The sequence below is a fragment of the Quercus suber genome, unplaced genomic scaffold (genome assembly GCF_002906115.3).
Source record: "Quercus suber isolate HL8 unplaced genomic scaffold, Cork oak 2.0 scaffold_564, whole genome shotgun sequence".
In the NCBI taxonomy this organism is placed as follows: Eukaryota; Viridiplantae; Streptophyta; class Magnoliopsida; order Fagales; family Fagaceae; genus Quercus; species Quercus suber.
Window position 1 is genome coordinate 277459 of NW_027070009.1, and position 72089 is coordinate 349547.

At 36.4% G+C, this 72089-nt stretch overlaps 2 protein-coding genes across 2 annotated transcripts; one reads left to right on the forward strand and one right to left on the reverse strand.

Annotated features, from left to right (window-relative positions):
• Positions 1-23907: 23907 nt before the first annotated feature.
• LOC111986842 (uncharacterized) lies at positions 23908-24618 on the forward strand. Its single transcript, XM_024018534.1, has one exon. The coding sequence runs from the start codon at positions 23908-23910 to the stop codon at positions 24616-24618; it is 711 nt and encodes a 236-aa protein (XP_023874302.1).
• A 15687-nt stretch (positions 24619-40305) lies between these two features.
• LOC111992239 (chalcone synthase) lies at positions 40306-41637 on the reverse strand. Its single transcript, XM_024024105.2, has one exon. The coding sequence runs from the start codon at positions 41635-41637 to the stop codon at positions 40621-40623; it is 1017 nt and encodes a 338-aa protein (XP_023879873.1). The 3' UTR covers positions 40306-40620.
• Positions 41638-72089: the final 30452 nt, after the last annotated feature.

The window sequence follows — 72089 nt, forward strand, 5'->3', positions numbered from 1 at the left end:
AGAAGTAAAGTGGTGTCACAATTCTTAGAATATATATATATATATATAATAAAAAAAGAAAAGTGTAAGTATTACCCCACACACACACATATATATATATATATTAGTTTAATTGTTGCTACATTCTTTGAAAAATAAACGTTTGAATACCCCCCCCCCCCCCCCCCCAAAAAAAAGAGAGAGTCTAAATTAATGTGCCACAATTCTTTAAAAAAAAAAAAAAATCTTACTACTAAAACACATCTTAATCAGCACTGTTTTATCCTATTTAAATTCTGGTTCAGTACCTTACCCTCTCAACCATACTTTTAATACTTTGATACCCAAAGTTTAGGCCTATAAGTTTATGTAATATATTTTAAATAATTTTTTGAAAGGTCTTAGCTAATAGATTGAAGAGGCTGTTTCCAAATATTATTTCTGAACATCAAAGTGTTTTTTCTTAAAGGTCGTTTGATCACAGATAATATTTTTGTAGCTTTCGAAACTTTGTACTATATGAAAAATCACAATTCAGGAAACTCGGGCTTTATGGCTTTGAAATTGGATATGAGCAAAACATATGACATGGTGGAATGGTATATTTTGAAAGATGTCATGACGAATATGGGTTTTAATGATATATGGATTGGTCTCATTATGGAATGCATCAAAACTATGATCTACTCTATTTTAGTCAATGGTGAGACACATGGAAATATTTCTCCAACTAGATGTATTCGTCAAGAAGATCCTCTATCTCAATATCTCTTTTTGTTGTGTGTAGAAGGTTTACACCGACTCATCCCCAAAGATACTTTAATTGAAAAAAGATTGACAAAGGAAGTCTACAAGAATTCCATCCACTAGCCACTAACCCGTGCGATGCACAGGAAAGCTAGTGTATAAAGATGTAAGCTATTCTTTTTCTCTTCCTCTTTGCTTGTACATTAGGATTCTAGTTTTATAGCTTCCTATCATTGATATGAAATATTAATCTTGATATGAAACATTAATTTACATAATAAAAAATAGAAATCAAACATAAGTGTAAAATAAAATGAAGAATTAAATCTTGAACATCCTCAATTATCCATAAAATGTATGAAACACAAATTTAAAGAATTACTTAATCAATATTTAAAATAAATTGAAAGACAACTTTAAAGTGTTTTTTTGTATTTTCTTCCTTTGTTTCTTCGTAGTAGTCATTGAATATGTCCTTTGGTTTTCCTTGAGTACAAATGTTAGTGTGAGTTGCACATTGCTTTTGAAGTATCATTAATGTAAGCCTGGTAATAGAACAGGTTGAGGAATGTATTACAACATATACCAGTTCGATATCATATTTGTAATTTTGCTAATTAAAAAGAATACGTACTTCTGTCATTTTATCAAGCTAAATTGCTTTGTTTCTTCGTAGTAGTCATTGAATATGTCCTTTGGTTTTCCTGGAGTACAGATGTTAGTGTGAGTTGCACATTGCTTTTGAAGTATCACTAATGTAAGCCTGGCAATAGAACAGGTTGAGGAATGTATTACAACATATACAAGTTCGATATCATATTTGTAATTTTGCTAATTAAAAAGAATACGTACTTCTGTCATTTTATCAAGCTAAATTGCTTTGTCAGTTTCTTCAAAAGATTCAAAAACTTTCTTGATGGTGTAGAATTCCCATCCATACTTGAGATTATAGTGTCATTTAGTTGTATTTGGAAAAGAAATTCTTTTCCATTCAGATTTTCTATTTACACAGGAAGGACGACTTCTTCGAGCACCTAACAAAAGTAATATTTTTCAAATTGTACACTTAAGTAAAGTTTAGTAAATATTAAACACTAATTTAATCTTCCATATTCTCACCTCTAAACATTTGTTCAAAAGGTCTTTCACTAATATGTTGTAATTTTTTTGCTTTTGAATAAAATAAAATGAATATGGTCATTCCTGAGCTATCTTCAACCTTTAATTGAATTCTATACTTGATAAGAGAAATGACATATATAATGTTAATATCATATTAGTTATTGTGTATTTTAATAAAAAGTAAACATTTTCATTTTGTGTACCTTGGGATTGGGAAGCATGCCTTTCTGTTGCAATTGTCGAACCATAAAAATTCATCTCTTGATTTTACCTTTTTACGACATACTTCGCAACAGATAAAATACCAACCAAAATTATCTATCTTAATGTTTATAATCTTTCCCTAACAGGTAAAGATTGTTTTCTAGAAATTGAATTTGATATCAATCAATTCTTAATTTTATAGTTAAATTTTGTAAAAGCAGGTCTATATTACATAAAGCAATGTTAAGGACACAATGTCATTGTTCAAGGTTTTCTTTTTTCTTACCTCATTACTAGAGTCCCACATAACTTTTGTTATTTCACTTATGGTTCTTCTGTTGATGTTCGTCTCTTCTTGAATTGTCACTTGTGGTTTGGATTGCTTTGGCCTTTGTACTATTGGTTGGTTATTTTCCACCAGCTTGTTATATTACATAAAGATATTAGACATAGTATTGTAGAGATTGTAATACATTAAAAATGTGAATCCAAATCAATATAAACTCTTGTTCCACTTGTTGACAATAAGTTATACTCTCTTGCAATGCATAGAATTCATTAAAAAAAAACAATTATCTATATATAAACTTATATTTGTGGTACAATAATGAATACACTGATGTATATATGACATTGTACAATTCAGCATTCAGCTTGAAATGCAGTGGCCCTTTCTTTCTTCCAATGTAAACGCACTGCATCTCAGGGCTAGTAGAGCCAATTAAATTGACCTTTTTAAACACTTTCGTACCATCACAAAAGGCCATTCATGCGTAAAATGAAATGGTCGACGTTGAAACTGAAAAGATGAGTTGGAGAATTGTGATTGTTAATTTCAGGCCCATCAGTGGACCCTCATATCACATGTAATTGTTGGACACTTTTAAGCAAGGAGGGTATGGACAATGCATAGAACACTTGACATTACAGCTTCAATATTTATAGATTCAATTTATTAACTGTCACGCCCTGAACCCAACTATAAAAACAGGCAAGTGACAACCGCCGCACTTTTATAAAGTAAGCACCCTACAAGTGTGCAAGGCCTTCTTAGCAACTAAAATTTATCCTCAAAAATTAAATCAAATAAATCCAAAATACCTCAACAATTCATTTATGAATAGATCTCCAATAATTTAAGAGGAACAAAATCCAAACCTCATGTACATAATGCCAATTGGCCAATAAATATAAAACTATTAGAAGACCATCCAATCTCAAAATCACTAAGCTTCTTTCCTGCTCACAACACAACATCAAACTTCCAAAACTTGCTATTCTTCACAATCTAAAACTGGAGGGGAAAAAGGGAGTGAGTTGACAACTCAATAAGTAACCAAAGTCCTAATAAGTTTTATCAAGTAGATCTATAAAATAATAAGATGTAATATAAGTCTTCAAAAGTTATAATATACTATGAGTTTTCAAAATAACTAAAGAAGTTTCATTTTCTTAAAATAATAAGTTGCAAATAGATCACATACTTTAATCTGACAAATATATCATAGATGGTTTAAAAAGTAGTCAGTTTTCTATATATCAAGCTATAACTTACAATATGTTCCAAAAAAATACATAAGCAGTTTTAAGGACTCAAAATAGTTCAAATGTTCAAACGTAATTCATATTCTTAACAATTTTATGACTATGGTCACGCTATATCCCTGTGACTGGGTATTAGAGTACCAATGAATAAACCCCATTGGCCGGGTGTCAGAGTACCAATGAATAACCTCCATTGGTTTGGGTATCAGAATACTAATGAATAACTCCCATTGGTTGGGTATCAGAGTACTAATGAATAACCCCCATTGGCTAGGTATCAGAATAAATTCATAGTCAAATTGTTCATAATCATATACATGAAATTATAGTTTCTAACCAAAATATATCTTATTCAAATACATCTATATAATCATATATTTAATATTCAAATCTATTTGTGATATTTCTAATTCTTTACTTTAAATCAATATAGCTAAAAAAATAATTAAATAAAATACATCATATATTTTCAATAATCAGATATATTTGTGATAATTCTTTACTTGAAATCAGTAATACAATAGAAATAAAATTGTAACAAATGTAAACAATTTTTTAGTAGTTAAAATACACAAAATAAAACCAATTAAGATGCGGTTACTTACCTCCAAAAGCCATACCAAAAAGAACCTCTCCCTAACACTTCTTCTATAATCCTTAGATCTCACCTAACGATTTACAAGAATCATTTACTTAATAATCAAATAATTCAAGAAAAACTTATAACAATACCCGACCAGAAGAAAGACTATTAAAAATATCCCTGCTTACCTCACACCAAAATTCACTTAGTCCTATGTCACTCTAGGAAAGACAAGGACGTGTGCTACACTTACTTTACAACTTTCTTCTTCTTCATTCCTTTTTTTTTTTTTTTTTTTTTTTTTTAACTTGTCAGACCTCAAACTTAAACCCATGCTCTCTTAACTTTTTGTTTTTCCCCAATTCCATCCATTCGGGCACAGTTTCTTAAACAACAAAACTGTGCAGAAAGTTGACCCTTAAACCCATTACGCCTAAAATCTACAACTTCAGGCTACGCTTATCGTTACGGAGCATATATATGTATATATATATATATAAATTTTAGAATGTTGAGCACAGAAAATTTTGTAGGTAGAAGCGTCTAATTGACCGAAATATAAATCTAAACTTCTCTTCATTTGCCTCATTAAAATTCTTGAATAATTAAATATTTTCACTATTGATCAAAATACCCACATAAGAAAATATTCTAATACCATAAAGTCTAAATTTGACAAAAGTACAAAATTTCTTAAGTTCTTACCTCAAGGGTGTAGTCAATCCTTCTCTACTTCAGTCCTTTGGGTAATCTCCTCTCTCAAAATATCCCACTCTATACATTGACTTAATAAGCTTATATATAGCTAGGGTTTCAACCTTATTTTCTAAAAACTCCCTTATAATTAGAAATGATAAAATTGGCCCCACAGAAATTTACTTAAATGTCCCTCCTTTAAATTTTTTTTTTTCCCGGGTATTACATTTACGGAGGATCCATTGTCTCTTGAAGACTTGAAGTGCTAGCTAGAAGTTAGGTTAGCTACCTCTCATTTTATTCTAAGATTTTCGTAGGTCATTAATGGCATGCAACAGCAGAAAGATTTGAAACACATTGAATTCAGATAAATATTCATACTTATAACAGTAGAATAATAACGATTTGTCAGCCATCAAAATCAGAAAGTTTGTGCTAGATATTTAGTTAGATTTCCCAGCTAATAGAAATGAAAGACAATATGTTTAAAACAGGGCATTCCCATCACAATTAGAAACCTAAAATAAACTTAAAATCCTAGGTAACCAACACCCAATCATGCATAAATTACAATAAGAATTCAGACATTGGCAGCCATACATGAACCCAGATAAGAATTCATAAAATTAAATCCAATAACTCGATTATTGGAAGCACTTGTCCAGAGCTACACGCCGTAGTTATAATGATATCACGAATGTGCAAAGACTAAATTACCCGAGCCAGCCGGGTATATTATATGTAAAAAGGTACTTGTGTTCTGATATTTTCATACCCTAACACGATTTACTACTAATATTTTATATGGCAAATACTTCTGATATAAAATAATCTTCAAAATCCAAATAGAGCCACAATATTGCATATACAGTTTAGATTAAACTTAATAAACCAATAATGATATAAAAAAGACTCCCACAGATACACACAGTCTACTCCAACCCTACCCCAAACAAAAAATCTACAAGGAATTCAATAATCAAATAGAAAATAAAAAACTGAATTTGAGTTTCTAGCCAGTTATACAACTTGTTAATTGGATGCTTACATAATAATTCAGCCAAAATACTTTGTATTTCAAACAATATCTTATAGGAATTAAGAAACTCCAACCAAGGCTACTAATAATAACAAAAAAATAAAGAAAATTACAAATCTCCAACCAAATAGAGAAAGGAATTAAAATACAAAATAAGAAAATGTGAGAACCTAAGAGGAGGAGGATATAGTATATGTATAATCATGGATTGTCACACCATCTCAACCATCATGGGGCAGCATTGAAGTTTTATAGGTCAAACCACATACTGAGTAACCCCTTCTTGAAATTTGATAATGTACGGCACTAGGCCCCCAGGACCATCTGGACCTTGCGCCCAAACTCTGCAGAATGGCTCGTGGTTACTAAACTCCCCTATTAGAAGTTGGGCTTAAGGCCCACTAGGGACACAGATGCATGCCCTGTGACCTCATGTTTAGCCCAGAACCTGTTGGCCGGTTGTTGAAATATTCACTCATTATTCTGCGACGAGGGAACGTGCCCAGCAAGTCTCATTTCCAACAAAGTACAACTGCTCGGTACTCTGCGATGAGGGAATGTGCCCGGCAAGTCTAATCTCCAATAAAGTACAATTGCTTGGTAAAACCATATCTTGGATGCCCGGTAATGCCCTGAGTGATACCGCCGCCGAGCATCCTCCTTTAATAGGAACTAGTTCCAAAGCCACTACCACCAAACATCCACCTAAAGGTAACAACGTTGGACCCTTAAAACCACTAACTACAAAAGTAATCATTGTTAGGATTAGTGCCCTTAAATCTTATTGTATGATGCTATGTAAGATATTAAGTTTGACGTTGTGTATGACATTATGTATGACTTAATATTGTGTTTAATGAATTTGTTTTATTATTATCTGAAATAATGGTAACATGAATATTAGGACATGAATATTTGGACATTATCATTTAGTCCATGAGATGCATAGTATGTGTGATTTATGTGAAAAGTCACAGAAGATATAAATCACAAGTTCTTTGTAAATTCAGAATTATAGTTCGTAGTCAGTGATGAAATTGGGCATTTCATTTGCGAAGACTATAACATATCAACCATAATGATTTGTCTTGATCATGGAAGTGGAGACTTCTGGTTGATGTGTTAATATGTTTTAAGAGTTAAGACATATTGAACTGGACCGTTGTGAGATTTATTATTTTCCTAAGGACTGTCATATGAATAATAAATCTCACGACTTGTATTTGCATGAACTCTTAATCATTAGGCTGAATTTGAAATTTATGAGCATTTCTTTGTAAAGGGCTTTTTACTTGTAAAACTTTGAGCTTTTAATTAGGGTTTTGTCACGGATTGCCAAAGGGGGAGTTTGTTAGGTTCTAAGGTCTTAGGATTTTATGTATTTAGAACTCTAATTTGTAATGTTGGCAAACCATGATCAAAACAATGTATTTAGTCTTGTTTAGGCTTGCTCAAAGTTGATTTATTATTGTAAAGTTGGAATCGAGTGGCTGCAGAAGTACTTGGGACTTTCGGCCTGGCTCGATCGATCAAAGAATAGTCTCAATCGATCGAAAATCGCACAGGTTGTTTTTTCTGCAGAATTTCCAACTCAGCCCTACTTCATTAAACATTTAGGGTTTTATGTTTTTACCCTAGATATATAAACTAAACCCTAGCCACGTTTTTGAAAGTTGCTTCAATTGTATTGTTGCTCAAACATTGCTGTTTTGTGTAAATCTCTTGTGAGATCTTTGAAGAGCTTTCCTTTACACAAAGCTTAGGGTTTTCAAGTTGGAGATCTTATCTACATCTTGATGATCAACTTGGTTGCTACCATTGAAGCTTAAAGATAATCAAGCGGGGGTGCTTGTAGCTAATTGAAGAATCCAAGAAAGAAGGAGTCCGTGGATTCGGAGCTTGCACGTGGTCGTGTCAGTAAGTTCTACTGGTGGGTAGCATTAGGAAGTCGAGCGGGGAGCTTGTAATCCTTTTGTATGAACTTCGATTCTTTCGCATAGTGGATTCAGGTTTACCTTGAGGATAGCTAGGTCAAATCCTCCCCAGGTTTTTACCGTGTGGTTTCCTGGATCATCATATCTTGTGTTCATTTATTTTCCGCTACTTTATATCTTGATATGATTATTTGATTACTTTAACCTAGAATTGCATAATTTGACTAAGTAACAACTTGGCTAATTAATCTAGGCTAACCAATCTGGTTGTTTTAAAGGGTCTAAAACCGTTCAGAAAATTTTTCAATTTCGATCGATCGAGTATCAATCGAACATCAATCGAGTCAGGCAGACTCAGACCATAAATTTTAATCGCAATTTCGAATGATCGAAAAACAGGTTCGATCGATCGAAAGTCTGGAAAAATCAGATTTTTGAAAAACATAGCATTTTAATGCAGAAACTCCTCAAAGCACATTGTTTTATAAAAAAATGCATGAGTATGAGATGAAATTTTTTTCAAAAAACACTTGAATTTAACCCAGATATTCCAAAATCAAGATTTTCAATCAATTTGTCCTCAAAGTGCAAACATTATACACATTTTGCATTAAAATCAAGGAACTTTTAATCTTGGATGGCCACAACAAGATCACACACAATAAAATGTACCAAGTTTAACAAAGAGTAGCTTGTGTAGTGTGTGCAACTAGCAAAAGCTTGAGATACATGTGAGGTGATATGTGAATAGCAATTAATCACAAAGTCTACACAATCCATCACATAGAATTTAAAAGAGACTATCACCTAAAGAGTTACATCCTATAACTCCCATATCTCCTAGAGCAAAAGCTTGCAATCATGTAAGTTTCTTGTATATTTGCCTCATAGTTATGTGAAATGGCATCAAGCCTAATAGTACACATCAATTTTAATTCTGTGAGATGGCATCAAGCCTAATAGTACACACCAATTTTAAGCATTAAGCAATTAAGCAATTAAGCCGAGGCAACACCTTATGTTCTTTTTGTGCATGTGCTACACTTTCTCGAGCACAGAATCTTATGATATGCACTAAGGTGTTCATGATTGGCTAGTAAACAGTGGTGAGATGGTTATTTATGCCTTTCTCAAAAGGTTCAAGTCCGACAGTCAAACAATATGTGACTTCAAGATCAAGACAAAGTGATAAACACCATAAACATCTTTCCCACACAACATGCATTACAAAGTTTCAACTAGTAAAGTACAATAATTAAGCTCATCCGAGCTAAACAAGGTACATAAAACTTGTTATGTAAAGATAAGGTGGCCAACCTTGATTTCAAATCCATGATATGAAATACAAAACACAAAAATCTTTTTGGTTTAAAAAATTTTATGACCAAAAACAAAAAGCACACATTATGCTAAATGAACAATGCAAATGTAATGCATGACAATGTTTAACTAAGCTATAGAGGGTACACAAATAAGAAATATCAATTTCTTAATTAACCCATGAGTACATGTACAAACTAGTACGTACTCACACAAAATCAAAAATAGCTTAGCACAAACTATTCAAGTTTCTCCACAATGTCAAGCATGATTTAAATCAAGAGAGAGATATCATAACCCATGTAATCCTCACGAATAATAAAACAAGACACAAAATAAAATATTTTTGTCTTTTTGAAAATTTTCAATGTTTTTGGATTTTTTTTTTTTAAAAAAAAAAACCTAAAAAACAAAACAACCAAAAACAAAAACAAAACATGTCCACAAATAATGGAAAGAATTAAATCAGGAACAAGTTAGCAACACTCACCTTGGAGAATCTTTTCTCACCCATCTAGCACAAGTTTTTGGCTTTGTAGGTGAAAATCCATGTGAAGTAGAGTATATTTGAGGGATTACACTAATCTTCTGAGAGAGACTAAAATCTTGCAAATTCCTTTCACAAGTCAACAAGCTCAAATTTTTCAAAAGAATATGAAACAATTTATATGGACTTATGGTAGGAGAAATATCATCACATATCCTAGATTGACAAACGGAATGTTTAAATTTCAATTTATGACAATTAGGACGAATGTGACCATGAACACCACAAAAGTGACAAACATGAACAAATTTAGGAACATCAGTATTCCTAACAGCAAATCTAGTCTCAGATTTTGGTTTTTGCCTCAACAAAGAACAGTTTGGTCTAATATGACCAACAACACCACAAAGGTGACAGGTAGGCACAAAAACAGATTTATTATGCTCTCTAACAGTAGGTTTAGACATAGGTTTAGAAACTTCAGCGTCTACATCAGAACTTTTACCTTTGTCTAACCTAGCAAAATAATCCTTTTCTTTATTATTCCTCTTAAAAGGAGGGATATAAACTTTCTCAGTTTTAGGCTTAAGAGAAACAGAAACACTTCTGTTATCATCAACAAGCTTGGTACTAGTCAAATTTTCAATTTTAGTTTTAGATTCAACTAACTCTTGTTCCAAGCTTTTCATCTTCTCATCTTGAGAGGAAATTTAATTTCTCAAAAATTCATTCTTTTTATTAGACTCATCTAATCTCACAATCAAATCCTCTTTTTCAAGATTAGCCAATTTTAACTCTTCTCTAAATTTCTTAGCAATTTTCAAAGATTTAGATAATTCTTTACGAAGAGTTTCAAAAGCATCAAAAAAATCAACGGAAACAATATTGTCCTTTTTACTCAAACCATCACAGGCATCAATAAAATCAGCAGAAGCATGAGCAGAAACATGATCAGAAAGATAATTCAAATTATCCATGACAACAGGGGTCAAAGATTAGCTCTTAGATCAAAAGATCTAAAACAGAAGAGCTACCTGCTCTGATACCACTTGAAAGGTTTTAGACCCCTTAAAACACAACCAGATTGGTTAGCCTAGATTAATTAGCCAAGTTGTTACTTAGTCAAATTATGCAATTCTAGGTTAAAGCAATCAAATAATCATATCAAAATAATAAAGCAGCGGAATAATAAAAGACACAATGATATGATCACCCAGGAAACCACATGGTAAAAACTTAGGAAGGATTTGACCTAGCTATTCTCAAGGTAAACCTGAATCCACTATACGAAAGAATCGAAGTTCATACAGAAGGACTACAAGCTCCCCGCTTGACTTCCTAATGCTACCCACCAGTAGAACTTACTGACACAACCACGTGTAAGCTCCGAATCCACAGACTCCTTCTTTCTTGAATTCTTCAATCAAGTACATGCACCCCCGCTTGTGTATCTTTAAGTTCTTGAACCTGCAACTGAATGATCATCAAGGTTTTGATAATATCTCCACCTTGAAAACCCTAAGCTTTGTGTAAAGGAAAGCTCCTCAAAGATCTCACAAGAGATTTATACAAAACAGCAATATGAGAAACAAAGACTTAGAGAGGTTTGGGTACAAAACCCTAAAAATAAAAGGAGGCACAAGAGGTACTCTAATCTCTCTCTCTCTCTCTCAAAAGTCCCAAAAACGTTCTAGGGTTTTTCTTATATATAGGAGTGTTTTACTTGAACCCCAAGATGTTTAAATAGAGTTTGGGCTGAACTGGAACTCTGCAGAAAAACAAATTTGTACGTGGTTCGATCGATCGAGTCTAATTTTCGATTGATCGAGCCTTACAGATTTAGTCCAATAAATCTGCAATCACTCGATTCTAGTTTTACAAATAAACATACTTTGAGCAAGCCTAAACAAGACTAAACATATTGTTTTGATCATGGTTTGCCAACATTACACATTAGAGTTCTAAATACATAAAATCCTAAATCTTTAGAACCTAACAGTGTCCCAAAGCTTGACAGTGATGACAAAAATGTGGCTTCTTTTGTGGAGACTTTTTATTATTGTCCTTTTTATTCCTAGGGTTTCTAGTCTCTTTCTTTTCAACATTAGGGGGTGCTTCTAGAATAGATTTGCCTTTGTCTAAGTTCTCACTAGCTATTTCAGTTTTAGCTTCATTATTTTCAGCATCATTATCATTAGCCGATGAAAATAAAACAATCTTACTAGAAGAGGCAATATTAGGAGAAGAGAATTCATACCCCAAATTGGTTTTGTCAGAAGCAGCTTTCTGAATGCTTATCATCTCATCGAGCTTTACACTTGAAGTCTTCTCCAATTGAGCTCTGACATAAAACAGCTCCGCTTCAAGCTTCTTGGTCCTTTTAGCCAAGAAATTGTTCTTAAATTGTAGTGCTCCAATGGATTGATTTGCTTCATCAACCTTGGTAGAGAGCTCCTCTCGATCTAGTTTCACATCACTCGGCTTCTTAGTGGCTAGCCTATATAGTTTCTCATACTTCTCGAAAACTTTGTACAACTTAGCATAGACTATATGGATGTCATCTTGATCGTCCATTTTCTCAAATTTAGATTCCACCAAGTCCTCTTCTTCATCCATTACTTCTATGATCCCCTCAGTTGGCTTCACTGTGGCAGTGAAAGCATTCAAGATTCCCTTGTCATTACTATTATCTGACTTAGTCTCAGGCTTGGTATCACTCAAGGTAGCAGCAAGAGCCTTGCTTTTCCCAATCGACTTGAGATATGTTGGACATTCTTGTTTCATGTGTCCAAAACTATGACATCCGAAGCACTTTCGTCCAGAGGGAACAGTATACTGATTGCCATCCTTAGCATCATTTTTTCCTCTATCTTGACTTTTGAATTGTGAAGAATTGGATTGCTTACAGTCCTTATCAAAACCTTTCACATTGGCATTCTTTATGAAATTCTTGAATTTGCCTAGTGATGTATGACTTCATCTTGGAATCTTCATCATTTGAAGACTCATCAGTCTCATTACTTTTGGCTTTCAGTGCTATACTCTTACTTTTGCTTCCTTTCCTAAGTCTAGTCAAACCCAACTCATAGGTTTGCAAGTTGTTAATTAGCTCTATCAAAGGAATGGTGTCAATATCCTTTGATTCTTCAATGATAGTGATTTTAGTTTGGAATCTCTTAGGCAGAGATCTGAACACCTTTCTTACAATCTTGGGTTCGAGAATCAACTTTCCAAACGACTCATCCTCGTCTATATTAATTTCTTCAAAACTCATAGTGAGCATTTGAAGCTTAGAATCCTTGATGGCTTTAGTTCCTTCATAGGTAGTCTGAAGAATGGTCCACGCTTCCTTAGCAGCTTCAGTTGAGGATATCTTCTTGAACTCCTCATTAGTCACCACACTGAATAGGGCATTCAATTCTCTGCTGTTGAAGTTTGTCGCTTTGATCTTGGCCTTATCCCAATTAGTCGGTGCTTTCTTTGGCTTCATCCAACCAATTTCCATAACTTGCCAAACCCTCACATTTAAAGACTACAAGAAAGTTCTAATGCGTACTTTCCAGTATGCATAGTTAATGCCATCAAATGAAGGAGGTATAATAACAGATTATCCTCTATCCATGACAAATAGGGGTCAATGGACCACACAGCAAAGATTAAGACTTAATCAGAGTGTGCCTACTCTGATACCACTTGATAGGACAAAAATGAATTGACCCCTTTGCAAATTAATTAATTACCCAAGTTAATTAATTAGGTTCAATTATATGCAATAGCGTGGTAGCATAAACAAATCACCAAATATACTAAATGCAACAGAAAATAAATTTGACACAGGTGTTTTGTTTACGAATGGAGAAAACCACCAAGGCAAAACCCCTCCGGGTGATTTTAAGGTCATCACTCCCAAGAATCCACTATTATCAATCACAAGTGGTTACAAGTATAAGGAATCTTACCAAACCCTTTGGCCTATCTCGAAATACCAACCTACAGTTGAACCGTTATCTCAATACCCAATTGGACTTGTATTATAGTGGCAATCTTTCTATTCAATGCATAAATTCCAATACGTGACTAACTAATGATGCATGGATCCCAGTGTGTGACTAACTCCACCAACTTGAAGAAGACGTTGGCTGAAAAGTTCTTCACTTCATCAACAATGAAGATTAGGAAGCTCTTTGGTTACAAAACCCTTGGCATAAAGACACAATAGCTTCTATAGAGAGAATGATGAACTAGGGCACTATCTACATGCGCAACGGCCTTTAAAATAAGCCTTATATATGTCTAGGGTTGTGAGAAAAGAAACCCTATACAAATATTTTAGCATGGGCCAAAAATCAGATTTGCAATTTCTAATTTCATAAGTCTCGACAGAAACAGCTTGTGTCAGGCTTCTGTTGAGCTTCAATATTAAATCTCGATAGAAGTCATTTTGTCGAGCTTGCTGACGAGCTTTAATGAATTAGCTCTTCTTCACTTTTTTCTTGGTCAAATCTTCATGGCTTTAACACTTGAATTGAGCAACATGTTTCTTGAAGTCTTAAACCCATCATAGATCTACTCAATTACAAGTAAAGTGCATTTTGTTAAAGGATTAGCCAATTATATCAAATATGTCCCTAACAAAAATCATTGTTCTAATACTAAAAGACTTCTAAAAAGAAATAAAAGAAATTCAAGTGCTGCCATAATTCTTAAAAATATATATATATATATATATATGTATTGATGTTGAATTAAAAAAAAAAAAAAAGAAGTCTAAGCGTTTGTCACAATTATTTTAATACAATCGTTGTCCTACAACTTAAAATAATAATAATAATAATAATAATTCTCTTAAAAAATTAGAAGAAGTAAAGTGGTGTCACAATTCTTAGAATATATATATATATATATGTTTAATAAAAAAGAAAAGTGTAAGTATTAACCCCACACACACACATATATATGTATATTTTAGTTTAATTGTTGCTACATTCTTTTAAAATAAACGTTTGAATACCACCCCCCCCCAAAAAAAAGAGAGTCTAAATTAATGTGCCACAATTCTTTAAAAAAAAAAAAAAAAAAATCTTACTACTAAAACACATCTTAATCAGCACTGTTTTATCCTATTTAAATTTTGGTTCAGTACCTTACCCTCTCAACCATACTTTTAATACTTTGATACCCAAAGTTTAGGCCTATAAGTTTATGTAATATATTTTACATAATTTTTTGAAAGGTCTTAGCTAATAGATTGAAGAGGCTATTTCCAAATATTATTTCTGAACATCAAAGTGTTTTTTCTTAAAGGTCGTTTGATCACAGATAATATTTTTGTGGCTTTTGAAACTTTGTACTATATGAAAAATCACAATTCAGGAAACTCGGGCTTATGGCTTTGAAATTGGATATGAGCAAAACATATGACATGGTGGAATGGTATATTTTGAAAGATGTAATGACGAAGATGAGTTTTAATGATATATGGATTGGTTTCATTATGGAATGCATCAAAACTATGATCTACTCTATTTTAGTCAATGGTGAGAGACATGGAAATATTTCTCCAACTAGATGTATTCGTCAAGAAGATCCTTTATCTCCATATCTCTTTTTGTTGTGTGCAGAAGGTTTACACCGACTCATCCCCAAAGATACTTTAATTGACAAAAGATTGACAAAGGAGTCTACAAGAATTCCATCCATTAGCCACTAACCCGTGCGATGCACGGGAAAGCTAGTGGATAAAGATGTAAGCTATTCTTTTTCTCTTCCTCTTTGCTTGTACATTAGGATTCTAGTTTTATAGCTTCCTATCATTGATATGAAATATTAATCTTGATATGAAACATTAATTTACATAATAAAAAATAGAAATCATACATAAGTGTAAAATAAAATGAAGAATTAAATCTTGAACATCCTCAATTATCCATAAAATGTATGAAACACAAATTTAAAGAATTACTTAATCAATATTTAAAATAAATTGAAAGACAACTTTAAAGTGTTTTTTGTATTTTCTTCCTTTGTTTCTTTGTAGTAGTCACTGAATATGTCCTTTGGTTTTCCTTGAGTACAGATGTTAGTGTGAGTTGCACATTGCTTTTGAAGTATCACTAATGTAAGCCTGGCAATAGAACAGGTTGAGGAATGTATTACAACATATACAAGTTCGATATCATATTTGTAATTTTGCTAATTAAAAAAAATACGTACTTCTGTCATTTTATCAAGCTAAATTGCTTTGTCAGTTTCTTCAAAAGATTCAAAAACTTTCTTGATGGTGTAGAATTCCCATCCATGCTTGAGATTATAGTGTCATTTAGTTGTATTTGGAAAAAAAATTCTTTTCCATTCAGATTTTCTATTTACACAGGAAGGACGACTTCTTCGAGCACCTAACAAAAGTAATATTTTTCAAATTGTACACTTAAGTAGAGTTTAGTAAATATTAAACACTAATTTAATCTTCCATATTCTCACCTCTAAACATTTGTTCAAAAGGTCTTTCACTGATATGTTGTAATTTTTTTGCTTTTGAAAAAATAAAATGAATATGGTCATTCCTGAGCTATCTTCAACCTTTAATTGAATTCTATACTTGATAAGAGAAATGACATATATAATGTTAATATCATATTAGTTATTGTGTGTTTTAATAAAAAGTAAACATTTTCATTTTGTGTACCTTGGGATTGGGAAGCATGCCTTTTTGTTGCAATTGTCGCACCATAAAAATTCATCTCTGGATTTTACCTTTTTAGACATACTTCGCAACAAATAAAATACCAACCAAAATTATCTATCTTAATGTTTATAATCTTTCCCTAACAGGTAAAGATTGTTTTCTAGAAATTGAATTTGATATCAATCAATTCTTAATTTTATAGTTAAATTTTGTAAAAGCAGGTCTATATTACATAAAGCAATGTTAAGGACACAATGTCATTGTTCAAGGTTTTCTTTTTTCTTACCTCATTACTAGAGTCCCACATAACTTTTGTTATTTCACTTATGGTTCTTCTGTTGATGTTCGTCTCTTCTTGAATTGTCACTTGTGGTTTGGATTGCTTTGGCATTTGTACTATTGGTTGGTTATTTTCCACCAGCTTGTTATATTACATAAAGATATTAGACATAGTATTGTAGAGATTGTAATACATTAAAAATGTGAATCCAAATCAATATAAACTCTTGTTCCACTTGTTGACAATAAGTTATACTCTCTTGCAATGCATAGAATTCATTAAAAAAAAAACAATTATTTATATATAAACTTATATCTATGGTACAATAATGAATACACTAATGTATATATGACATTGTACAATTCAGCATTCAGCTTGAAATGCAGTTGCCCTTTCTTTCTTCCAATGTAAACGCACTGCATCTCAGGGCTGGTAGAGCCAATTAAATTGACCTTGTTAGACACTTTCGTACCATCACAAAAGGCCATTCATGCGTAAAATGAAATGGTCGACGTTGAAATTGAAAAGATGAGTTGGAGAATTGAGATTGTTAATTTCAGGCCCATCAGTGGACCCTCATATCACATGTAATTGTTGGACACTTCTTAAGCAAGGAGGGTATGGACAATGCATAGAACACTTGACATTACAGCTTCAATATTTATAGATTCAATTGATTAACTGTCATGCCCTGAACCCAACTATAAAGAAAGGCAAGTGACAACCGCCGCACTTTATAAAGTACGCACCCTACAAGTGTGCAAGGCCTTCTTAGCAACTAAAATTTATCCTCAAAAATTAAATCAAATAAATCCAAATACCTCAACAATTCATTTATGAATAGATCTCCAATAATTTAAGAGGAACAAAATCCAAACCTCATGTACATAATGCCAATTGGCCAATAAATATAAAACTATTAGAAGACCATCCAATCCCAAAATCACTAAGCTTCTTTCCTGCTCACAACACAACATCAAACTTCCAAAACTTGCTATTCTTCACAATCTAAAACCGGAGGGGAAAAAGGGAGTGAGTTGACAACTCAATAAGTAACCAAAGTCCTAATAAGTTTTATTAAGCAATAGATCTGTAAAATAATAAGATGTAATATAAGTCTTCAAAAGTTATAATATACTATGAGTTTTCAAAATAACTAAAGAAGTTTCATTTTCTTAAAATAATAAGTTGCAAATAGATCACATACTTTAATCTGACAAATATATCATAGATGGTTTAGAAAGTAGTCAATTTTCTATATATCAAGCTATAACTTACAATATGTTCCAAAAAAATACATAAGCAGTTTTAAGGACTCAAAATAGTTCAAATGTTCAAATATAATTCATATTCTTAACAATCTTATGACTATGGTCACGCTATATCCCCGTGACTGGGCATTAGAGTACCAATGAATAACTCCCATTGACCAGGTGTCAGAGTACCAATGAATAACCTCCATTGGTTTGGGTATCAGAATACTAATGAATAACTCCCATTGGTTGGGTATCAGAGTACCAATGAATAACCCCCACTGGCTGGGTATCAGAATAAATTCATAGTCAAATTGTTCATAATCATATACATGAAATTATAGTTTCTAACCAAAATATATCTTATTCAAATACATCTATATAATCATATATTTAATATTCAAATCTATTTGTGATATTTCTAATTCTTTACTTGAAATCAGTAATACAATAGAAATAAAATTGTAACAACTGTAAACAATTTTTCAGTAGTTAAAATACACAAAATAAAACCAATTAAGATACGGTTACTTACCTCCAATAGCCATACCAAAAAGAACCTCTCCCTAACACTTCTTCTATAATCCTTAGATCCCACCTAACAATTTGCAAGAACCATTTACTTAATAATCAAATAATTCAAGAAAAACTTATAACAGTACCCGACCAGAAGAAAGACTATTAAAAATATCCCTGCTTACCTCACACCAAAATTCACCTAATCATAATATTTTTCTTTATATATATATATATATTGCCACCATTTATGCCTTAAAAGATAAGGCTATAGCACCTAGTCCTATGTCACTCTAGGAAAGACAAGGACGTGTGCTACACTTACTTTACAGCTTTCTTCTTCTTCATTCCATTTTTTTTTTTTTTTTTTTTTTTTTTTTTTTTTTTAACTTGTCAGACCTCAAAACTAAACCCATGCTTTCTTGACTTTTTGTTTTTCCCCAATTCCATCCATTCAGGCACAGTTTCTTAAACAACAAAACTGTAAAGAAAGTTGACCCTTAAACCCATTACGCCTAAATCTACAACTTCAGGCTACGCTTATCGTTACGGAGCATATATATGTGTGTGTATATATATATATATATATAAATTTTAGAATGTTGAGCACAGAAAAATTTGTAGGTAGAAGTGTCCAATTGACCGAAATATAAATCTAAACTTCTCTTCGTTTGCCTCATTAAAATTCTTGAATAATTAAATATTTTCACTATTGATCAAAATACCCACATAAGAAAATATTCTAATACCATAAAGTCTAAATTTGACAAAAGTACAAAATTTCTTAAGTTCTTACCTCAAGGGTGTAGTCAATCCTTCTCTACTTCAGTCCTTTGGGTAATCTCCTCTCTCAAAATATCCTTCTCTATACATTGACTTAATAAGCTTATATATAGCTAGGGTTTCAACCTTATTTTCTAAAAACTCCCTTATAATTAGAAATGATAAAATTGGCCCCATAGAAATTTACTTAAATGTCCCTTCTTTTAAATTTTTTTTTTCCCGGGTATTACATTTACAGAGGATCCATTGTCTCTTGAAGACTTGAAGTGCTAGCTAGAAGTTAGGTTAGCTACCTCTCATTTTATTCTAAGATTTTCGTAGGTCATTTATGGCATGCAACAGCAGAAAGATTTGAAACACACTGAATTTAGATAAATATTCGTACTTATAATAGTAGAATAATAACGGTTTGTCAGCCATCAAAATCAGAAAGTTTGTGCTAGATATTTAGTTAGATTTCCTAGCTAATAGAAATGAAAGACAATATGTTTAAAACAGGGCATTCCCATCACAATTAGAAACCTAAAATAAACTTAAAATCCTAGGTAACCAACACCCAATCATGCATAATTACAATAAGAATTCAGACATTGGTAGCCATACATGAACCCAGATAAGAATTCATAAAATTAAATCCAATAACTCGATTATTGGAAGCACCTGTCCAGAGCTACACGCCGTAGTTATAATGATATCACGAATGTGCAAAGACTAAATTACCAGAGCCAGCCGGGTGTATTATATGTAAAAAGGTACTTGTGTTCTGATATTTTCATACCCTAACACTATTTACTACTAATATTTTATACAACAAATACTTCTGATATAAAATAATCTTCAAAATCCAAATAGAGCCACAGTATTGCATATACAGTTTAGATTAAACTTAATAAACCAATAATGATATAAAAAAGACTCCCACAGATACACACAGTCTACTCCAACCCTACCCCAAACAAAAAATCTACAAGGAATTCAATAATCAAATAGAAAATAACAAACTGAATTTGAGTTTCTAGCCAGTTATACAACTTGTTAATTGGATGCTTACATAATAATTTAGCCAAAATACTTTGTATTTCAAACAATATCTTATAGGAATTAAGAAACTCCAACCAAGGCTACTAATAATAACAATAAAATAAAGAAAATTACAAATCTCCAACCAAATAGAGAAAGGAATTAAAATACAAAATAAGAAAATGTGAGAACCTAAGAGGAAGAGGATATAGTATATGTATACTCATGGATTGTCACACCATCTCAACCATCATGGGGCAGCATTGAAGTTTTATAGGTCAAACCACATACTGAGTAACCCCTTCTTGAAATTTGATAATGTACGGCACTAGGCCCCCAGGACCATCTAGACCTTGGGCCCAAACTCTGCAGAATGGCTCGTGGTTACTAAACTCCCCTATCAGAAGTTGGGCTTAAGGCCTACTAGGGACACGGATGCATGCCCTGTGACCTCATGTTTAGCCCATAACCTGTTGGCCGGTTGTTGAAATATTCACTCATTATTCTGCGATGAGGGAACATGCCTAGCAAGTCTCATTTCCAACAAAGTACAACTGCTCGATACCCTGCAATGAGGGAATGTGCCTGGAAAGTCTCATCTCCAACAAAGTACAATTGCTTGGTAAAACCATATCTTGGATGCCCGGTAACGCCCTGAGTGATACCGCCGCCGAGCATCCTCCTCTAATAGGAACTAGTTCCAAAGCCACTACCACCAAACATCCACCTAAAGGTAACAACATTGGACCCTTAAAACCACTAACTACAAAAGTAATCATTGTTAGGATTAGTGCCCTTAAATCTTATTGTATGATGTTATGTAAGATATTAAGTTTGACGTTGTGTATGACATTATGTATGACTTAATATTGTGTTTAATGAATTTGTTTTATTATTATCTGAAATAATGGTAACATGAATATTAGGACATGAATATTTGGACATTATCATTTAGTCCATGAGATGCATAGTTGTGATTTATGTGAAAAGTCACAGAAGATATAAATCACAAGTTCTTTGTAAACTCAAAATTATAGTTCGTAGTCGGTGATGAAATTGGGCATTTCATTTGCGAAGACTATAACATATCAACCACGATGATTTGTCTTGATCATGGAAGTGGAGACTTCTAGTTGATGTGTTAATATGTTTTAAGAGTTAAGACATATTGAACTGGACCGTTGTGAGATTTATTATTTTCCTAAGGATTGTCATATGAATAATAAATCTCACGACTTGTATTTGCATGAACTCTTAATCCTAAGAGAATAATGGACTTGATCATGAGGTGTAGGTTGCTTTGATATATCAGGAGTGAGATTTATAGTAATGGTCAAAACCTCAGTATGTTAGGCAGCCACATTTAGTGTTGATGGAACATGTATTCTCAATATGGAATTTATAGTTTCTTAACGGAGATATAAAGTATTCCCTTGAGATAAGTTTAATGAGTTTGTTATTCAGAAAGTTAGGCCTAACCACTTTAGTAAGACTAAAGTATATATTTATGGAATTGGATTTCATAAATATATAATGAATAACATTAAAGGATTAAACTGGTTACTCAAGGATTAAGATGTAGTAATTTACAAAGTGGCAATCTACATTAATGACTTTGTATTACTACGAATATTTTATGAAGGGGTTGCATGTATAATAAAGTCTTGGGATATAATTTATAGGTAAGGCCTAGAGTGCAACTATATTTATATAGTGGTATTAAATACAGTTAATGTTAACTTTGAACTTGTCAAGAGTTGACAGAAAAGCCCAAGGCCCATTAGAGCTAGTGTCTTATTGGTCCTTTTTGGTCCCACTCCAAGCCACACACTTAAGCCCAATTAGAAAGGCCCAAAAGGCCAACCCAATTACATAATTGGTTAGATAAAAAGGGAAAAACGTACAGATTTTTAAGAGAAAGAAAAACAACATTGTAATGGTGTGGAAGTGAGTGTATGTCCCTCTCTAATCATCCCTTTGTAACCAATAGAGACCACACTTCTTGGGTGTTAATGGAATTGGAGTGAAGATTAAAAGTATTCCTAAGTGCTTCAATCTTCGTTTTTGAAATTCACCGCTTTAAGGTATGCTCACTTGTTCTCTGATTCTAAAATTTACTTAACGCATGTTATCAACTTCGAATGATGTAGATCCGTTAATTTTTCCGCTGCGTACATACTTATTTCCATCAATCATAGCACCTTATTAATCATAATGCTATAAATAAGAGAAGCTTGAGAAGGAGAAGGGGTTGTTGAAGGGGCTCTAAAGAAAGTTGAGAGTAGAAAGTGAGTCGTAAGAAGGAGAAGGAAACAATACTGAGGTTGGGGAGGTTCAATTGAGTCTCTTGACAAGAATCACCCAAGGTAGGAAACTCAAAGCCCAAATTACAAATATTTTGTGAGCCCACGAGTGAGTTAAGCCCATAAGCTCGTTCTGTGTTCTCACAATTGGCGCCGTCTATGGGAATCTCCTATGACGCTGTGGTTCTATCGAGACTCGATCCTGAGAGGATGTCTGGTAAATGTTTGGAGAGCAATGCTGCGAGTGGTTCTGTGGTGGTCTTCTTGAGGATCTTCTTGGTGAGAGAGGAGGAAAAAGAGGTGTGAAGATAGGGAACACGAACAAGAAGGAGAGCATTCTAACCTCGGGAAGGGGTTATACTAAACACAACAGACATTATCAGGTGCCTCAGGGTGTAGACGAGTTGACCAGAGAGATGAGGAACTTGAATGGCTACGTAGATTGGTGAGAGATCTGGAGTTGGAAGCAAGGATAGACGCCAGAGGAAGGACCAAGATGACTGAGAGATAAGATCTGATACAGGGACTGACGCCGGGACTGTTCACATTCGCAGGGATCTCACCATCGCTAGGACCGTTCGCGTTCACGGGGATATGCAGACCAGGGTTCAGATTCCCCTAAAGAACAGCAGCCCTATAATGCCGACATGGATGCAATGAGCGATGCCCTACGTGGAGCTGCTTGGTCACCATTCTCAGACGATATTGAAAGAGCCCAAATACCGAGCAGATTTACATGCCCACCATTCAATATCTACAACGGGAAAATGGACCTGGTTGAGCACGTCAACCATTATATCCACATGATGTCTCTGCATTCTCACAATGATGCACTGATGTGCAAGATATTTTCATCGAGCCTCAGCCCGATCGCTCTGAGATAGTTTAATGGGTTGTGCAAGGGTTCTATCCACACTTTCGCTGAGTTGATCCAAGAGTTTGGTGTTTCGTTTGTAACTTGTAGCTGGATGCCAAAACCAATGGATGCTTTACTTTCCATGAAGATAAAGGTCGAGGAGACCCTTCGAAGTTATGCCAGTCGGTACTGGGAGCTTTACAACGAGATAGGTGGGGGTAACAAGAAAATTGTAGTGAGCACCATTAGAATGGGGTTGCTCAAGGATTTTGAACTACGGTAGTTGCTGATAAAGAAGCCTCTTGAGGACATGAGGTAGTTCATGAGGCACATAGAGGAGTATATGCACTTGAAGGATGATAGGTTACAGAGTAAGGGTAAGGCAATATTGATAAATCGTCCTCAGCAGGGCGGTTTTCAGCCGAGGTATCGGAAGGATTTAAAGATACAAGAGTTGGAGTGGTAGCTGGGAGAAATGAACGTCACATTTAAGGAACCAGTACACAAAATTATAGACCGAATTAAAACGAGCTATACTTCAGGTGGCCGAACAAGATGAGGGGTGATCCCTCTCGAAGAAATCAAAATCTGTACTACACTTATCACAAAGATAAATATCATCTAGAGCAGTTGGTAAAAGCAGGACATTTGAAGGAGTTTGTAGTGAATCTCGGCGACTGGGGTACTGGGCAAGATACTCAGCAGAGGGGAAACCCTCTCCCACTACTGTTGGGAGTGATTGAAGTGATCCATGCCACCCCAAGGGGTACGGCCGTGACCAAAAAAGGGGTGTTGACCGTTGTGCCCGTGGAAGATCGCCCAGACAAGAGACCCTCAGAAAAGAAAGCAAAGTTTGTTTGGGAGGCTCTGGCTTTTGATGACGATGACTTGGAAGGAACAATTCAGCCGTATGACGACACATTGGTTGTCATGGCCCGGGTAAGCAGTTTCATGGTGAAAAGGGTGATGATAGACCAGAGAAGTGAGGTTGACGTAATGTATCTAGACCTATTCAAAGGGCTCAGGTTAGAGAAGCAAGATTTGTTAAAGTATGACACGTCGTTGGTCAAATTTGATGGTAGGGTGGTGATTGCTGAGGGACAAATTTCCCTTCCCATGAACATGGAAGGTAAAGAGGTGGTGGTAACGTTCATAGTAGTCAATGCGTTTTCACCATACATGGTGATTCTCAGTAGGCCGTGGATCCACGTAATGAGGGCTGTTCCGTCCACCTTACATGTGAAGGTCAAATTCCCTACCGAGTAAGGTGTTGTAGTAGTGAGGGAAAGCCAGCAAGTGGCTAGGCAATGCTTAGTGGCCGCAGTAGTAAAAAAAAATATGCAGGATAAGCAGAAAGAGACTGAAAAGGAAGCCTCTTCATAGCAATTACAGGGTCCCCGAGCAGGAACAGAGGCTAGTTGTGCCGAGGAGTTAATTAGAGTAAGGATATTACCAGACTCTAACCAGTTTTTTTAGGTAGGAGTAAGCATGGAGGACAAGGAGAAGGTAGAAACATTGTTATTTTTGATACAGAATGTAGATGTTCGCATAGAGCCCGTATGAGGTGCCCGAGGTTAATCCCGAGTTCATTGTGCATAAGCTTACTGTAGACCCGTTATTTCCACCGAAGAAGTAGAAGCCGAGAAGGTTGGTTAGGGAACATATAGAGGCAGTAAGGAAGGAGGTTGGGAAGTTAAAGGAGGCCGGGGCAATAAGGGAAATTTTCTTCCTTGAGTGGTTGGTAAATACCGTGGTGGTGAAAAAGAAGAATGGAAAATGGAGAGTTTGTGCATATTTCACGGACTTGAACTGAGCATGCCCAAAGGACCCATTCCCTATGCCAAAAATAGATTAATTGGTTGACGCAACCTATAGGCACTTGAGGATGAGTTTTCTGGATGCCTTTTAGGGTTATGATCAGATCGCCTTGGCTGCCGAGGACCAGGAAAATATGGCATGGGGGTGAAAAGAAAATAGGAAGCATGACATTTAGAGGATCTGCGGGGGTGTTTGAGGTCCTTCAGCAGCACAAGCTGTGCCTAAATGCAGACAAGTGTGCCTTCGGAGTGGGGGTTGGCAAGTTTCTAGGTTATTTGATCTCTTACCATGGGATCGAGGTCGACCTCAATCATATTGATGCAGTATAGTGTCTTAAGCCGTCGAGTAATCTAAAGGAGGTACAGATTTTGACCGGAATGTTGGTTGCTTTTAATCGGTTCATTTCTAAATTCGCCGATCGTTGTCGTCCATTCTACCAACTGCTGAAGAAATGGAAGAGATTCCAATGGAATGAGGAGTGTGAGAAGGCTTTCCAAGACTTGGAACAATACTTGACGCGGGCAGCCCCAGAGCCCGGGGAGGACTTGTTTATGTATCTTTTGGTGTCTGACCATGCCGTGAGTGCTGTGCTTTTAAGGGACCGGGGGATACAGCAATTGGTGTATTACATTAGCAAGACCATGGTCGATGCTGAGACAAGGTACTTGCCCCTGGAGAAGTTGGTACTGGTGTTGGTGCATGCTACGAGGAAGTTGCCCCAATATTTTCAGGCTTATACCATTTACGTTTTGACTAAGCATCCCTTGTAGTCATTATTGAAGAGATCAGATTTCACGGGCTGGATAGCTAAATGGGGGACCCAGTTGGGTTCCTTTGATATAAGATACAAGCCAAGGAGCTCGGTGAAGGGCCAAATCCTTACTGACTTTGTTGCGGAGTTTTCACCAAAGGACGAGGGGAAAATGGTCTGCCATGTAGAATGTCACCCGTGGAGGGTATTTGTGGACGGTGCATCAAGCGCTATGGGGGTTGGAGCTAGGATTGTCATTATTACTCCAGAAGGAGTACGATTGGAGCACTCTTTTAGGTTGGGGTTTAGAGCCTTCAACAACGAAGCCAAGTACGAGGCCTTGCTTGTTAGATTGAGAACCATCTTAGGTATGGGTGCTCATAATGTTGAAATTTATTTGGATTCCTGACTGGTCATGAACCAAGTGCAAGGCAGTTTTGAGGCTTAGGATTCCCAGATGAAAGCTTATTTATAGGTGGTAAAGCAAGTAATGAACAAGTTTTGTACAGCGAAGGTGGCTCAAGTATCCCGGGCACAGAATCAACACACTGATTCACTGGCTACATTGGCATCATCAATTATCGGGGAGGTGCCTCGATTGATTAAGGTAGAACTTATTGAAGAACCGAGTATTAATGCGACAACTAGTGTTGATAATGTTGGGGTTGAGATGGCCATAATTTCAAAAGCTGGTACAGGTTGGATGGAACCGCTCATTGTGTTCTTAGCGGAAGTTAGAGTTCCAGATGACGAAAAGGAGGCTAACAAGGTTTGCTAGATGGTTGCCCAATACTGGTTGTCAATAGATCGTAAGTTATACTGAAGATCTTTCGGGGGGGCCATATCTTCTGTGTTTGCATCCCGAGAAGGTGGGTGAGCTCTTAGCCGAGTTGCATGACGGAGTCTGTGGTAATTATGTAGGGGGATGTTTGTTGGCACACCAAGCAATGACTTGGGAATTTTGGTAGCCTTAAATGCAAAAAGATGCCGTTGAGTATGTATGTAAGTGCGAACAGTGCCAAAAGCATGTCCCTTTGATCCACTAACTAGCAGGTCTTCTGAATTTGGTGAATAGTCCATAGCCATTTGCACAATGGGAGCTGGATATTCTCGGTCCATTCCCCCGTGCAACGAGCAATAGGAGGTTTGTATTAGTGGCTGTTGGTTATTTCACCAAGTGGGCAGAAGCAGAGGCTTTAGCTGATATTCAGGACGTGGATGTCAAAAAGTTTGTGTGGAAGAATATAGTCACGAGGTTTGGGGTGCCAGACTTATTAATATCTGACAATGGACTGCAGTTTGATAGTAGGGCTTTTCTAAATTCTGCAGTGATCTCGACATCAAAAATAGGTACTCCACCCCAGTATCTCCACAAAGCAATGGCCAAGCAAAAGACATTAACAAAGTGATTGTAAATGGATTGAAGAAAATGCTGGATGGTGCAAAAGGGAGATGGGCTGAGGAACTATCGATCATTTTGTGGGCATACCAGACAACACCAAGAAGGTCTACGGGAGACACTCCATTCTCTCTCACATACGGGGTAGAAGCCGTAATACCAGCTGAGATTAATCTATGCAATGCATGGGTTACCGAATTTGACCTTGCTCGGAATGACAAATTGCTAGTACAACAGTTAGATTTATTGGAAGAATACCGAGAATGTGCGACTATACGGTTAGCCGAGTACCAATAATAGCTAGCTCAACGCTACAACAGGGACATTAAGGCCAGGGGATTCAGCGTTGGGGACCTAGTTCTACGAAGAGCAGTAGGAAATATGCAGGACACCAATGCCAAGAAATTGGCCCAGACCTAGGAGGGCCCTTATAGGATAACCGCGATTATAGGAATAAGGGCATATTACTTGGAAGATTTGGATGAAAGGCCACTTCCTCGACCATGGAACGTTCATAACTTAAAGAAGTTTTATCACTAATTGAATGTATGCCGGGATGCCAATCCGATGTAATTATGTATGTACGTTTCACTAATCAGTATGACGGTAACTATTAGTGCAGGTCCATTTAATCCCATCATTATTATCAACAACATATACACGGAGAACCATAAAGGGTAAAGGGTCTTGTTCTAGCCTAAGGACGGAAACTTGTCCCCGGTTCAATCTTCATCATTGGGTAGGTAGAAACCTTAGCCTAAAAATTGACTAAGGACAGAAATTTATCCCCGGTTCGACCTTCATTACTGAGCTTGTGGAAACCTTAGTCTAAGATTGCCTAAGGACAGAAACCTGCCCCCGGTTCGATCTTCATCACCGGGCAGGTTGAAACCTTAGCCTAAAAATTGCCTAAGGATAGAAACTTGTCCTCAGTTCGATCTTCATCACCAACCAAGTAGAAACCTTAGCCTAAAAATTTCGTAAGGACAGAAACTTGTCCCCAGTTCGATCTTTATCACTGGGCTTGTGGAAACCTTAGTCTAAGATTGCCTAAGGACAGGAACCTGTCCCTGGTTTGATCTTTATCACCGAGCAAGTAGAAACCTTAGCCTAAAATTTGCCTAAGGACAAAAACCTGTCCCTGGTCCGATCTTCATCACTGGGCAGGTAGAAACCTTAGCCTAATACTTCCTAAGGACAAAAACCTATTCCTGGTTCTATATTCATCATTGGATAGGTGGAAACCTTGGTCTAAGATTGCCTAAGGACAAAAACCTGTCCCCAATTTGATCTTCACCACCGGGTAGGTAAAAACCAAGGATGTGCTCTAGGCTTAATCTTCATCGCTAAGTATTCCTAACAGCGTTCTAACAAAACTCCCAACAATAGAAGCCTTCGTGGCTGATCAGCTTCACACCAGGTAAGGAATTACTTTTGCATTTAAGAAATTTCCTTGGGCCCTTTCCAACCACTACATTAGGTGAAATGATGGTTGCTTGGGATACTGGCTAGTGTTAATGATGAGTAAAAGTGGAACAAAAATTATCATACCAATAAAAAAATAAATTATAAGACGCTTGGCCTTCATAACCAAGTAATAAAGTATTTAAAACAAATAAAGGATGAATAAAATTTAGTAAATTGTCTTCGTTACCATAACTCGGTAACCTTAAGAAAGATAAACTTAATGTCAAAGTTAAAGAATGAAAAGTAAGAAAATTGTTCGGTCACACAACCCGGTGACTCGGCAATACTAGGAAAACGAAAGGTAAGTGTAGAAGAAAAAGAGAAAAACTGAGGTTAAAAAGCATTAAACAGTCAGGTCGGTCTGGAAAAGTTGAACCATATCGTGTGCGATATGTTCCGCGGCATCCTCGGTGGTCAGTCTCTGGGTCTCATCATGGCTTGGGGCATTAAGGTTGCTGGTAACCTCCATATTCGAATTCTCTATGTGGGTATCAATGGCTTCTACCAGTGCCTTCATACTGGGGGTATCCTCGTCATCGGTGGCTTTAGCCTGACTTTGTACTGGGAAAGTAGCAGCAGGGCAGGGGGATTTTTTTCGAATTCCACAATTGTGAATCCCCAGGAACCCCTACTACTTGAAGGGCAGCCAACTAGCACTCTTTGAACCCCTAATCCTGAGCTTGGAGAACGACGGGCTCCATGGAGTTCTTAGCTTCCGCGAACCCTTCGACATACCACTTGGTCTCCCAGGCATCTAAAGCTGCCCTAAGGTCAGCAACTTCTTTAGCACGGGCCGAGTTTAGACTTTCAGCCTTCGCCAACTTCAGCTCGGCTTCCCTCAGTCTCGCCTCCATATTGGCTAGTCTTTTCTTAGCTAGCTACCGAGCCATCTCCAAAGATTGCACCTTCTGTTTCGCCATCTCAGCTTCCTTAACCTTCTCTCGGGCCGTGTCAATGGCAACATCCTTAAGCGCCTTCTCCCGTTCGGCATCTTCAATAAGCTCGCTCGCCCTCTCGCCAAGTATATGAGTAAGTTACGCGGTCGGACAATATCACCAAACCAAGTTAGAAAAATGTATGGAAAAGAAGGAAGAAGAGGGGAATTGTTCATACAATAGAATAAATGACAAGCGAGGTAGAAGAGCTTACCGCAATGGAATGTCATTGTAGCCTCTGTACAATGGAGCCCTCGGAGCCTTTAGACCAAAACCGCATGTCCTCAGGCAACAGCAAACCGCTCACTAAACTTTCAGCCATTCTCCCCCCTCACCTTAAGCCCACATCTTCACACTTACTGTGGCCGGCAAAGGCTCACCACCAAGCATAAAAATAGGCTGCCAGTTAGGCACGACTAGTGAGGAAGAGGCGACTTCAGTGCCACCTAGGGCTGCGGGTTGGGTGCCACTCACTGGTAGTTCTAATTTTATCTTCTAAACGTTGCTTCTTTTTTTGCCAGCCAGAGGGTAGAGGAGGGTAAGGGGTATGGTTCGTTGGACGGGCTTGCTGAGACTGGGCTAGAGGCTGTGAGCTGGACAAAAACCGATCGGTTGTTAGTTTCCTTCTGGTTACCATTTCTGCTTCTTCTTCGTCTGCAACTACTTCTTGCTCGGTTGCGTGTTCTTTGGCTACTTCTGCCTGGCCCTTAATGGGAGCGTGCGCTTGTTCCCGCAAAGCTTGGGAAACACGTTCAGCTGATTCGTCCCTAACCAGGGCGAGATCTTCCGTAGTTATGTAATTAGGACCATGGTCTTGGGCTTCCCCGGTAGTCAATTTAGGGGGGAGGAAGTTGGCGTACCGAACATCAATATAAGATAGCAACAGGCTATCAACTGTAAGGGCTTGGCTAAAGGGTTGCCAAGTCTTATACATGGGGGTGCAACCGAGTATGAGGTGGGATGCTTGGAGCTATCCGTTCGTATGAACAAAAATTTCAGACTTTAGTATGAAGTTCAGGTCCCTGACATGAACGACCCTAATATCTAGGGTAAACAGTTTACCGTTTGCAAATAGAACTACAGTAAGTCAGTATTCAGATAAGTAAAATAACTATAAGAAAAGATTACAGACAAGTTAGAGAGTGGTACGAACCCACTTCGCGTCGTGAAAGGGGGTAGGGGATTTCACTGGCAAACCAATTGTCGCGCACCCAGATGCACTCTCCGGCAGAATTCCTATCAGAATTCCCATACCCTCATATCTCTAACCTTTAAGTAATAGTTAGAGTTCTTATTACCACACAGACTGTACATGTGGTTTATGTCGTGGTGGTCTAATTGTAAATTGAACACTTGATTTAACCTACTGACACTACTAACTACTTGGTAAAAATTGGGAGGAAGTTGGTCGGGGCACAGGCCATAGTATCTAAGGGTATTGAGTAGAAGCGGGTCCACGGGAAACCTAACCCTGCCCTCCAGAATTGACATTAAGGGGAAGAAAGTAGTATTGGCCCCTCTATGGAGATCAAATTCTCTCTCGTGGCAATACGCCACTTTCACATCATTGGGGATACTGAACCTTTACCTAAAAGTGGCTAAGGACGCCTTAGTATTCAAAAGGTAAGCGTAACCCATTTTAAAACTCTAAATGAGAAGGAGTAAATTTGACGAAAGAAACTAAAGTAACAGAAGAGGTAGAGAACTTACTTTGGGGCTAAAGGGAAGAGAGGGACTCTGGGTTGATGAATAAGTGCGCAAATGGATGCACAGCAGAAGAGAAGACTCAGAAAGTGAAGAATGAAAAAGTGGAGAAGTGATTCAGAATGGAGTATTTATAGAGGCCAGAGGGGAGAGAGTAAATGCCACCCAATAAATAAGGCACGGGAAACTCTACGAGTCCCATCGCAACCGACACACATGCATGCCGCCTCGGTTCGTGAACCGTCAGGTGATGATGACGATAGAACCAACCATCAGACACGATGCGTCTTTTGAGGGTGCTTTAATTAGCCTCTCAACCACCCAATGCATACTGATTGGGTTTCCCAGATGGAAACTATATCTTAGGTTCCTTGATTCGTCCTTGGGCATCGTGCCTGAATCAAGGGGGGGATAAATGTACGACACCATGCCCCTAGGACCATCTGGACCTTGGGCCTAAACTCCACAGAATGGCTCGTAGTTACTAACTCCCTTGTCAAAAGCTGGGCTTAAAGCCTACTAGGGACATGAATGCATGCCCTATGACCTCATGTTTAGCCCAGAACTTGTTGACTGGCTGTTGAAATATTCGCTCATTACTCTGCAACAAGGGAACGTGCCCAGCAAGTCTCATCTCCAACAAAGTACAACTGCTCGGTAAAACCATATCTTGGATGCCCGGTAACACCCTAAGTGATATCGCCACCAAGCATCCTCTTCCAATAGGAACTAGTTCCAAAGCCACTCCCACCAAACATACACCTAAGGATAACAACATTGGACCCTTAAAACCATTAACTACAAAAGTAATCATTTTGCCCCATTAATCATAATGCTATAAATAAGAAAAGCTGGAGAAGGAGAAGGGGTTGTTGAAGGGGTTCTAAAGAAAGTTGAGAGTAGAAAGTGAGTCGTAAGAAGGAAAGGGAAACAATACTGAGGTTGGGGAGGTTCAGTTGAGTCTCCTGACAAGAATCGCCTAAGGTAGGAAACTCAAAGCCCACATTACAAATATTTTGTGAGCCCATGAGTGAGTTAAGCCCATAAGCTCGTTCTGGGTTCTCTCAAATATATATTAAAACCACACGCAAAGCCAAACTATAGGTTTACAAATATCCTCATACTCAATTGCTTTAAATTTCAAATTCATAAATAATAATAAAAATTTCCAACCAAATTCAAAATTATAAAACTACAAAATACAATCAGCTCTAGAATACAAACAAATCAAGAAATAAAAATTTCATCAACACATTTTTAATTCCCTATTTCTCTATAATGAAGAGGAAAAAGGCTCGCATTTTAGATAGCCAAATAATTATTCAACCAAACAGATGATTAAGCTAAAGTAAATCAGATATGCTAAAAAAACCTAAATAGCAAATGTTGGGAAATTTAGACCCCGGTTGATAGAATTAACAAGTTTTAAACCCAAGTTGTTAATTAGATTTATTATGAATCAAACTTGTTAAAAAAAACAAACATCAATATCATGTCAAAATCATGCAGCGGAAAAAAATAAATAAGACAAGATATGATGACCTAGGAAAACCAATGAAATCAACCAATTTCACAATAAAAAACTTGGGGGGAAACCTTCCCGAAAAGCAATCCACTATAGTAAAGAGAAGTTTCAGATCTAGTACAAAACCTTTGTCCCTAGACTCTACAATCCCCGTAGATGAACTCACAGTAGAAACCTTCTACTGCTTCAGAACCTCTGAACTCTTCAATATATGAACACCACCCTTTTTGTTGTTGCACGGTTCCCAGTACGTGACTAACTCCTTTGCACGAATCCCAATACGTGACTCACTCACCAACTTAAGGAAGAAGAATGTTGGCTGCAAAGTTCTTCACTTCATCAACAATGAAGATCAAGAAGCACTTAGTTACAAAACCCTAAGGCACAAAGAGCAGTAGCTTCTTTCAGAGAGAATAAGGCATCTATCACCTTTTGCATATGTTCTCCTTGTATTCTCCCATTCTCTTATGTGACGGCCTTTAAAACAAGTCTTATATAAGTCTAGGGTTGTGAGAAAAGAAACCCTACTCAAATACATAAGCCTGGCCCAAAAATCAAAAAGCTGAAAATTTTGATTTCCCGTAACCTCGATCGATCGAGAGGTGTCGAGGAGGTGTCGAGGTTTAATGAATCTCAACAGATAGCAGCTATCGAGGAGGTGTCGAGAAGGTGTCGAGGGGACAGAAACTTTCTCGATCGATCGACCAGCTATCGAGATTGCGATAAGAATCAGCTGAAGATCTCGACAGATAGTAGGTGTCGAGGTAGCTATCGAGCAGGTGTCGAGCTTTAAAAACTTTGCACTTCAGCTTGCTTTTTCTTGGACAGACTTGATGACTTCAAAAGTTGACCTTGAAACATTGTTTCTTGAAGTATTAAAAACACCTAGAACTACCCAATTACAGGTAGAGTGCGTTTTGTCAAAGGATTAGCCAATATACATAAATAAGTGACATATGTTCTTAAACAAGTTAAAACATATATGTCCTAACAATCTCCCCGTTTGGCAATCCGTGACAAAACCACAACAAACAAATGAGCATATGAGAGAAGTCATAAATCACTCAACTCATATTCACTTGTTGAATACAATAAAATCTATCCTAACACAAACTCTTGAAAAACTTTGCAAGAAGAGAGCTTATGATAAGTAGACTTTGACAACCTGTATTTCTGAAACACTTTAAACAAAACTCATCAAGGTATCTTGTGTAAAACAGAAATAAATAGATTGCATACAAGTAAAGAAACATGTGTATGAAGAAAGAAAAGAAACAACACATGTAAGGTAGGTGAAAGAAACATACATCAGCATATAAAGAAGATAAACACAATGTATGTAAACATGGTCACAAGACCCAAGGTACAAGAGCAAGGAAGTAAGCACTCCCCCTAACAAGATGAAACACATCTCCCCCTTACAAAGGAATGTATTTCTCCCCCTAACTTGTAGAATCTTAAAAAAGAAACCACAAAGTCACAAGTTCTCTCCCCCTTTTTGTCATGATTGACAAAGGGTACAAGAAGCTAGAAAGCTTAACCCGAGAAACATAAAGATGATCAAGGATGATCAAGGGGGTACAAAGAAATCCATATAAATGCATGAATGTAATGAAACAAGATGCTATGGATGACAAGATAATAGAAGGATGCAAAACATGTGAAAAACAACAAAAATGTTAAGCACATAAATTCCAAAACACACACACACACTAAACAAGTCTAAACAATTTTATATTTCAAAAACAAGTCAAGACAGTTTAGTGAGCATACATTAGCACATGTAAAACCTTTGTGATGGCCAAATCACATTGTACCTACACTGTATCAAAAGTAGCAAAGAATATTGCGTGTTGTGTGTAAAAAACATCGCAAGATTGCATATGTGTATAGATGTTATGATGATCTGAGATATGAGAAATAACTTTTAACTCACACACAATCATAACTGTTAGGTTCTAAGGTCTTAGATTTTATGTATTTAGAACTCTAATTTGTAATGTTGGCAAACCATGATCAAAACATTGTATTTAGTCTTATTTACACTTGCTCAAAGTTGGTTTAATATTGTAAAGTTGAAATCGAGTGGCTGCAGAAGTACTTGGGACTTTCGGCCTGGCTCGATCGATCGAAGAATAGACTCGATCGATCGAAAATCGCACAGGTTGAATTTTCTGCAAAATTTCCAACTCAGCCCTACTTCATTAAACGTTTAGGGTTTTATGTTTTTACCCTAGGTATATAAACAAAACCCTAGCCACGTTTTTTAAGGTTATCCATATTGTATTGTTGCTCATACATTGCTGTTTTGTGTGAATCTCGTGTGAGATCTTTGAGGAGCTTTCCTTTACACAAAACTTAGGGTTTTCATGGTGGAGATGATTTCAACATCTTGAAGATCATTATAGTTGCAACCATTGGAACTTAAAAGAAAAGCAAGCGGGGAGCTTGTAGTTGATTGAGGAATTCAAGAAAGAAGTAGTCCGTGGATTCGGAGCCTGCGCGTGGTCGTGTCAGGAAGTTCTACTGGTGGGTAGCATTAGGAAGTCGAGCGGGGAGCTTGTAGTCCTTTTGTACGAACTTCAATTCTTTCATAGTGAATTCAGGTTAGCCTTGAGGATCGGTGGGTCAAATCCTCCCTAGGTTTTTACCGTGTGGTTTCCTGGGTGATCATATCTTGTGTTATTTATTTTTCGCTGCTTTATATCTTGATATGATTGTTTAGATTGTTTTAACCTAGAATTGCTTAATTTGACTAAGTAACAACTTGGCTAATTAATCTAGGCTACGCAATCTGTGTGTTTAAGGGGTCTAAAACCGTTCAATAACTGTTTGATGGGGACTATCACCTTTGAGGTACATCCTATAACTCCCACATCTCCTAGAATATACGCTTGCAACCATATATAAAGCATTTTTAATCTTTTTGCTTTTTATTTTCTTTGCAAGTTTTCTTTTATTTTAGCATATCATACATGGGTATATAAAAGAGAGAAAAGAAATACCCAAGATGTTAAGCAATTGACATCGTACTTTTGCTATACCGAAGCATACGAATGTCTTTGACACTGCACTTTTGCTATGCCGAAGCATACAGGTGTCATATTATGATTGGCGGGCACCAGTGGTGAGATGGTTATTTATGCCTTTCTCTTAGGATTTTCTAGTCCTACCCGTCAAAAAGAGTGATATGAGTGTTAAGTTTTAAGAGATAACCTAATCTTATTCATCACAAACAAGAGCCACAAAGCTCACTTGCTTAGTTGTGCATAGAGATGCTCATCTAAGCTACAAGAGATACAAAGTTTAGAAAACTCTGTTCCAATGGCCATCCAAGGTACACAAGTACCAAAGTACACAAACACACACTGTTTTTGTATTTTTCTGATTTTTCTTTTTTATTTTTATTTTGAAAAAAAAACCAAATAAAAACTAAACAACCAAACAAAAACAGATAAACAACATGTATGCATGAAAGAAAGAAAGATGCAGATACATGAAAACATGATAGAAATATGCAGATGCATGAAAGCATGATTCCAAAAGCAAATAAGAAATCAAGCAAAAAGTCCTACTTTAGATAGAAAGAATCAAAGTAGAGGACAAACAGAAAAGACAATTAAGTCTTAGGCTCCTTTCTCACCCACACAGCACGAGTCTTTGGCCGTGAAGATGAAAAGGCACGTGTCCTAGTATGTCTACTAAAGGACATTGAAGAATTAGAATTCTCCTGAAATTGAGTTAAAAAGCTCAAGACTTTTAATAACTCTCCAAACAAATGTGTAGGTCCTTGAGAGGAAACTTGTAACCGTTTGGACAATTGCTTATGAGGATACAACTTAAAGCAATTAGGACGAATGTGTCCAGAAACACCACAGTGGTGACAAACATGAGGTCTAGCAAAGGATTTAGAATTAGACAAATCAGTTTTAGATTTCATACCTTTCCTTTCTCAGATTGTGGCACAAAGATAGTCTTTGATCCAGAAGCTGTGGATGAGGAGGGGTTGGAGGAAATACCATATCTTAAGCCAGTCTTATCAGAGGCTTCCTGAAGGGTCATCTTCTTAGGTACTTCATCATCAGAAGAATCTTCACTGTCACTAGCACTCTCCACAATCACCTTATCGGTTGTGGCAGCAAAGGTCATAACTTGACGACATTCATCCACAAACTCATCAGAAGAGTCATCCTCAGTATCACTCCAGGTAGCAACCAACCCTTTATCTTTTGACTCCTTGGTCTTTTCCTTCATGAGGTAGTTTGGGCACTCTATCCTCATATGACCAAAACCTTTGCACTCATGGCATTGGATGAGGGATTTCTCATTCTTGCCCTTTCTTGAGAATTTAGATTTCCTAGGAGGTTTGCCTTTATCCTTTTTCCTAAATTGAAGAAGTCTGATAATCTCATCAGTTATGAAGGATAGATCTTCATCCTCATCATCATCTTCATCTTCATCTTCACTTTCAGAGTCCTCAATCTCTTCCTCTATACCTTTAAGAGCCAAGTTTTTGCTCTTTCCACCTTTTCCCATTGAGCCTAATCCCATCTTATAGGTTTGAAGGTTCCCTACAAGCTCAATCAAAGGAATTTGATCAATGTCCTTGACTTCTTCAATGGCAGTGATCTTGGCATGGAATCTTTCAGGTAAGGACCTAAGGATTTTCCTCACAATTTTGGATTCTACAATACATTCTCCAAGGTTGAAGGCAGAATTCACAATATCCTTGGGTTTGGCATAGAACTCATGAAAGGTCTCATCCTCCTCCATTCTTATTTCTTCAAAACTACTAGTGAGTTGTTGAAGCTTCACAGTCTTTACTGCCTTGGTACCTTCATAGGTGGTCTCGAGAATGGTCCATGCTTCCTTGGCAACTTCCGTGGATGATATTTTCTTGAATTCTTCATTGGTCACCCCACAGAATAAAGCATTCAAGGCCCTACTGTTGAAATTTGCCGCTATGATTGTTGCATCATCCCAATCCACCGGCGCTTCCTTTGGCTTAATCCAGCCAACTTCAATAGCTTGTCATACCTGTTCACCTAGAGCCTGCAAAAAAACTTTCATACGAATTTTCCAGTACGCATAATTAGTTCCATCAAATAAATGAGGTATAAATAAAGATTGTCCTCTATCCATGACAATAGGGGTTAATGGATCACACTCAGGAAATTAATCCAATCAGAGTGAACCCGCTCTGATACCACTTGTTGGGAAATTTAGACCCCGGTTGATAGAATTAACAAGTTTTAAACCCAAGTTGTTAATTAGATTTATTATGAATCAAACTTGTTAAAACAAACAAACATCAATATCATGTCAAAATCATGCAGCGGAAAAAAATAAATAAGACAAGATATATTGACCCAGGAAAACCAATGAAACCAACCAGTTTCACAGTAAAAAACCTGGGGGGAAACCTTCCCGAAAAGCAATCCACTATAGTAAAGAGAAGTTTCAGATCTAGTACAAAACCTTTATCCCTAGACTCTACAATCCCCGTAGATGAACTCACAGCAGAAACCTTCTACCGCTTCAGAACCTCTGAACTCTTCAATATATGAACACCACCCTTTTTGTTGTTGCACGGATCCCAGTACGTGACTAACTCCTTTGCACGAATACCAATATGTGACTCACTCACCAACTTAAGGAAGAAGAATGTTGGCTGCAAAGTTCTTCACTTCATCAACAATGAAGATCAAGAAGCACTTGGTTACAAAACCCTAAGGCGCAAAAAGCAGTAGCTTCTTTCAGAGAGAATAAGGCATCTTTCACCTTTTGCATATGTTCTCCTTGTATTCTCCCATTCTCTTATGTGACGGCCTTTAAAATAAGCCTTATATAAGTCTAGGGTTGTGAGAAAATAAACTCTACTCAAATACATAAGCCTGGCCCAAAAATCAAAAAGCTGAAAATTCTGATTTCCCGTAACCTCGATCGATCGAGAGGTGTTGAGGAGGTATCGAGGTTTAATGAATCTCAACAGATAGCAGCTATCGAGGAGGTGTCGAGAAGGTGTCGAGGGGACAGAAACTTTCTCGATCGATCGACCAGCTATCGAGATTGCGATAAGAATCAGCTAAAGATCTCGACAGATAGCAGGTGTCGAGGTAGCTATCGAGCAAGTGTCGAGCTTTAAAAACTTTGCACTTCAGCTTGCTTTTTCTTAGACAGACTTGATGACTTCAACACTTGACCTTGAAACATTGTTTCTTGAAGTATTAAAAACACCTAGAACTACCCAATTACAAGTAGAGTGCGTTTTGTCAAAGGATTAGCCAATATACATAAATAAGTGACATATGTTCTTAAACAAGTTAAAACATATATGTCCTAACAGCAAATAAAGTAGAACTTAAAGATAAAGTAGAACTTAAAGATAAAGCAAAACCTGTAAGATTGTTGTCAAATTTTAAGGGTTGGGAAGCTCTTCAATACTATCTCTACTACGAAACCTATTCATATCCACGATATTTTCTTACAAAGCCTGTAGAATTTGATTTTCTATTAGTGTTTCCCTGACTTCAACAAAAAAGCATAGAGAGGAAAAAAGGGTTAGGAATTGAAATTCCTAAATTGACAAGAAACCTAATTAAAGACAGCAGGAAAAGAGATTAGTCATAGATTAATTGATAAATACCCAAAGAGAATGATTTGATATGGCGGCCGGGTCGGAGATTGAAAACGTTGGCACCCATGGTCGAGCTTGGGTCTGCGTTTGAGAGAGGAACACCCATGGTTGTGCTTGGGTTAGCGTTTGAGAGAGGATAGATAACAATCTTTTGCTTGATTTGTTGTTTCTTCGTTGATTCTTTAGTCTACTAGCAAAATAGGTTTGTTTAAGTAGTTTTAATGGGTTTGTTGTTGGGGAAGAAAGAGAGATTTTTTAATTAGGTTTGTTTTAGGAGTTTTATCGGGTTTGCTTTTGGGGAAGAAAGATAGGTTTTTTAATTAGTTTTTTAATTTTAAAATCAAGTGTCATATTGTGCCTTGATCAACTTGAAGCTACGGCCCACTATTAAAAAATTAATAGTTTATTAATTACTTTTTTATTAAAAAAATATAAATAAAAAATGCTAATGTGAAAAATTGTGGAGAGAGTAGAGGCTTTGGTAATATATATATATATATATATATTAGTATTAGATAGAGATTATATCATTTAATCCAAACATACGATCAAGTTAGGCTTATTATTGGCAAATATATATATATATATATATTATAAACTTTTGAAGCTCCCACAAATTTCTACATTAGCATTTATTTATTTTTTTTCTTTCTATTTTTTAAATTTCGATTTTTTTTCCCCGTCTTTTATGCGACTGACTCTCTCTAATCTATACGCATTCTTAAAACCCAAAACCCTAACCTTTGAGCTCTCTCTCTCTCCACTTTGTCTTGGGTCCTGCCGTTTACCCTTTCTCTCTTTATTCCTCAAACCTCTCCCTTACAAGCCATTCCCATTCACTCATTCGCTCTTGCTTTGCTCGCTCTTTGCCGATTTTTAGTATTAGATAGAGATTATATCATTTAAGCCAAACATACGATCAAGTCAGGCTTATTATTGGCAAATATTATTTAAGCCAAATATACGATCAAGTCAGGCTTATTATTGGCAAACACACCACGTACATAACCGCACTCAAACGTAAGCCATGACTCATGGAGAAGTAGTACTTATAGGGACACTACGCAACACAATTGTCTCAACCGTTACACCTGGCCCGAACGCAAAGAGAACTCCCCACTCAAGTCCTTCACCTGTGGTGGACCTTCCTTCCTCTAAGGACTTCCTCCTGATCTCGTCAAGAATGAAAAACACGCTCGTGCTAAACATGTTACCATACTCGCTAAGCATATGCCAACTTGCTCTGAGTTTCTCCTTGTTCAGCCCAACTTTTGCTTCAATCTCCTTGAGAATCGCAGGGCCACCGGAATGAACTATCCAAAACAATGAGTTCCAATCGCTGATACCAAGTTCACTAAATGCTTCAACCAAGCAATTCTCAATGTTGTTGGAAACTAATGTAGGCAAGTCTTTTGATAAGTAATAAGTGAGACCTACTTCGCGTAGATGGGCTTCAACTGCGCCCTCTGAATTAGGTAGAATGGTTTGTGCTGCAGACTCGAGTTCGAACAATGGTCGTTCCACCAACAATGTATCAGGATGGGCACCAATAATCAGCGCTGCTGCACCATCACCAAAAATTGCTTGCCCTACTAAACAAGACATGTCAGAATCTGAAGGCCCACGAAAACTATCCACAGTAATCTCTGAGCAAACAGCTAAGACTCGTGCACCGACATTGTTCTCAGCCAAATCTTTGGCAATGCGGAGGATTGTCCCACCGGCGTAGCAGCCTAGGTGATATAACATGACTCTCTTTACAGATGATCCCAGGCCAAGGAGTTTAACAAGTTGATAGTCTGCACCAGGCATATCCACACCTGAAGATGCATAGAATATGAGATGTGTAATCTTGGATTTAGGTTGCCCCCACTCTTCAATAGCTTTTCTTGCTGCTTCTGCACCAAGCTTTGGTGTCTCTATGATTTTAATGTCTTGACGTGCATCCAGTGATGGAACATCGTAAGCACATATGCTTGAACTCTTTTTGAGAAATTCTTCAGTGAGATGTAAATTACGTTTCTTTATTTCCGATTTCTCACCTGCCATAACCGATGTCTATCAATACCTTGGAAATTCTTCCTCGGTAAAACACATACGTAAATGAATATGTATGAAATAAAATACCCACTTTATACCGGCCACTGCAACCAAAACCTTCGTTAGAAAACTTTTGGGCAAACTATAAAACCTTAATAAACAAATAAGTATAAGTCAATGTATATATTTTATTCTATTTAAAGTCATACTTTTATTACTTTTTTAATTCATATTAATTTTGTTAATGTTATTATATGCTTTCTTTACTTTTTTTTTTTAGTTTCCTTACCTTGAATCAATAAACTTCTCTCTCTGGTCTATTAATTATTTTCTGAATAGGACTAAACCATCTCAAATAACCTTTTCTCATCTTTTCATTGATATGAGACACTAATATATTGAAGATAATTTCCTCATTTGAATCGTATTTTCTTTTCCATTTATAATAGAGTGATTAAATTTTACATTGGCCTTCCAACTACCATAACCCTTCATTTTTGGGACTTTGGATTAATTGTGGACAGTGCATATGATACTAAGTACAGGCACTGACAGGGATGTAAGTATAATTCTGAATAAATACTACCTATATTTTTTATGTATTAATTTAGTTTTTAATTTTAGTATATTTGTTACTTGAATGATCAAAACGGTTTGCTTCCTGTTTTGGCCATCCCAAAGACATATTCATGGTAGCGTTTTAGGGGTGCCCCAAATTAAAAAAAAAAAAAATACATTTTTTGTTTAAGAAAATTGATTAAAAAAATTATACTCTAGGCTTTGGCCCCAGAATTTTTCTCTAAAGTTTCGGCAATAATAAATCAGATTAGATGCTATGGAGATAATATAAATGATAAAAATTTTTTAGAGAAAATACTGAGAAGTTTATCAGTAAAATTTGAACATGTGGTTGCTGCAATTGAAGAAGCTAAAGACTTATCAAAGCTAAAGACTTATCAAAGCTTACACTAGATGAGCTTTGTGGATCTCTTGAAGCACATGAAAAAAGGATGGGTAGATTTTCCACTCAATCTTTTGAACAAGCATTTCAATCTAAAGTGAAAAGCACAGACAATAAAAACACAAAAAATGAACAAGAAAATAAAGCCAGTAGTTCCTCCCAACAAAGGAATCAAACTAGAGGAGGATGAGGAAAATAGAATTTTAGAGGTCGAGGCAGAGGAAAAAGAAGTTTTTCAAGCCAAAGAAATTTTTCTAGTAACTCTGACTCTTAATGCATAATTTGTAAAATATCTGGACATGAGTCCAAAAATTGCTATTTTTAATGCACTAAGTGTAAAATCCCAAATCACTCTCAAAGTGGTATAAAGATGATAGAAGTGCTAAAGAAGAACATGATGCCAACTTCACTAAGGAAGTTGAAAATGCAAGTGTTTTTCTCATGTATGTCTGTACAACAAGAACCAAGAAGTACATGGTATCTGGATAGTGCTTGCAGTAATCATATGACAGGAAGCAAAGAATTTTTTGTGAGTCTTGATGAAGGCTACCCATCCAAAGTGAAGCTTGGAGATGGAAAATTTCATGACATCAAAGGAAAAGGTGTAGTAGCTGTTGAATCAAAAGAAGGTAACTCTAAACTTATCTATGTTGTGCATTTTGTTCCTGGTTTAGCTGCAAATCTTTTTAAGTCTTGGACAACTACTAAGGAAAGGCTACAAAATAAATTTTGATGATGATGAAGGGACAATCATAGATAAGAAGAATAATTCCATAGTGGCAAAAGTAAAAATGAATTCTAAAAATGTTTTTCCTCTCACTATGCCAAGCTGAGAATTTTGCCTTCAAGACTTAAAAAATAGATGAATCATATTTGTGGCATTTAAGATATGGACATTTAAATTATAATGGCCTCAAATTGCTGAAGGATAGAAATATGGTTCTAGGATTGCCTCCTATTGCTAAGCTAAATCAAGTTTGTGAAGAGGCTGTTTTATGGAAAAATGCATAGGCTCCCATTTCCAAAAACTGCATGGAAAGCCCGAGCACCACTTGAATTGGTGCATGCTGATATTTGTGGAGCAACAAGAACCCCATCACTCAATGATAATAGATACTTTCTCTTATTTGTTGATGACTATTCTGGAATGATGTGGGTATATTTTCTTAAACAAAAATCAGAGGCTTTTAATGTTTTTCTTCAGTTTAAAGCTTTTGCAGAGAAACAAAGTGGTAGAAAAATGAAGATTCTCAAAATAGATCGTGGTGGAGAATTTATTTATGGACCCTTCCAAAAATATTGCAAAGAATAAGGTATTCAAAGACAACTCATAGTTCGTCATTCTCCACAACAAAATGGCATGGCAGAACGCAAAAACTATACAATTGTGGAAATGGCATGAAGCATATTAAAATGGAAAGGGCTATCAAATAATTTTTGGGCTGAAGCAGTTAACACTGCTGTTTATATCTTAAACAGGTCTCCTACAAAGGCCGTTCTGAACAAGACTCCTTATCAAGCTTGGCATGGATAGAAACCTCAAGTCCATCAACTAAAAGTGTTAGGATGTGTTGCTTATTCTCATATTTCAAAACAAGAAAGAGAAAAGTTCGATGAAAAAGGAGAAAAGAACATCTTTGTTGGCTACAACAATGAATCAAAAGGCTACTGCTTATACAATCCCAAAACAAATAAGATGGTTATTTCTTGTGATGTTATCTTCGATGAATCAGCAACATGGAATTAGGAAAGCAACTTCAATCAAGGGCTTAAGATGTTAGAGATTACTGAACCAGTGACAAATCAAGAAGGTTCAAGCTCTCAATCAACTCCAAGTTCAAGTCCAAGTCACAACTTGATAGGCCAAAAACAAATTGACCCCTTGTGATTGAATTAATTGATTGATTAGTTAAGTTATTAATTAATCAAATTAACATGCATAGCGCATGGTAGCACAAACAAATCACCGATAAACTAATTATACAGTAGAAAATAAATAACACGGTAATTTGTTTACGAATGGGGGAAACCTAACGGCAAAAACCCCATCGGGTAATTTTTAGGTCACCACTCTCGAAATTCCACTATTATCACAATAAGCGGTTACAAGTAAAGGAATCCTAGTACCTTATATCAATTTATAGTTAAACCTTTACCCCAATACCTAATTGGACTTGTCTGTAGTGAGAATTTCCCCTTTTGATGCACGGTTCTCAAGTATGTGACTAACCAATTGCGCGGATCCCAGTACGCAACTTCAATCACCAACTAGAGAAGATTGTTGGCTGCAAAATTTTTCAGTTCATCCCAGCGATGAAGATCAAGAAGATACTTGGTCACAAAACCTAAAGTTGTACATACACAACAACTTCTTCAAGAATGATGAACTAGGGCAAAACTTTTGTCTCTGGTCACAAATTGTTTGAACAAACTTTGCTCAATACTTGTGCAACTTATGTACTCTTTGACGGCCCTTAAAAAAAACAGTCATTTTATATGTCTAGGGTTAAGAGAAAAGAAGGCCCAAACAAATAAACAAGGATCCCAAGAAAACATAACAGAAAAATTTGTTTTTCTTAAACCTTAACAAGTAGGAGGTGTCGAGCAGCTGTCGAGCAGGTGTCGAGCACACGGGGTTGAACAACTTTCTTAACCTCGACACATGCTAGCTGTCGAGCTTTAATGAACTTGCACTTTCTCAGCTTGTTTCTTTGACAGACTTGATGACTTCAACACTTGATCTTGGAATCTTGTTTCTTGAAGTATTAAAAACACCTAGAACTACCTAATTACAAGTAAAGTACGTTTTGTCAAGGATTAGCTAATTACATAAAAGAATGACATATGTTCTTAACAAGTGAACCAAATATATCCTAACAATCTCCTCCTTTGGCAATCCGTGACAAAACCACAATAAACAAATGAACATATGAGAGAAGTCATAAATCACTAAACTCATATTCACTTGTTGAATACAATAAAATCTATCCTAACACAAACTCTTAAAAAATTTTACAAGAAGAGAGTTTATGGCAAGTAGACTTTGACAACCTGTATTTCTGAAACACTTTAAACAAAACTAATCAAGGCATCTTAGTGTGAAACAGAAATAATAGATTGCACACAATATAAGAAGCATGTGTATAAAGAGAGAAAAGAAATAACATATATAAGAGTTAGGTGAAAGAAAAACATACATCCACATATAAAGAAAATAAGTACAATATGTGTGAAAAAAATGGCCACAAGACCCAATATACAAGAACAAATGTATTTATAAAAGAAAGAAAAGAAAAGATACATGATATCCTCACTACATCCCTCATATCAACACTCCCCCATCAAAATGGTCCTATACTAACTCTTCCTCTAAGAATGACTACTCTCATATCCCAAAACTACTTCCCCTTTTTGTCACAAGTGACAAAGGGTAAGAGTGTCAAGTAAACATCTCATTGGTAGAGTTAACATCTCCATCATCATCATCAGAAGCATTATCGTCATCGCCGTTATCATCATCATCATCCTCAGCATCATCGCCATCGCCACTAGAGGAGGTGGTGGAGGAGAAGCCTCAGAAGCATAGCCACCTAAAGCCGCCGCCGTCGTGCAATACGACTGACACAAACGTTCACCTAATACAACTCAGTAAAGAGTGTATCATGGCGAGCATCCATGCGGTGAAACTGCGCCATGATGTCTCCAAGTGACACATTGCTTGTGGAAGAGGAGGGAGCGGATGTAGATGGAGCAGACTGAAATGGTGCTGAATGAGATGGAGTGGACTGGGAAGGAGGTGCTGCTAACTCCTGTCGTGACCTAAACTGTGCCTTACTACATTTTACGGTAGCGGTGTCTATGGCACACATGAAGGTGAAATGGTCGGACATGGGAAAAGGGACGGAAAAATGATATAAAATCCTCGTGATAGCGGAAGGAAAGATGAGTTTATCATGGGATGCCAAATCTAGATGAACATCTATGATAGAAAGAATGAAATGAGAAGGGAAATCTATAGTAAGATGCTCAAGTAGAGACAACAAAAATCGAGCACGAAGCTTAGTGATGGAGTTATAATGAGAGAGAGGATGGAGTACAAAGGTCATCACCATGTTCAAGAATCTATGACCTTTAGTAAAAGGCTGACATGGTGTAAATTGACGCTCACCCTAATCAAAAGAGAGCTCACAAAAAGAGGACATGAGCTCGTCCTTAGACACAGTCCTCAGACACTCACAACTAGGATAGTCAGGAAACTCTATCCTAGAAACCCGAAGCATATCCGACAGGAATATGCGTATCTCGAACACAAGTGAAGAAAGAGGTATTGAATGATCAATCTTGTGCATGTTGGAGTAAAAATCCTTGATAAGCACGAGAGCACAAGTGACCGGGACGTCACACAGTGACTCCCATCCCTGACTTTGAATGATAGTAGGAAGGTTGGTGTCGGCGATCCGCCAAAATGACTTGGTGTTTCGAATGAACACCTTGTCTAGAAAAGTTCTTCGAGAAAGCCTTTCGGGCATCCTCATCATGGAACTGAATGTTAGAAGGAGTAGGATTAGAAGAAGATGATGCCCTGGAATGAAGAGGGTTCTGAGATGAAGCAGATTTACACTTAGGTGCCATGACTAACATAAACAGAAAGAAAGGGAGAGAGAGAGAGAGACAATCAGAAAAGTCCCAAAGCAGTTCAAATATAACAAGTATATTGAATAGAGAGTACGTATGCATGAGGAATGCATGAACATGTGACATGCAAAAGAAATTTCATTATGGGCTCAGCCCAATCTAATCCTTCCAGCACACAAACATATTGCATGCATCTAAATGCATGAAAATACTGTTATAATGCATATGTGATGCAATGCATGAAGTTTTAAACTCATTTAAGTGAAAACCCATCCCAAATTGCAACAACAACTCATCAATTTTGAAAAACCCCAAAATTTTTCAAAAACCCCAAAAACCTAGGTTTCAAAACATGAAATGCACGAAGAATGAGAGAATAGAAGCTTACCAAGTGATGAAAAACTTGAAAAAGCTTGAAGAAACCTTAAAGAACAAGATAGGAGTGAGATAAGAGTGTTTGGGAGAGAAAAGAGAGAGCTATTGAGAGAGAGATCGAGAGAAATGAGTTCCCAATCGCGTTGAACAAATATATAGAAGTTTAGTAAAGCTTGACAGATAAAGTTATTGAAGGGTGTCGAGAAAGGTGTTAAGGAAATGGTCGTCGATAGATAAAGGTGTCGAGAAGGTGTCGAGGAACAAACCACCAGAACCAAGAACAGAAACTCGATCGATTGACTAGGTGTTGAGAAGTTGTCGAGGAGGCAGGAACTTTCAGAATCGATCCACTAGGTGTCAAGAAGCTATCAAGATTATGATAAGAAAAAGCTTAAGAAGCTCGATAGATAGCTATGTATCGAGGAGGTGTCGAGCCAGCTTTTGAAAAGAGTTTTTTTTTTTTTTTTTTCGAGAAGAGAAAAACACAAATATGAATGCAATTCAACATGCAACTCAACCAATGATCCAAACAACATATTAAGCTCTCAAAATCATCTCTCAACAGTAATTTTAAGCACTTGGATCTCAAAAACACACACACACACACAAGTTTAACCAATTTTATATTTCAAAAACAAGTCATTACAGTTTAGTGAGCATACATTAACACATGTAAAACCTTGTGATGGCCAAATCACATTGTACCTGTACATGTATCAAGAGTAGCAAAGAATATTGCATGTTGTGTGTGAAAAATATCACAAAATTGCATAAATGTATACATGTTATGACAATTTGAGATATGAGAAAATCACTTTAACTCACACATAATCATAACTGTTTGATGGGGACTATCACCTTCGAAGTACATCCTATAACTCCCACATCTTCTAGAATACAGGCTTGTAATCATATTTAAAAGCATTTTTAATCTTTTTGCTTTTTATTTTCTTTGCATTTTTCGTTTTAAGCATATCATGCATGAGCATATAAGAGAGAGAAAAGACAATACCTAATGATAATTGACATTCCAATTTTGCTATGCCGAAGCATATAGATGTCTTTCATGATTGGTGGGTGTTGAAGGGAAAATTTTGATGTTCCTAAATAGAGTATGGGGTAGCCAAGCCAAAACTCGACGATGGGCCCTTGAAATAGAGCCCAAAGGCTTTCGGTGTTGTGGAAGTCCGCCCAAGCAAGAGATAGAGGCTGCACCCTATCAAAAAGACAACAATAAAGCGCAATAAATACGTTACTATTATTAGTTTCTTATATTATTAGTCTTTCTTACAGCGTCATAGTTCAAATCAGTCCTCTAGCGATAAAGGTAAAATTACACTTAAAAGTCCAAAAGTTAATGATTAAATAAATTTATGAATGTATTCAGTCCTAGGGGTCCTTGTGTGTCTCGCTTAGGGGAATTTATAGTACTTTCAGCCATCATTACATCAATGTGAAGGAAAAAATTCAATTGTTACAAATACATTATATCCTTCATCATAATAATAATAAACAAGGATTAAAAGCTTCATAGTTACAAATAAAAGAGAAAAAATAGAATGGAATGAAGGGAGAAAGGGCGTCCAGCCGTGTGCATAGGTTGGTTAAGTTTGTCTCCTTTCATCATGCACTTAAATGACTTTTCCCATGTAATGCTCTTTTAGTTTTTGTCAAACATGAGTGATATTATCTTTCATAAGAATGGCTTTAAATATTAGAAATGTACGTCTTTAATGAGAATGATTTTTAATATGAATTCTTTGTGCCGTTTAAGAGAAAGGCCTTAATATTGATGTTCATATGCCTTCCATGAGAAAGGGCTTTTGTAATGTTTTCTTGGAAGAATATTTGATATGTTTTTAAGATGTGTGGAGATGGTAAGGAATATGTATATATTGTGAGATATGGTGTTTAGAGATATATGAGAAGTATGTATGGGTATTTTGTGAGGAATGTGTTTTATAAAATATATGGAAGTATGAGATAGATAAATAAAGGTTAAATGTAGTAAAGGCTGCTGCTGGGATCGTTTTTGTATTATGACATTGGTTATGTTGCTTTCTAAGAAGGGGGATTTTGTATGAGAAATGAAGAATGAGATGGAGATGTGTTTTGGGCAACAAAAATGATGAAGTTTAAGAATATTGAAGTGTGGGAGAGATGGATAATCTGTAATGATGTGCTGTAATAAGTGTGATGCAATGGTGTTATCTAAGGAGAGATATCTTTGTAAGGGAGATGGAGAAGTTTAGAGATATGTGCAGCAAGATGAAAGAGGTTTCAGAATTATTGAAAATCAGAGAAGGGATCAGAGAGCAGAGATCAGAGATCAGAGAGGAAGAGATTAGAGAGGAGAGATCAGATTGGAGCCCCCTTTGTGTTTAGCTTGGTCCTCTTTATATAGAGCCAAGCTATGTAACTAGATCAGAACTAGTTGAAGGGAAACTTAGCAAATGAGGAAAAGTAATTGACAGTGTAAGTGGTCTTTTGTTTTTTTAACCAAAAGAAGAAAGTTTGAGACTTAATGTTGGTGACACAGTTAGATGATGTAATGTGGATGACATCCTTTGCTTGGAGGACAATACTTGGCATTAAATTCATGGTTTAGCTAAAAAAGGTAAGATAATATTTATGAGATCCTTCTACTTCTTTGGGTATGACAGCAAGCTGTTGAGATTAGTCATTAATGAGCAAGTGATGTCATTTTTAGGACATATGTCAACCTGCTGGAGCTTCTGTAGCTTAGCTGGAGCTGTTACAGCTTCTGTTCGAGCCATTTTTAGTGTTTTCGGCTAAGTTTTCTCTTTTGGAAAATATATTTGATGAAGTTTTAGAGATGTACTTATGATCTTTTTGTATCTTAACCAAATCTTGGAGAGTAATGAAAGCATTTTAACGCTAGATATGAGATATTAATATATATTTAGCCATGTGCTTGGAATTGATTTATGATGATAATAATATAATTGATATGAAATACTACAATTACATCTTTAAACTTATATTATATGATGAACATTAATTTTTATGTAAAGAGCATGGGGAGTTTTATCATTTTAAGTGTTATGTGATATAAGAAGTTTACCCAAATGTTACCTATTGCACACTGACTCGTTAGAGTTCAGGGAATTTGGGGAAGACATGCCAAGCAACATGCTTTCCTTTATCAACTTTGAACTACTGGAGTTTTACTGAACATACTTCTTGGCCTTCCAAACCACAACTCCCAAAATTCTCCCGATGAGACTCATGAGCTTGGATCATGAGCCAAAAATGAAATGATGTGCTATAAGCTTGAACCATGGGCTTTGACGCATTTTTTGTGTAAATATGGGCTCTCTTAGGCTTTTAGAAGAGATTTTCCCAAAATCCATGATAGTGTTGACGTGGTGCGAGTCACCAATGGAATGAAGCCGCATGGTGTAAAAAATTTGTCCTAAACAGTGGGCAACAGTGGTGAGATGGTTATTTATGCCTTTCTCTTAGGATTTTCTAGTCCTTCCCGTCAAAAAGAGTGATACAAGTGTTAAGTCCAAGAGATAACTTAATCTTATTCATCATAAACTAGAGCCACAAAGCTCACTTGCTTAGTTGTGCATAGAGATGCTCATCTAAGCTACAAAAGATACAAATTTTAAAAAACTTTGTTTCAATGGCCATCCAAGGTACACAAGTACCAATGTACATAAAACACACACTGTTTTTGTATTTTTCTGATTTTTCAATTTTTTTTAAAAATTTTTATATGAAAAAACAAAAAATAAGCAAACAAAAACATGTTAAGCAAAGCAAAGCATAAAACTAGGCTGATTCAAAAACAATAAAGCAAAACACACAAATAATGCAACAAACAAAAACAAGAAGATAGAAGAAAGTGATAGAATCACTTGGAGCTGTTTTCCTTCCACACCTTGGAAGAACCTTTTCTTTATTTAAACCCTTGAACTAGTGGTAAGGGAGAAGAATTGAAATCATTCAAGTTTGAAAGGAACATGAGGGCTTTGAGAAGATCTCCAAGAGGAGTAAGAGAGGATTGAAGCTGATTCTAGCTTCCAAATGCTATCATGCCGTTGCTCTATTGTGTGGCTAACCACTTATAGCAATTTGGTTGCATATGACTAGCAGCTCCACAATGATGACAGATATGCTATTTTTTCTGTTTAGGTTTTTAAGAGTTAGCCTTCTTAGCCCTATAGTTTTTAACATCTTTCTTTTCTTTCTTAGGAAGTACTTCTAAGATAGATTTACTCTTATCTAAGTTTTTACTAGCTAATTCAGTTTTAACATCATTGTTCTCAATTTCAGCATTATTAGCAGGAGGAACAAAAATAGTAGCACTATTAGAAGCAATATTAGAGAAAGAAAGACCATACCCTAAACTTGTTTGATCCGAAGCAGATTTCTAAATGCTGAGCATCTTATTAAGCTTTGCACTTGAAGTCCTCTCTAATTGAGCTCTAACTTGAAACAGCTCCGCTTCAAGCTTCTTGGTCTTCTCAGCCAAGAAATTGTTTTCAAATCTAGTGTTCCAATAGTTTGATTGGCCTCATCAAACTTTGTGGACAACTCTTTACGATCAAATTCTATATCACTGAGTTTCTTGGTGGCCAGCCTATACAGTTTCTCATGCTTCTTAGAAAGCTTGTATAGTTTCCCATAGGCTGTATGGATATCTTCTTGGTCATCCATCTTCTCACACTTAGAATCCACCAATTCTTCTTCTTCTTCCACGTCTTCAACAATCCCTTCAGTAAGAGTGATTGTGGTAGTAAAGGCATTTAAGATTCCGTCATCCTTATTGTCGGAATCATCCTCAAGCTCAATGTCACTCATGGTTGCAGCAAGTGCCTTGCTCTTCCTAATGCTCTTGGTATATGTAGGACACTCATGTTTCATGTGTCTGAAACCATGACACCCAAAGCACTTAGGTCTTGCGAGAACAGTGTACTGACCACCTTCTTTTGAGTGAGGACACTCATGTTTCATGTGTCTGAAACCATGACACCCAAAGCACTTAGGTCTTGCGAGAACAGTGTACTGACCGCCTTCCTTTGAGTCCTTCTTCCCTTTGTCTTGGCTCTTGAACTGAAAAGAACTAGATTGCCTATGGTCCTTGTCGAAGCTCCTCCAATTGGTATTCTTTATGAACTTCTTTAACTGTCTTGTAATGTAGAACTTCATCTTAGAATCCTCATCATCTGAAAACTCATTAGTGTCACTACTCTTGGCCTTTAAAGCGATGCTCTTTCCTTTACCCGACTTGCCAATTCTTGATAGCCCGAGCTCGAAGGTCTGCAAGTTTCCAACCAGCTCAGTCAAAGGAATCTTGTCAATATCCTTTGATTCCTCTATCACCGTAATCTTGGCATGGAATCTCTCGAGTAGAGATCTGAGCACTTTCCTTACAATCTTGGGTTCAAGAATGGTTTCCCCAAGATTGAAGGTTAAGTTCACTATGTCCTTTAGCTTGGCATAGAACTCATCGAATGACTCATCCTACTCCATCTTTATCTCTTCAAAGTTTGTAGTGAGCCTCTAAAACTTTGAATCTTTGATAGCCTTTGTACCCTCATAGGTTGTCTGGAGGATGGTCTATGCTTCCTTAGCAGTTTTAGTCGAGGATATCTTCTTGAACTTCTCATTGGTAACCGCACTAAATAAGGTATTCAAGGTCCTACTTTTGAAGTTTGCCACCTTGATCTTTGTTTTATCCCAATCGGTCGGCGCTTCCTTCGGCTTAGTCTAGCCAATCTCTACAGCTTGCCACACCTTCTTATCTAAAAACTGCAAGAAAACTCTCATGCGTACTTTCCAGTATGCATAGTTAATGCTATCAAATAAAGGAGGTATAATTAATGACTATCTTCTATCCATGACAAACAGGGGTCAATGGATCAACACAACAAAGATTAAAACCTAATCAGAGTGTGCCTGCTTTGATACTACTTGATAGGCCAAAAATGAATTGACCCCTTGTGATTGAATTAATTGATTAATTAGCCAAGTTATTAATTAATTAAATTAACATGCAAAACATATGGTAGCATAAACAAATCACCGATAAACTAATTATGCAGAAGAAAATAAATAACATGGTGATTTGTTTACAAATGGAGAAAACCTAACAGCAAAAACCCCACCAGGTGATTTTCAGGTCACCACTCTTGAAATTCCACTATTATCATAACAAACAGTTACAAGTAAAGGAATCCTAGTACCTTATACCAACCTACAGTTGAACCCTTACCCCAATACCTAATTAGATTTGTTCTGTAGTGACAATTTTCCCTTTTGATGCACGGTTAGCAAGTATATGACTAATCAATTGCACGGATCCCAGTACGCAACTTCAATCACTAGTTAGAGAAGATTGTTGGCTGCAAAATTCTTCAGTTCATCCCAACGATGAAAATTAAGAAGATACTTGGTCACAAAACCCAAAGTTGCACATACACAACAACTTCTTCAAGAATGATGAACTAGGGCAAAACTTTATATCTGGTCACAAATTGTTTGAACAAACTTTGCTCAATACTTGTGCAACTTGTGTACTCTTTAATGGCCCTTAAAACAGTCATTTTATATGTTTAGGGTTAGGAGAAAAGAAGGCCTAAACACATAAACACAGATCCCAAGAAAACATAATAGAAAAATCTGTTTTTCTTAACCCTCAACAAATAGGAGGTGTCGAGCAGCTGTCGAGCAGGTGTCGAGCACACAGGACTGAATAGCTTTCTTAACCTCGACACATGCTAGCTGTCGAGCTTTAATGAACTTGCACTTTTTCAGTTTGTTTCTTAGATAGACTTGATGACTTCAACACTTAATCTTAAAACCTTTTTCTTGAAGTATTAAAAACACCTACAACTACCCAATTACAAGTAAAGTGCGTTTTGTCAAAGGATTAGCCAATTACATAAAAGAATGACATATGTTTTTAACAAGTGAACCACATATGTCCTAACACAGCCCATCAACAAGAATAAGTCCATCAATTAGAGCATCATTACAGTTTGAAACTCCACCAGGAAGAGTACGTTCTCTCAAGAAATTTATGAATCATCTAATGTAGCATTTTTTGCATGTGAGCATCAAAATTTTGAAAAAGCAGCTAAAGAAGAAGTCTAGATAAAGGCAATGGATGATGAAATTGCAACTATTGAGAAGAACAACACATGGGAACTTGTTGATTAGCTTGAAAAGAAAGAAGTAATTGGGCTAAAATGGGTTTATAAGACCAAGTACAAAGAAGATGGTTCAATTCAAAAGAATAAGGTGCGATTAGTGGCAAAAGGTTACTCACAACAACCAGGTGTGGATTTCAATGAAACTTTTGCACTAATGACTCGCATGGAAATTATCAGAATTGTCCTAGCCATAGCAGCCCAAATGGAGCTACAAGTTTTCCAACTTGACGTAAAAGCAGCATTCTTAAATGGAGAACTCGAAGAAGAAGTATATGTCGAACAACCACCAAGCTATGTACAGAAAGGAAAAGAAGACAAGGTCTATCATCTCAAAAAGGCCTTATATGGACTAAAGCAAGTGCCGCGAGCATGGAATAGCAAAATTGACTCATATTTTCAGCAAAATGGATTCCAAAGAAGTCCAAGTGAACCATCACTATATATCAAGAAAAAAGGAATAATAGATCTTTTTAGTTTGTTTATACGTTGATGATCTTATTTATGCAGGTACAAACCCAAAGATGGTTACAGAATTTAAAGGAGCAATGATGAAAGAATATGAAATGACAGACTTAGGTCCCATGAAATATTTTCTAGGGACCCAATTACGTCAATGCAAAGGAGAAATATTTATTTCTCAAGAAACATATCTTGAAAATTTACTCAAAAGGTTCTAAATGAACAACTGCAAACCAGTATCCACCCGAATGGCATTCAATGTGAAATTGCACTCAGACGATGGCGTAGAAAAGTTGATGCAAGAAACTATCGAAGTTTGGTTGGAAGCTTAATTTATTTAACAAACACAAGGCTAGATATTGTGCAGCCAGTCAGTCTTATTTCCAGATTCGTGAATGAACCAAGCAAAATCCACCTCACAACAGCAAAAAGAACTCTACACTACCTAAAAAGGTACAAAGAAACTTGGCATCAAATATGTGAAAGAAGAAGACAGCAAGCTAGTTGGATACCGATATATAGATAGCAACTAGGCAGGTTCAATTGATGATAGAAACTTGGTCCTCTAAGAAGCAGAAAACTGTTGCATTATCATCAGCCGAAGCTGAATACATAGCAGCAACAAATGCAACTTGCGAAGCTATATGGTTAAGAAGAATTCTTTCAGATATGCAACAGAGTGAAGAGATGCCAACCATCATCTACTGTGACAACATGTCAACCATTGCTATGACAAAAAATTCGGTGTTTCATAGTAGAACAAAGCACAATGAACTCCACCATCACTTCATAAGAAAATTGGTGCAAGAAGAAGAAATACAACTCAACTTTGTCAACATAAATGAACAACTAGTAGATGTTTTTACCAAAGTTGGTCTTCCAAAAAATTGGAAGAGTTCAAGAAAAATGTGGGAATTACAAATTAAGAGGGGGTGTTAAAAATGTAATTTGTAATTGACAAGTGGCTCCTTATGTGTCAAAGAAAGAAGCAACTGAAATCTAAGTGTCAACAAATGAAGAATCCAGCACCAAGCAAATATGCAAGTGGACACCTAATGGACAAGTGTCAATTAAAGAGAAATGAAGCAAACTTCTGTAGTTTTCTTGAAGCTTGTAGTCATCCTAAACTCCTAACACATCTATATATAGATGTGAGCTGTAAAGGAAGTAGTAATATTTGAAAAAAGAAACAATATTGCAATGAAAGTTATGCAGCAACACTCTGTTTTCTTTTCATATCTAACATTATAGTAACATATCTACAAAAGTATAAACATTAAATTCTACTCCTAGCCATATAGTTCTAAACTTGCATCCAACAACATGTACCTTCTTGTTTTTATATTTTCAATATATATGGTTTAAAACCTAAGACCATAATATGTGAGATTTTTTATATTAAAATAAATTTATTTAAAAATAAAAAAAAATTAAAAAAAAATTAAATTTTTTAACTCTTCCTATCCTATATAAAAGCCAATTAGTTCACACAAACCCTAGTAAATTACTATTGTTGTTTAGTCATTAGTGTTGATTGCCTTTAAGGAGTTACATTGATACTAATCATTGGGTTTTTTTTTTTAATATATTATATTATATTTTTTTACTCAATTTAATAATAATAATAATAATAAATTTGTCCAACCCATGAGTTCAACTCGACCCAACCCGACCCATGTGGGTTGGGTTGGACTTATGTGATGGGCTGGGTTAGGTTGGATTTTTTTTGACCCATCATGGTGGGTTGTGTCAAAAAATCCCCTTAACCCGACCCAACCCAACCCATGCACACCCCTAGGATATATAGATAGTAACTAGGCAGGTTCAATTGATGACCGCAAGAGCACTTCTGGTTACTTATTCTGCCTAGGTACAAAACCAATTTCTTGGTCCTCAAAGAAGTAGAAAACTGTTGCATTATCATCAGTCGAAGCTGAATACATAGCAGCAACAGATGCAACTTGTGAAGCTGTATGGTTAAGAAGAATTCTTTCAGACATGCAACAGAGTGAAGAGATGCCAACCATCATCTACTGTGACAACATGTTAGCCATTGCTATGACCAAAAATTCGGTGTTTCACAATAGAACAAAGCACAATGAACTCCGCCATCACTTCATCAGAAAATTGGTGCAAGAAGAAGAAATACAGCTCAAATTTGTCAACACAAATGAACAACTAGCAGATGTTTTTACAAAAGTTGGTCTTCCAAAAAATTGGAAGAGTTCAAGAAAAATGTGGGAATTACAAATTAAGAAGGGGTGTTAAAAATGTAATTTGTAATTGACAAGTGGCTCCTTGTGTGTCAAAGAAAGAGGCAACTGAAATCTAAGTGTCAACAAATGAAGAATCCAGCACCAAGCAAGTATGCAAGTGGACACCTAATGGACAAGTGTCAATTAAAGAGAAATGAAGCAAACTTCTGTAGTTTTCTTGAAGCTTGTAGTCATCCTAAACTCCTAACACATCTATATATAGATGTGAGCTGTAAATGAATTAGTAATATTCGAAAAAAGAAACAATATTGCAATGAAAGTTATGCAGCAACACTCTGTTTTCTTTTCATATCTAACATTATAGTAACATATCTACAAAAGTATAAACATTAAATTCTACTCCTAGCCATATAGTTCTAAACTTGCATCCACCAGCATGTACCTTCTTGTTTTTATATTTTCAATATATATGGTTTAAAACCTAAGACCATAATATGTGGGATTTTTTATATTAAAATAAATTTATTTAAAAATAAATAAAAAATAAAAAAATTAAATTTTTTAATATTCACCATAAGATGATGAATGGTTAAGTCAAGTTGTAATTTCCTTATTTAAAAAAAAAAAAAAACTAAAATTGTAATTTAAATTTGCAATGAATGATCATGTGGGAGACTAGGAGGATAATATTGAAATATATCATGTATGATATTGTTAGGATTGATAGGCTACAAATGTATTGACCCCTTGTGATTAAACCAATTAATTAATTAGCCAAGTTATTAATTAATCAATTTAACAAGTAAATGCGTGGTAGCACAAAAAAATTACCAATAAACTAATTATGCAGCGAAAAATAAATGACACAGTGATTTGTTTACAAATGGGGAAAACCTGATGGCAAAAACCCCACCGGGTGATTTTCAAGTCACCACTCCTGAAACTCCACTATTATCACAACAAGTGGTTACAAGTAAAGGAATCCCAAGTACCTTACCAACCTATAGTTGAACCCTTACCTCAATACCCAATTGGACTTATTCTATAGTAACAATTTTCCATTTTGATGCACGACTCTCATGTATGTGACTAACTAATGCGCGAATCCCAGTACGCGACTTCAACACTAATTGAGAGAGGGGTTGGCTACAAAGTTCTTCAGTTCATCCTACACGATGAAGATAAGAAGATGCTTGGTCACAAAACCCAAAGGTGCACATACACAGCAACTTCTTCAAGAAGAGATGAACTAGGGCAAGAACTTCGTCTCTAGTCACAATTAGCTTCAACAGAGCTTTCTCAATGCTTGTGCAACTTGTGAACTATTTGACGGCTCTTAAAACAATCCTTTTATATGTCCAGGGTTAGGAGAAAAAAAGGCCCAAAGACACATTCATGGATCCCAAGAAATCATATCAGAATTCTATATTTCTTAAATCTCGACAGATAGGAGGTGTCAAGAAGCTGTCGAGCAGGTGTCGAGTTCACGGGCTTGAGACAGCTTTCTTAAGCTTGATAGATGCAACTGTCAAGCCAGCTGTCGAGCTTTAATGAATTTACACTATCAGCTTGTTTTCTTGGACAGACTTAATGACTTCAACACTTGATCTTGAAACCTTATTTCTTGAAGTATTAAAAACACCTAGAACTACCCAATTACAAGTAAAGTGCGTTTTGTCAAAGGATTAGCCGATTACATAAAAGAATGACATATGTTCTTTAACAAGTGAAACACATATGTCCTAACAATCTCCCCATTTGGCAATCCGTGACAAAACCGCAACAAACAAATGAACATATGAGAGAAATCATAAATCACTCAACTCATATTCACTTGTTGAATACAATAAAATCTATTCTATCATAAACTCTTGAAAAACTTTGTAAGAAAAGAGTTAATGGCAAGTAGACTTTGACAACCTGTATTTCTGAAACACTTTAAACAGAACTCATTAAGGCATCTTGGATGAAACAGAAATAATAGATTGCATACAAGTATAAGAAATATATGTATAAAGATAGAAAAGAAACAACATATGTAGAGACAGGTGAAATAAACATACATCCTCATATAGAGAAAATAAGTACAATGTATGTAAAAACTGGTCACAAGACCTTATATACAAGAACAATGTATTTTAAAAGTAGAAAAGAAAAAAATACATCAAATCCTCACTACATCCCTCAAGTATCAACACTCCCCTTAACAAAAATGTCCTATTCCAACTCTCCCCTTAAGATGACTACTCTCATATCCCAAAATTACTCCCCATTTTTGTCACGAGTGACAAAGGGTAGAGTGTTAAGTAGATATCTCATCAATAGAGCTAGCATCTCCATCATCATCATCTGAAGCATCATCGTCCTCATCATCATCATCCTCAAAATTAGAAGCCGCTAGAGGAGGTGGTGAAGGAGTAGCCTCAGGAGCAAAACCACCCATGGTCGCCTGCCATCGTGCAATATGACCAACACGAACATTCACTTGATAATACTCAGTGGAGAGTGTATCGAGGTGAGCATCCATGATCTATAGTTGCGTCATGATGTCTCCAAGTGAAACATCATTCATAGAGGAAGAAGACGCGGATGTAGATGGAGTAGATCGGGATGGAGCTGAATGGGAGGAAGGAGTGGAATCCGGTTGTCTCGACCTAAACTGAGCCTTACTACATTTTACGATTGTGGCATCTATGGCACACATGAAAGTGAAATGGTCGGCCACGGGAAAAGGAATGGAAAAATGGCGTAGAATCCTCATGATAGCAGAAGGAAAGATGAGCTTATCACGGGTCGCCGCATCCAAATGAACATCTATAATAGACAAAATGAAATGAGAAGGAAAATCTATGGTAAGATGCTCAAGAAGGGATAACAAAAATTAAGCACGAGACTTTGTAATGGAGTTGTAGTGAGAATGTGGATGAAGTACAAAAGTCATCACCATGTTTAAGAATCTAGGACCTTTAGCAAAAGGCCGACATGATGTGAACTAACGCTTACCCCACTCCAAAAGGCGCTCACAGAAAGCAAATATGAGCTCATCTTTGGACATAGTCCTCAGATGCTCACAAGAAGGATAGTTAGGAAACTCTATCCTAGGAACCCTAAGCATATCCACAACAAGCTGCGGTGTGACAGGGATGCGCATACTTCAAACGCGAGTGAAAAAAGAGAGGTACTGAACGATCAATCCCATGCATGTTGAAGTAAAACTCCTGAATAAGCATGAGAGGACATGTGACCGGGACGCTCACAGCTACAGGTGTTGAAAAGGTATCGAGGAATAAACACCAGAACCAAGAATAAAAGCTCGATCAATTCACCAGGTGTCGAGAAGGTATCGAGAAGACAGAACAAGTCTAACCAATTTTATATTTCAAAAATGAGTCAAGACAGTTTAATAAGCATGCATTAGCACATGTAAAATCTAGTGATGGCCAAATCACATTGTACCTGCATATGTATCAAGAGTAGCAATGAATATTGCGTGTTATGTGTGATAAATATCGCAAAATTGCATAAGTGTATACATGTTATGACGATTTGAGATATGAGAAAATCTCTTTAACTTACACACAATCATAACTGTTTGATAGGGACTATCACCTTTGAGGTACATCCTATAACTTCCACATCTCCTAGAAAACACGCTTGCAATCATATTTAAAGCATTTTTGATCTTTTTGCTTTTTATTTTCTTTGCATATTTTCTTTTATTTAGCATATCATGCATGGCTATTTATGCCATTTTGCTATGCCGAAACATATCATGCATGAGAGAAAAGAAATACCCAACATGTTAAGCATAGACATTGCACTGTTGCTATGCCGAAGCATACGGATGTCTTTGACATTGCACTTTTGCTATGCCGAAATATACAGGTGTCATATTATGATTGGCGAGTAACAGTGGTGAGATGGTTATTTATGCCTTTTCTTAGAATTTTCTAGTCCTACCCGTCAAAAAGAGTGATTTGAGTGTTAAGCTCAAGAGATGACTTAATCTTACTCATCACAAACAAGATCCACAAAGCTCACTTGCTTAGTTGTGTATTGAGATGCTCATCCAAGCTACAAAAGATACAAAGTTTAGAAAACTTTGTTTCAATGGTCATCCAAGGTACACAAGTATCAAAATACACAAGACACACACTGTTTTTGTATTTTTTTTTAAAAAAATTTTAAAAAACAAAACAAACAAAACTGAAAATAAATAAACAAAAAGATGTCATCAAAGCAAAGCATAAAACTAGATTGACTCAAAATATATGCAAAACACATAAGTAATGCAACAAACAAAAACAAGAAGATAGAAGAAAGTGATAAAATCACTTAGAATCCTTTTTCTTCCACACCCTGGAAGAACCTTTCCTTTGACTGAATCCTTGAATTGGTGGTGATGGGGAAGAGTTGAAACCATTCAAGTTCGAAAGGAACATGAGGGCTTTCAGAAGATCTCCAAGAGGAGCAAGAGAGGATTGAAGCTGATTTTGGCTTCTAGATACTTCTTAGCTTTAGGATTTTTAACATCTTTCCTATCTTGTTTAAGGGGTACTCCTAAGATAGATTTGCCCTTGTCTAAGTTCTCACTAGCTAATTCTGTTTTAACATCATTGTTCTTAATTTCAACATTATTAACAGGAGAAACAAAAATAGTAGCACTAGTAGAAGCAGTATTAGAGGAAGAAAGACCATACCCTAAACCTGTTCGATCCAAAGTAGATTTCTGATTGCTGAGCATTTCATCAAGCTTTGCACTTGAAGTCCTCTCCAATTAAGCTCTGACTTGAAACAGCTCCGCTTCAAGCTTCTTAGTCTTTTCAACCAAGAAATTGTTCTCGAACCTAAGCGCTCCAATAGTCTGATTTGCCTCATCAAACTTTGTGGACAACTCTTCACGATCAAGTTTCACATCATTGAGCTTCTTGCTGGCCAGCCTATACAGTTTTTCATGCTTCTCAGACAACTTATATTGTTTCTCATAGGCTAAATGGATATCATCTTGATCATCCATTTTCTCACACTTAGAATTCACCAATTCTTCTTCTTCTTCTTCTTCCACATCTTCAACAATCCCTTCAGTAGGATTGACTATGGCAGTGAAGGCATTCAAGATTCCATCATCTTCAACGTCGGAATCATCTTTAGGTTTAGTGTCACTTAAGGTTGCAGCAAGTGCCTTGCTCTTCCCAATGCTCTTGAGATATGTAGGGCATTCTTGCTTCATGTGACTGAATCCATGGCATCTAAAACACTTAGGTCCTGTGGGAATAGTGTATTGATCGTCGTCCCTTGCATCCTTCTTCCTTTTGTCTTGGCCTTTAGACTGAAAAGAGCTAGATTGTCTGCGGTCCTTGTCGAAGTTGCTCCCATTGGCATTCTTCATAAATTTCTTGATCTGCCTTGTAATGTAGGAATTCATCTTAGAGTTTTCATCATTCGAAGAATCACTAGTGTCACTGCTCTTTGCCTTCAAGGCCATGCTCTTGCCTTTACCCGTCTTGCCAATTTTGGTTAACCCTAGTTCATAGGTCTGCAAGTTTCCTACTAACTCAGTCAAAGGAATCTTGTCAATATCTTTTGATTCCTCAATTGTGGTAATCTTGGCATGGAATCTCTCGGGTAGAGATTTGAGCACCTTTCTTACAATCTTGGGTTCAGGAATGGTTTCACCAAGATTGAAGGCTGAGTTCACTATGTCCTTAAGCTTGGCATAGAACTCATCGAACAACTCATCCTCCTCTATCTTTATTTCTTCAAAGCTTGTAGTGAGCCTTTGAAACTTTGAATTCTTGATAGCCTTTGTACCCTTATAGGTTGTTTGGAGAATGGTCCATGCTTCCTTTGCAGTTTCAGTAGAGGATATCTTCTTGAACTCCTCATTGGTGACTGCGCTAAATAAGGCATTCAATGCTCTGCTGTTGAAATTTGCCGCCTTGATCTTAGCTTCATCCCAATCGGCCGGCGCTTCTTTTGGCTTGGTGTAGCCAATCCCTACAACTTGCCACACTTTCTCATCTAAAGAATGCAAGAAAGCTCTTATGTGTACTTTTTAGTATGCATAGTTAGTGCCATCAAATAAAGGAGGTATGATTAATAATTGTCCTCTATCCATAATAAACAAAGGTCAATGGATCAACACAGAAAAAATTAAACCTAATTAGAGTGTGGCTGCTCTGATACCACTTCATAGGCCACAAACGTATTGACCTCTTGTGATTAAACCAATTAATTAATTAGCCAAGTTATTAATTAATCAAATTAACATGCAAATGCGTGGTAGCACAAACAAATCACTAATAAACTAATTATGTAGCAGAAAATAAATGACATAGTGATTTGTTTACGAATGAGGAAAACCTGATGGCAAAATCCCACCGGGTGATTTTCAGATCACCACTCCCAAAACTCCACTATTATCACAACAAGCGGTTACAAGTAAAGGAATCTCAAGTTCCTTACCATCCTACAGTTGAACCGTTACCCCAATACCCAATTGGACTTGTTCTGTAGTGACAATTTTCCCTTTTGATGCACGGCTTCTAAGTACGTGACTAACCAATGCACAGATCCCAGTACGCGATTTCAACACCAACTGAGAGAAAGGTTGGCTGCAAAGTTTTTTAGTTCATCTTACAAGATGAAGATCAAGAAGATGCTTGATCACAATACCCAAAGGTGCATATACACAACAACTTCTTCAAGAAGAGATGAACTAAGGCAAGAATTTCGTCTCTAGTCACAATTTGCTTCAACAGAGTTTTCTCAATGCTTGTGCAACTTGTGAACTATTTGACGGCTCTTAAAAAAATCATTTTATATGTCTAGGGTTAGGAGAAAAGAAGGCCCAAAGACACATTCACGGATCCCAAGAAATCATATCAGAATTCTGAATTTCTTAAATCTCGACAAATAGAAGGTGTCAAGAAGCTGTCGAGCAGGTATCAAGCTTACGAGCTTGAGACAGCTTTCTTAAGCTCGATAGATGCAGTTGTCTAGCTTTAATGAATTTGCACTATCAGCATGTTTTCATGTACAAACTTGATGACTTCAACACTTGATCTTGAAACCTTATTTCTTGAAGTATTAAAAACACATAGAACTACCCAATTACAAGTAAAGTGAGTTTTGTCAAAGGATTAGCTAATTACATAAAAGAATGACATATATTCTTTAACAAGTGAAACACATATGTCCTAACAAGAATAACTGATATGGATTCAGATATGCCTGAAGATAATGCCAAGCCACTTTCTAAAGTTCACGTTACTGCTCAAAATTCAAATACTGATATGGATTCAAGTATGGCTAAAGATAATGCCAAGCCACTTTTTAATGATCATGTTGCTGCTCAAAATTTAAATGTTCCTATAGTTATCACATAATTTGTTTTGTTGTATTTTATCTTTAGCTCCTCTGCCTCTATCTAGGAATTCCTATAGTAACCAAACACTACCTGTGTTGTGTGTGTGTGTGTATATATATATTTCCTAATGCATTTTAAGGATTGGTAACTAAGCCAATACCATTTACTCAGCTTTTGTTTCATGGTATCAGAGCATGAGATCCTGAGTTCGATCCTTGTCTCCTCCACTCTACCACCCATTTAAATTCTCATGCATTGGGCCTCACCTATTAAATGGTAGTTTTGGCTGTGGGGGAGTGTTATAAATATGTGGTTAAATGATTAAATTTACCATATCCCAATAGCTTAAACTTTTGGGACAATTGGTACTTTAAATCTTCCTACTATTGATTAGAGCCTTACTAAGCTAATGCTTTTCTCTTTTTTATTTTTTTATTTTTATTTTATCATGTTATCCATGGCTTCCTCAAGCTCTCATGTTATCACCCCATCCATTACCTTAAATCTTCCCACTATTAACCAACATGTTCTACTTGACAACAACTATCTTATGTGGTTATCTATGGTTCGTCCCATTTTGAGAAGTAATGATCTGGAAGGTATCGTTGATGGTTCTAAGTCGTGTCCTCAACAATTCCTTATTGATGCAAAAGGAAAGAAGACTCTTAATCTAGCATTCACTATCTGGACTAAGAAAGATCTGCTTTTGCTTAGCTAGATGAATGTTTCTCTCTCTGAGAGTGTTTTGTCGACTGTGTATGGTTTAAATTCATCGAAGGATGTTTGGTCTACACTAGAAAATCGATTTGCTAGTCACTCCTGTTCGCATGTTGCACATTTGAAGAGGCAACTGTAAACTCTGAAGCAAGGCTCTAAGACATGCTCTGAGTTTCTTCAAATTAACTGCCAAACTATATGCTAATCAATTGGTTGTTGCTGGTAAGATGATTGTAGATGATGAGTTAATTTCACACATCATCAGTGGTCTTAATCTCTCATTTAACTCATTTATCACCTCCTTCTCTCTTGCCACTTGTGAAAGATTTTTGTCTTTGAATGTGTTTTGTGATAAATTGCTAAATCATGAATCGTTATTAAATTGACAAGTAATTTCACCTGATGCTAGTGACATTGCTCTCATGGCACAACGTTCTAATTCTCATCCCAAAATTTACCTCGTCCATGGTCATTCAACCATAATTCCAAACCTACCACTCCTTTCTCTAAACAATAATTTGCATTTTCTCCATCAAATCAGAGGGTGCCTTGTCAAATTCATGGTAAAACAAACCACCAAGAACTTGATTGCTTCCACCGCATGGATTATATCAGGTTCGTCATCCTCCTTCTCAACTTGCTGCCATGGTTGCTCACACCAGCATTGCTTATGATGATCAATAGTGGAATGCAGACACTGGTGCCAATGCTCATATTAAAAATGAGTTGGAAAATTTAAGTTTCAAGCAACCTTTTCAAAATGATGACACTGTTGCAGTCGGGAATGAGCTGGCCTTGTTATAGAAAATATTGGTTTAACAGTCTTAACTTCATCTCTTTCTAAATTTCATTTGAAAAATGTGCTTCATTGTCCAAAATGCTTCTGCCAATTTATTGTCAATTCAAAAATTTTGCAAAGATAATGAGTGTTACTCTAAACTATCCTTAACTCATTTTTTTTTTTGTTAAGGACAACAAGACCAAAATAGCAGGAAGATGCTTGGTTACAAAACCCTATGGTGCAAATACACAGCAACTTCTTGATGGAAGATGAACTAGGTCAAGAACTTCGTCTGTTGATCATAATTTGCTTAAACAGAGATTGCTCAATGATAATGCAACTTGTGTCACCCAAAACGGCTCTTAAAATAATCCTTTTATATGTTTAGGGTTAGAAGAAAAGAAGGCCCAAAAACATATTCACGGATCCCAAGAAAATCAGATTGGAAATCTGACTTTTTAAATCTCGACAGATAGTAGGTGTCGAGGTAGCTGTCGAGAGGTGTCGAGCTTTATAAATTTTGCACTTCAACTTGCTTTCTCTTGAACAGACTTGATGACTTCAATACTTGACATTGAAACATTGTTTCTTGAAGTATTAAAAACACCTAGAACTACCCAATTACAAGCAAAGTGCGTTTTGTCAAAGGATTAGCCAATATACATAACTAAGTGACATATGTTCTTAAACAAGTTAAAACATATATGTCCTAACAATAAATATGTGGTTAAATGATTAAATTTACCATATCCCAATAGCTTAAACTTTTGGGACAATTAGTACTTTAAATCTTCCTACTATTGATCAGAGCCTTACTAAGGTAATGCTTTTCTCTTTTTATTTTATTTTATTTTTTTTATCATGTTATCCATGGCTTCCTCAAGCTCTCATGTTATCACCCCATCCATTACCTTAAATCTTCCCACTATTAACCAACATGTTCTACTTGACAACTATCTTATGTGGTTATCTATGGTTCGTCCCATTTTGAGAAGTAATGATCTGGAAGGTATCGTTGATTGTTCTAAGTCGTGTCCTCAACAATTCCTTATTGATGCAAAAGGAAAGAAGACTCTTAATCCAGCATTCACTATCTGGACTAAGAAAGATCTGCTTTTGCTTAGCTGGATGAATGCTTCTCTCTCTGAGAGTGTTTTGTCGACTGTGTATGGTTTAAATTCATCGAAGGATGTTTGGTCTACACTAGAAAATCGATTTGCTAGTCACTTCGGTTCGCATGTTGCACATTTGAAGAGGCAACTGCAAACTCTGAAGCAAGGCTCTAAGACATGCTCTGAGTTTCTTCAAATTAACTGCCAAACTATATGCTAATCAATTGGTTGTTGCTGGTAAGATGATTGAAGATGATGAGTTAATTTCACACATCATCAGTGGTCTTAATCTCTCATTTAACTCATTTATCACCTCCTTCTCTCTTGCCACTTGTGAAAGATTTTTGTCTCTGAATGTGTTCCGTGATAAATTGCTAAATCATGAATCGTTATTAAATCGACAAGTAATTTCACCTGATGCTAGTGACATTGCTCGCATGCAACGTTCTAATTCTCAACCCAAAATTTACCTCGTCCATGGTCATTCAACCATAATTCCAAACCTACCGCTCCTTTCTCTAAACAACAATTTGCATCTTCTCCATCAAATCAGAGGGTGCCTTGTCAAATTCATGGTAAAACAAACCACCAAGAACTTGATTGCTTCCACCACATGGATTATATCAGGCTCGTCATCCTCCTTCTCAACTTTCTGCCATGGTTGCTCACACCAGCATTGCTTATGATGATCAACAGTGGAATGCAGACAGTGGTGCCAATGCTCATATTAAAAATGAGTTGGAAAATTTAAGTTTCAAGCAACCTTTTCAGAATGATAACACTGTTGCAGTCGGGAATGGAGCTGGCCTTGTTATAGAAAATATTGGTTTAACAGTCTTAACTTCATCTCTTTCTAAATTTCATTTGAAAAATTTGCTTCATTGTCCAAAATGCTTCTGCCAATTTATTGTCAATTCAAAAATTTTGCAAAGAAAATGAGTGTTACTTTAAACTATCCTCAACTCATTTTTTTGTTAAGGACAACAAGACCAAGGCAATACTTTTGCAAGGCAAAAGTGAAAACGGACTTTATCCTATTCGGCTTCCAAGGGGTTCTCTCAAATGCAACCAAGCCTCTTTCTCAGCATTTCTTAGCGTCAAAACTTCATCTTTAGGATGGCATTTAAGATTAGGGCACTAGTCTGTTGATATTATTTTTCCTGTTCTCAATCAATTTCAATTACCAGTCTCATGTAGCAATTTTAATAAAGAAGTAGTTTGCGTTTCTTGTCATTTGGGAAAAGTTAAGAGGCAATTGTTTTCTTCTTCAAATCGTGTGTCTACTCAACCCTACAAATTAATTCATACAGATGTTTGGACTCTCCAATTTTATCAATAAGTGGATGCAAATATTATGTAGTGTTTGTAGATGATTACTCTCACTACACTTGGATTTATCCTCTTTATAATAAATCTGATGTTTTCCAATCATTTGTAAAAATTTTTTTTGAAAGGAATCATTTGTAAAATTTAAGTTGTTAGTCGAAAATCAATTTTCTTCCACTATTAAACAACATCAATCAGATGGAGGGGGTGAATATAATTCCTAGCAATTCCAATTATTTCTTCAAAAGAATGGGATCATTCACAGAAAATCTTGTCCATATACATCCAACAAAATGGCCTGGCAGAGCGCAAATTGTGCCACATCTTAGAAATTGGTCTCACTCTTCTTCACATTCTAAACTTTCTAACAAATATTGGGTGGATGCTTTTCTTACAGCTGTGTATATCATTAATAGATTACCCACTCCAGTTCTTACTTACAAGTCTCCCTTAGCTAAACTTTACAATAAAGGACCAGATTATCATGTTCTTAGAGTTTTTGGTTGTAAATGGTATCCTCTTCTACGACCTTATGGTTTAAATAAGTTGGAGTATCATTCTAAACCATGTATTTTCTTAGGTTATAGTCATACAGGTTACTAAGTGTCTTGATCTTGACTCCAATAAAGTTTACTTGTCCTGCCATGTTGTATTTGATGAGAATTCTTTTCCAGCCAAGGAGAAAGCTATTGCCAACATGCCTTCTAAAATTACTACCCAGTCTGATGCTCCTTTTGTTATTACTGTAAGCCCTTCTTCTCCATCTTCTTCTTTAGTCTCACATGATATTACTATGTCCCCACTTATACCACCTTCCTTATCCTCACCTACAAATCCATCCCTTACTTCTTCCCAATGCCCAACCTCATCTGCATCTCTACCTAATATTTTACCATCTCATTTCAATTTAGTTGATTTGGCCATACCAGCACCTTTTTGCCAAGTGCTCTTCCTATTAACATTCCTTCTTCAAATCCATCCCACCATATGACCACTAGATCCAAAACTGGCTCTCTTAAACCTAAGACCTTCTCAGATTATAATTTATTCACCTTCACCAAACATTCTTTCCATCTTTTTCATACAATTCTTCGTGAGACTGAACCCAGTTGCTATAGCAAGGCTAGCTCTGATGCGCAATGGAGAGCTGCAATGAAATTGGAGTTTGATGCTTTGATAAGTAATGGGACTTGGACACTTTGTCCCCGACCGAATAATCACAATATGATTAGAAACAAGTGGGTTTACAAAATTAAGCAAAAACCTGATGGTTCTGTGGATCATTTCACAACATGATTGGTTGCAAAAGGATTTGAGCAATAATGTAGGATAGACTATACTAAGACTTTTAGTTCCGTCATTAGGCCATCGACTATTCGTATTATTTTGACATGGGCAGTGAATTATTATTGGCCTATCAAACAGTTGGATGTTTCCAATGCTTTTCTCTGCGGTTCATTAATTGAACAAGTTTTTATGGAACAACCTCATGGCTTTGTTGATACAAGACATCCTAACTATGTATGTCAATTACATAAGGCTATATATGGTTTAAAACACGCTCCTAGAGCTTGGTACAATTGGCTCTCATCCTGTCTTTTGGATGTTGGCTTCATTACTTCTCTTGTGGACACTTCCCTGTTTATATATAACTATGGTGACATCAAGATTTTTATGCTTATTTATGTTGATGACATAATTGTTACAGGGACACATCTTGAATTCATCATCTCTCTAATTTCTAGGTTGCAGCTTGAATTCCCCTTAAGGATCTTGGTCCTCTCAGTTTTTTTCTTGGTATGCAAGCCACAAGAATTGGGCGTGGTTTACATCTTTGTTAAGCTAAATATATTGCTGATTTTCTCACTCAGGTTCATAGATTGAGGCCAAAGTAGCTAAATCTCCTTCTCCTTCTAGTTCCAAACTCTCACGGTATGATGGTGAAAGTCTACTTGATCCTACAAAATATCGTTATGTGGTTGGTGTTGGGTTACACGTGTGAGTGAAGTCCCACATTGAATAAAGATAAAAAGAATGAGTGGTTAATATAACATAATGGAGCACATACCCATTGGGCTTAGGCCTTTTGGGTAAAAGTGTGTTTCTATATGTTATATTAAATACTCAAGGAAGCTCCCCAAGGTGTTTATCTCCCCGACAAGTGGTATCAGAGCTCATGGTGGTGTGTGGCAAAGGTGGTGAGGTGTTTATGGTCCCTACCCAGCGAGGACAGAGAAAGCCTTAATGGCCCACACATAAAAATCCTGGAGAAAAGAAAAGCCCAACAAAGGAATATTACAAATGGTGCTAAACAATGATGAGGTGCGAGGTTCCCATGGACATGAACGTACGGGGTTCCCATGGATGTGCGTGCGAGGTTGACACGTGGTTCCCATGGATGGCGTACGAGAGACCCATGGATGACGCGCTGATGAAGTGAAAAACCCATTAGGCTAGGGGGAGCAAGTAGGACTTATTCATGGCCCACAAAGAAGTCTTGAAGTCCACAGAGTGGCAGAGACTCACACGTGAGGGGGAGATTGTTGGGTTACACGTGTGAGTGAAGTCCCACATTGAATAAAGATAAAAAGAATGAGTGGTTAATATAACATAATTGAGCACATACCCATTGGGCTTAGGCCTTTTGGGTAAAAGTGTGTTTCTATATGTTATATTAATTACTCAAGGAAGCTCCCTAAGGTGTTTATCTCCCTAACAGTTGGCTCTTTACAGTATTGTACACTTACAAGGCCTTAGATTTTCTCTGCAATCAAGGAACTTTGTCACTTGCGTTCACCTACATCCACACATTGGACATATGCAAAACGAATTCTTCGTTATTTAAAAGGAACTACTGACTATGGTTTATTCTACACTAAGGGTGATCTACAATTGTCTGCCTTTTGTGATTCTGACTGGGCAAGTTGTTAGGAATTTAACCAAAATTCCAACCTGTGAGAAACCAAAAAAAATAAAGAAAACACACGTCAAAGAAAAACAATCACACGCACAAGACAATATTTACGTGATTCAGCAATTTGCCTACGTCCGCGGAGTTGCAGGGATTTCACTATTATCAGGGAAAAAATACAAAGTGCGGCTAAGTGTTTTTTTTCTCTCTCTAAAAATACAACAATAGTAGTAGTCAGAAAACCCTAATTATAAAAGCGGCCTTTTATATCCTACTTATAGGGTTACAATGGGCTAGGCCAAAAATAAACTAGGCTCCACAAAGCCCAACAAATCTCCCACTTGGAGACTAGTTCAATCATCAACATCAGCCGCTATCCTCCAAAAGCAATCCCTCATCCCTACAAGTCATC

Bases quoted from the DNA above. Each gene is read 5' to 3' on its own strand.
- LOC111986842 (XM_024018534.1), top strand. From the start codon at position 23,908: ATGAGGGGTGATCCCTCTCGAAGAAATCAAAATCTGTACTACACTTAT.
- LOC111992239 (XM_024024105.2), bottom strand. From the start codon at position 41,637: ATGGCAGGTGAGAAATCGGAAATAAAGAAACGTAATTTACATCTCACT.